The sequence below is a fragment of the Zeugodacus cucurbitae genome, chromosome 4, assembly GCF_028554725.1.
Source record: "Zeugodacus cucurbitae isolate PBARC_wt_2022May chromosome 4, idZeuCucr1.2, whole genome shotgun sequence".
Classification (NCBI taxonomy): domain Eukaryota; kingdom Metazoa; phylum Arthropoda; class Insecta; order Diptera; family Tephritidae; genus Zeugodacus; species Zeugodacus cucurbitae.
Window position 1 is genome coordinate 36,697,950 of NC_071669.1, and position 72,089 is coordinate 36,770,038.

General features: G+C 35.3%; 1 protein-coding gene across 6 annotated transcripts; it reads right to left on the reverse strand.

Moving 5' to 3' along the window:
• Positions 1 to 6,817: 6,817 nt before the first annotated feature.
• On the reverse strand, positions 6,818 to 56,063 carry LOC105211552 (FMRFamide receptor). 6 transcript variants are annotated; one of them, XM_011183048.3, is made up of 3 exons: positions 55,805 to 56,063; positions 53,925 to 54,251; positions 6,818 to 11,593 (listed from the first exon to the last, which is right to left on the reverse strand). In XM_011183048.3, exon 3 carries the CDS (start codon positions 9,982 to 9,984, stop codon positions 8,317 to 8,319), a length of 1,668 nt encoding a protein of 555 aa, XP_011181350.2. In that variant the 5' UTR covers positions 9,985 to 11,593; positions 53,925 to 54,251; positions 55,805 to 56,063; the 3' UTR covers positions 6,818 to 8,316. The 6 variants fall into 6 exon arrangements, with proteins under 6 accessions (XP_011181350.2, XP_028895633.2, XP_028895638.2 ...); XM_029039800.2 differs by having other exon boundaries at positions 53,925 to 54,303; XM_029039805.2 differs by having other exon boundaries at positions 55,903 to 56,052.
• Between the last annotated feature and the right edge of the window lie 16,026 nt (positions 56,064 to 72,089).

Below are 72,089 nucleotides of genomic sequence, written 5' to 3' on the forward strand. Positions count from 1 at the left end.
TATTCGTTTTGGTAGATTGACCTGTTAGGAACTCCTGTGAACTGTTTCAGTACTTCACTTCCATTTTTTGCCGTCATCGCCTCCGACGACGCACTGATGTGATTAAACGCTTTTGAAAATATTAACTGATTTCACATTAAGCTATTGTTTGGAGCTAAGAGCCCAATCTGTAAACGCATAGAGTAAAATCTACATATTTGTTTACCTTATAATTGTGAAAGGATTTGAATTCCAATGAATGAATTTGTAAATTTGACACAAAAATTCACAGTTTTAAAGCTTTAGGAAAAGCACAACTCATATCATATTTCGAGGTAATGTGGCTGTTAAGTAATTGAAAAACTAAATTAATTTGCATACACATTAAAATAATTACAAGTTGTTATTGCTTATTCACAGCATGAAATTCCATTGAAATAGTTAATATCTAAAATACACACAAAGTATTATTAAATTTGAAACCTTTTCTCCGAAATGCTAATAAACGACATGTCAACATTGGAAAATTAAGTGAGAATAGCTAGTGCCAATATAAAAATGATTTCCAGCTTTATGCAAAATTGATACGTGGGTTGCTTCTTAGTTTTCTGGTCTTGGACACTATTACTGTAATGGTAATAGGCTACTTGACTGCGCTGTTTGAAAGATACATTAAACTTCAACCAACATCCATGAACTCTCTTTTTCGTGAACGTCTCGCCGCTAAATTCAGCATAAACTGCAAACATCTTGTACTATTTATTATTTAATAGAAGCGCATTTGCTTGAAATAACCCTTTCGCTCTTTTCTCATTGCACCACACCCACAAATAACATTTGTGAGTCGCTTAATTAGCTTGCTTATCCTTTGTTTGCGAATTCAATGGCATGTAATTTGAGCGGAATGTTTAAATCGTTTCGCTCTGAATGATTCCTATCTATCAGACGAAAATAAAAGACAATGTGTATAATTTGTGCTGCGTTTTGGAAGTATTCTAAGGAATAGCGTTAACACTCACAAAGATAAGAGAAACGGTATTCAAGGTTCTAATAGCGAAATTCGGATGTAATTATTACCATAAATCATAATATGTCTCCACTCATCCCAATTTCAAACAGTTAAACCAATTAAACTACGAATAAGGAAGAAATTTAAAAAATACTTTACTCAAACCCCAGCTACAATATAATGATGTTCGTATTCAGGTTAACTTAAATGGTAGAGACTTAGTACCTTATTTACTTTAAGGTACTAAATCCATTGGTAGGATAGTTAAAAATCAATGTAGTGTCAGACCGGTTTGCTAACGCAGGTAAACATTTTAACGTGTCTTTCTCGAAAAATCAGTTTTCCAATCGGCCGATGATGATATTTGACTACTTCCTGTATAAATTTACAAAGTCAGTTCGTTGAGGCTTATAGACTGGCCTGATCTCATGTATTATCTATTGTCTTTGTACTGCGCCCCTAGTGCTGACTTTAAATTATATACATATGCATATATTATTGATATATATTGGTATTTCAATACAAATTCATGTTTGTGGCACATAATTTAGGCATCCGGATATCTATCTGCAATAGAATTTCATATTGGAATTTAATTTAATTTCCAAATTTCTTTTATGTGAATTTTGGAATTTAATTTAGGAAGTGAAACTGCTCTTTGAATGTTTGAATGTGAATTAAGCAAGAGTATGCTGCCTTTGCTGCCGCTCTGATAATTTCTATATTAGTCCAGTGAGGAAGGCGCTTTGGCTTTGGGGTTAACGGTAACAGGTGGCTGATAGTGGCCAGTTTTATGCAGCAGTAAACACAATTAAGGACAAACTAAAATGGCCCTTGCACTTACCAAACCATAAACCAAACAATTCCAGGTAATATTCTGTTTTTTTTTTTAATGATTGTGAAGAGCCGAAAGCTAACGGTTGACACTAGAAGAGTTCAATAAAGCGCTCTGCTTAACTACAACCGTGGACACTGGCAATATTTTTTTAATTAAACGTAAAAGTTTACGCTGCTGGCGAACTACTCATGAAAGGGATGAGCAAAATCAGAGTAGTAAAGGTATGCAACTAGATCCATATATATGTACGTGTAAATATCATAACGGAATACTAGTGTGTGCGGTGCACCTACAATACATATATGTATTACAACATATGCATAAGCTTCAAGAAGAATAAAATGTATACAAAGTTGCCATGTCTGAGCTATGGAAAATTATATTGTCATTTAATGTCCAGCCATACGAGTAATACACACATATGCATGAATCGCATTGGAGGGGGAGAACAAATTTTAAATTGAAAAATTTACAGAAAAGATGGTACAGAAAAATTGCACTCAAATTGATAAAATAAAACAAATGTGCGTAGTATCACCCCTTTTTGGGTACAAAACTATATCTCAGAAACCGCTCGTCCAATTTCACCAAAATTCGGTTCGTAACATTATTGACATCTCAATAGGACTGTTTGAAAATGGGACAAATCGTTTTACAACCACGCCTACTTTCCTTACACCGCAATTTCGAAGCCCATCTAATTCGATGGCTTAGTAATATATAATTTAAGCACCATTGAAGATATAAGAACAAAACTGTGCACAAATACTGTAAATCCGAAATCAGATTATAACTTTTCCAGGCCCTAGATATCGAAAATTACGACCTCGGTAAATCCCTCAGATAATTTAAGAATTCAAAGGAGATGTGTTCCTTCTAATCAGAATCACGTCAATACTTCCTCTAGCCCCTACATACCTCATATACGGATTTTCAAACTTCCGGTGGACTTTATTCATTATATATCAGTTAGTATATGAGATATATTAGCAATTTAGGAATTTCTCTAATAACATATTACGTTTTTTTTTTTTTGGTATACTTCAGAACTGCCCAAAATGTATAAAGGTGTTTATCATTAGTTCATCCGTATGCGAAATAAGAACTGGGCACTAAGTGCTAAAATGATGATATTTTGTGCGAAAAATTGTCTTAGCCTTTTATAGAAAAATGTGCGATTTGAACTTGTACAGGGATCAGCTATATAATTCTAAAAAATCCAGTTTATTCCTGAAACTTCTACCAGAAAAAACCCATGTCTCCAGTTTGGAAAAAAAGTGTAAAGTCAAAGAAGCAGCGATCAGGACTCGTAGTAGTCTAAAGTATTTACAAACGGCGCTTTAGCCTTTATCCTTGGATTTGGTTTGAGCAAGGGTATTAATTGGATTCTATTACATTCATAAGAAACTAACAAAGACTTAAAATATAAACTTTGGTAAATAAAATGTCGAAAACAAAGAAATTATCGATGATAACTAGATCGGAGATTGTCACTAAGTTTAAGAGTGGTGTTTCGCCTTCGGAGTTATTTAAAATTTATAGGATTTCAAGGAATACTGTTTATAATGTTATTAAAAGAAGGATACAAAATATTGGAAGGGCAATTTAAAGAGAACTGGGCGGCAACCGGTGGAAACTGAAAGAGAATTTAGAAGATTAATAAGAACTTAGTCCTGTCAATAGTGCAGCATCGAATCAGCATATTGCATGAACAGTCAATGATACGACACTCAGGATAAAAAAATTTAATACAAATACCTGACGTTTTGCGAAAAATGGTCAATATTTCCGAAAATAAAGAAGCGAGATGCTAGTCATTTGCTGATATGATATGATAATGCTGAATTTTGTTCCAGGGCTTGTTTAGCAAACGCTTGATGCATTTTCCACGTGAAAATAAGAAATATGAAGTATAGGTGCTAAACAGAGTCGGAGGTGACATGATGATTTTTTGGGGAAGTTTTCGTTACTTAAGTTTTGGAGATTTGCTAATAATTTAGGGACCCTAAATCATCTGGATATATCAGAGTTCACATGACCATGCCACTGTAGTGGTTATTAGTCTTTTCCAACTATTTACTACATTTTACAACAGGACAATGCTCCATTGACAATTGATATAATAACCGAAAACGCCAAAATTACCGACATTTGGTCTAAATTAACAGTTAACGGATCATAAAGCAGGGTGTTATTGATGCCAAAGGCGATGTAACAAATTTTGAATTTATCGCCTTAGAATAGTAACTTAGATTAAACATTAAGATTTAAAAAATTATCATTACAAAATAACGGGATTTTGACTACTGCGAGTCTTCAGTTCATTTGCTTATTTCTCCACCATATTTCTAGCTATTCTTGCCAAACTGACTTCATTCTTTCATGAATAAATCAAGGTTTACAACAACATAACATTTTGTTACCCTGCGACAACAACAACAACAAGCAGAGAAATTTTCCGTTAATTTTGTAAAAAAAAACGTTCGATGTGTAATTTTGACAACCTCTGTATAATGATTTTCGTTATTTTGAGAACTTTATGTGAATATATGAGTCAAATTGCGTGTTATTATCTTGGAAAGTTAAATAAATAAATTGTGAGAGTATAATTTAATTTAATTATTAACAATTATTTTTATTTTCACCAGTTTAAAGTTGTTTATATCCTCATGTTCAGCACACACCCTTCGGGTATAGTTCATATGTATGCACATGCAGGTAAATTGCGAACTTTCTTTTTATTTCAGTATAATTAGTACTACACATTAAAATAGTTCTATCTAGCATACTTTCTCTAACCCCGACGTTACACGTTCAAGAAATTGCTTTCAAGTTGCCACACACTCACACTTTTTTACTACCACACTCTAACTTTTTGAGTTTGAAAGCCGTCTTGCTTTCTTTTTTTTCAGACAAGAAGCGTTTCAATTTGATAATCAAGAAATGATCTGCTGAGTATAGAGTAATCCAGTTTTCAAATTATAAGTACCAAAATTTTAAAATGAATAACGAATAAAGGTGAAATAAGTGAATTATTCCCTTTTACGAAATTGTACGCAAGCAGTGCATTTTATGGAACATGAATCTTTCGACGTATCTACAGAATGATTTAAAAATAAAGAAAAGATTTAAAAATTAGACTTGACGACGGCATCTCTCTTGAATAGCAAGTTGCTTGCAGCCAACATGCCACTTGCTTGCGTCATGGCTTTCAATGTATGCCAATTTTGACAATTAATTCGTGTGATCAACTTGAAAGCAAGTTCTTTTTCGTGTAACGGCAGCGTAAACAAATTTTTATACTCTCGCAACAAAGTTGCTACGAGAGTATAATAGTTTTGTTCACATAACGGTTGTTTGTAACACCTAAAACTAGACGAGTTAGATATAGAGCCATATATACCAAAGTGATCAGGATGACGATCCCATACAAATGTTAGGTTGAAAATTACTAAAAGTGGGTTAACTCACTAACGAAAAACGACAGAAATAATAATAGAAGGAAGCTGCACTCAGATTTATTTACAAAATGAAAAATGGGCGTGGCATCGCTCACTTATAGGCCAAAAACCATATCTCAGGAACTACTCAATAGATTTCAATGAAATTCGGTATATAGTATTTTCTTGACACCCTGATAACACGGATAAAAAATGGGCGAAATCGGTTTACAACCACGACTACTTTCCTTATAACTCAAATTTGAATTCCATCTGATTCCTTCACTTTATCATGTATACATAAGGAACCAATGAAGATAGCGGAGTAAAACTTTACACAAATAGTCCATATCATCTCTGACTTCACTTGTGAAAAAATTGTCGAAAACGGACTATACCTTTTCAAGGCCCCAGATATCGAACATGTTGAACTCAGCGCCTAAGGGTAAATTTTAAAGGAAAATTTGGGTAAATCTCTCAGATTATTTAATGTAATTCAGAGGAAATTGTTTTCTTCTAATAGTGTTCTGTTAAAAAAATTATTGAAATTGGGCCATAAAATCTCCTAGCTCCCATATACCTAATTTAAGGTTTTTCAAAAATACGGTGGGCTTTATTCCGCATATATGTATTGGTTAATATGTGAGATATTTTAGCAAAATTAAGTGAGTGCCCTGCTGGTGAAAATGAAAGAATTACCTCAGCCCTCATATAGTATATACGAGTATTTCGATTTTCGTTATTCTATTAAACTTTATGCCGAATTTATGGTTAAATTTTGTATGTTTGTAAGTTTCTTCAATAAATTGCGAGAGTATAAAATGTTCGGTTGCACCCGAACTTAGCCTTTCCTTACTTGTTTTTGTATGTACATATGTATATACACGAAAGGATATACTTGGGTGTATATTACATGCTTTATGAACAGACTATATTGTGAAAGTTGCATCTGCATCAAAAGCGAATATGGGTACTAAGGTTAAGAGTTTTTAATATTTTCCAAAGCGAAGTGAGAGGTTGTAAGTAACCACGAAAAACATCTGATGACGTTAATAGTTCTTAGGTTTGCTCCATTCATAAAGGTGGCGGGTCTGGTGGTGATTATGAACCAACATTGTCACCTGAGTGATACATATGTTATTACTTAAGGAGATGGTACCATCCTACAATAAGGGTTAGGTTTTACATTACCTTTAAAGGTACGGCAAGACCTCGTAAGTTACACTGAGTTGATTTTTTTTACTATGAGGTATAAAATTAAGGGGCTCTCGGCTTGGTCGTGTTGACTGGGTAAAGACCTGAGTAAGAAAGGTATATGTTGCTCTATATTGCTGTAGGTGGAACCTCTCACAAAAGGTGGTAGTAACTTCTGTATCTTCGATTGCATCCCTGAAAACTTTGCGTTGCGGAGCCTAATCCTTGCAGGGACATCTAGCGAATGCGAAGCTAGAGAAGAGGCGCAGTTAGCATGACTAGTCCTTAGTTAATATTAAGTCTTGTTTAGTGGAATACTCACCGAATTCGGCGGTGTTGTCGAATAAAGTGCACATATTCATTTCTTTAAAACTGTTTTATTGTTTTATTTCATACATTTCGCAGTTAGCAAGGTTCATAGAATATAAGGTCACACCAATCGGATTGTTGCCAGACTTAAGAAAACAAAATGAATAAAAACCTAAAAAGTTCCTTTAGCGAATGGTGATGATGTATTTACTTATATATTTAGTTGAAAAAATATTATTTAAAATATTTTAATTTTAGTTTCCTTATATTCGAAAATTTTTACTTACTACAAAAACTCGAGAAGTGGCAACTACTGCTGAACGCTTTTGCATTTGTTCTACAGAATGGAGAAATCAGACATCGCCACTACGTCAATGGTGTAGAAAAATTTCTTTGGCTTGGGAGTGGTGTGACCTTCTCTTTTATAGAACCTGCTTAGTTATCCAATCCGTTATTGTTTTTGATTTTTGTAATATTTTTGTTATTTAATATTTATATTTTCAGCATAACAATAGATACACATTTATATATCGCTTGAATAAAATTCAAATAGTTACATGAGCATTTTGATGCTCGTTTACTTATAGCAGGAATTTGCTCTTTATTACATTATACATATTATACTTTATATACATATATGTGCATACATATGTACATTTATAGGTGTTTACTCGGAAAAATAATTCCTATTTGGAGATTGAACTATTCAAATAATTAACTAGAGAATTTATACTAAGTATTAGCACTAAGATTAAGGTCTAATATTTTACAAACTTTATTTCTTTACATAGATACAGTTAAATACATACATACATAAATAGAAATGTAACGGGAGCGAAAGTGCGCATAATGCATGAAACTGTTTAACTGTAAATAGATTGTGGATACGAGTACGCATTACGCAACAGCGCTTTGCAATTACATACACATAGACATGTTGGGGCTCGGCAGGCGCGAATAGTACACGGATAAGTCGGATAAATTCGTCAGTTCAGTAACAGTAAAAGTTGCAGCTAAGAGTTTAGCATTTTACATCTATTAAGTTAACACGTATTTGTTGTAAAAATGTTGTTTTGTAGACATATATATGGAAACTGCGTTATATAAAACTGCACTATTTCTCTTTATATATTACATAGTTCTGGTTAGTGTGGAATAATTGTTCGAAAATATTTAGTGCATATTATTAAACAAAAGAAAAAATACGAAGTAAAAATAAATCAATAAATCAAATAAATTGGAAATGAATGTCTGAGTTTAAAGAAATATAATACACCGTTCCTATAGGTGTGCTCACAAGAAGAAGCTCGGCTTCTACTGCGATTAGTAATTTCTCTCTGCTGGCTATCTTTACGCTCCGCTCTCTTGTCAACTCAAGGAAGAATTGAAGGAGATGGTAAGTAAAATAAAACACAACTGACCCAACTACGCCAGGACCGATACATCTACGTAAATAAAAACAAAACTAGTTTACAGCTATACATTTTCGCTACAAACACACTCTCGCCGCCTCCAACCGCATCTGCATCTAAGAAGGTCGTATGCTTTCAGATGCCCGAAGTCATCTGCCCGTTCTTTCCATCGACCCAATCACAGCTTAGTGCTGTGTTGTTGTTCGACGCTAACGCCACTGGGTTCACAACAGTCGAGCGTTGAATGTCGCGTGCTGGGTAGTACACAACCGGCCCCGGCGAAGGTGCCCGATTGCGTTTGATCTTCACCACACCGGGCGATCCTGTCTGCACCAAACGCACATTCTTCAAAGTACTGTTGTTCGAGCCGCCTCCGGTCACCAGGTACGTGCCTGTTGTACTGCGCTGCGTACCGTGTCGTGAAAATCGGCCCGATGAACGATGATTTATTGTGCCGTCACCGTTGTTCGATATAGAACTCTCGTAGTGAATAAGATCGGGTTGGTCGCGGCTGAGGCGGCGTTTGAAAAAAATCAACAGGAAAATACGTTTGAACTTCTCGCCGAAAATGACATAAATTAAGAAATTCGCACTACTGTTGATCGTCACCAGCAAATTGGAGATTTTCGTTAGTGAGTGATCGATTTTATTGTAGAATGCTTCATCGATATTTACGACAAGCGCAAGAAAATTTAAGAGGAAAAATACAATCACGATGAAGATCAACATGGTAGCCAAGCCAATCTCACGCTTTTCGGAGCGCGATAACCGCTGGCGTTCGCGATTTGCACGCTTCACCTGGCGGTAGATTAGGCAATTGAGTATGGCCAATGTGAGGAATGGTATGATGTAATTGATAATCAGATAACACCAATGTATGTAGATATTGATGTAGGTCTGATTTTGTCTTAAAGGCGACGGACGCAAGCAGTGGTACACTATCTCACTGCCCTCAGGCTGATAGCTGACCGTCGTAACTTCCCAAAAGCGTGGTAGGTTGTAGATCAGCGATAATGTACAACAAACAATAAAGTAGATCTTAGCACGTCCATAAGTACAGAGTGCACGTGACTTAAGTGGATGGCATACGGCCACATAACGCTCCAAAGTCACAGTGAACGTCATGTATATGCTAGCTGTTTGCGCCGTCAGACCGATTGGGAAAATCGATGGCGATATAAACGGATAAACGTAGTTGTAATAATAGAAGAAATATCCTGAATATGGATAGACACAGGGTATGCCAAAGAGCAGCATGGATGTGATGATCAAAGTGGTATCACAACGCGCCAAGCCAATGAGTAAATAGTTTATGCTGGATCGCATTTGAGGACGAGACAATATGATCATGGAGATGATATTGCCAATAATACCGAATGTGCCGACAATATTCAAGACAACGCCACAAACCCAGAACTCTAGGCGGGTGTCGTCGTCTGGATGATAGACGTCCTTGCATAATGTGGCATTGGATTGATTGCTGTAGAAATCGTGGAAGGTAAAATTATTTGTCAACTGGGGAAAGAGTGTGCCATCATTCGCAACGCTGCTGCCGAGCGAGAATGTCGTGGAATCTGTGGGTGCAATATACTCGACGAAGACGTTGCTGTCCGACACACTCTGTATGAAATCTTGCAAATTGATCGGCGCCGCATCGTAATCGTGCGTCGAACTATCGACAACAACATCGGCGGGCGGTAGCAAAGCAGGCTCTTGGCGTAGCAGATCCTTTATGCGTTGTGATGACTTTAGTTTATGAAAAATGTTCGGGTCGAATCCGTGCGTCGCATTGAGTTCAGTCATCGGTCTGCGATATGAAGCGGGGCCGCAAACTCACTGGATACCAAAATGTAAGTTAATTTAAAAATAAATCTGACAAGAACGACGCCTCGCTCGTAGTAGGAAGGTAGTTAATTAAAGAAAAGTGAAATAAATGCTGTGGAAAATATGCCAAAAAATTATGAATTAAAAAATCGATGTACTTTTAGTCGTTGGGCTGTAGCTCGAGCACCGTGGTCTTTTTTAACCAATCTATAGTTGAGTTAGTTTTAGTGTTTACAAAATATTAACTCTCTTTTGAAATAATTTATTTTAATTTATGCTTTTAGTTGTTTGTCAACACTGTCTTTGGTTTTGGCTATCGGAAATATGTTTCTGAGCTGCCGCAGGCTTTATAGTCACACTTTTATCGCTCCGTTTCCAATTTCAAAGAAATTTTGTTTAATATTAATTATGTTCTTTTTGTTTGTTGTAAATATAATTTAAGGCTTCCTTGAATTTTTGTAATTTTGTTTACTAAACTTCAATCTTTAGCATATAAGTAAAGCTTGAAAATATCACAAAACACTGGCCTAAAGCTATAGTATAGTTTTCAACCGATGACTCTCTTAAATTTACTTGCAGCGTAATTATTTAAAATTTCATTTATTTTTCTAAATCTAACAAAAAACTTCAACGTTATTAATGTGCTTTTACAATTTTTTGTTTCAAGAATTTGCAGTTATTTTGTAATATTTAAAATTGTAAAGAGTGTTAATTTTCATATAGTTTTTTACTGACTTGCATACAACATTTTAATGGTTTACTCTTTACATCGTTTTTTTTAATAATTTTAATTGCTCTCCACTTAGTTAATATATTGTATTCATAATCGTGTGCTTATTTTAAGCGTATTAAGTTCTCACCACTTTTTGCTGATTTTCTAACCAAAGTAAAGCGCCATAAAAAGCACTCAAAGGGAAACTGATTTTAATAATTATTAGTGGCAAATGTAATATTCTGGACAATACCACTGTTTTCTAAAGTACTCATTTATGCTTTCATAAGCTCTGCTATTTCACATCTGAAACTGGCGAAGCAACATTTTAATCATTTCCAATATTATGCACTCCTCATGGAGCCCCGCATCGACGAGGTGGTAGCGTTCGCACAGCCACAGCTCTTTTTCCGCCAAAAAATCGCGTTCTGCGCACTCCATTGGCGACTTTTCATGCTCAACTGTGAACGAGCGCTTCAAGTGGATTTCAAGCGGAAATACAGTATTTTTGCTAAACTGCTTCCGTCCCTCTGTGAAAATGTTTGTACATACACTTGCATTTATTCACTTTTGCTTTCGTTGTTTTTGTTGTTTTGATTGCTGTCAAGATATGACACTAGTCAACGCCTCTGCGGGGTTCAACTCGGCGCAAATCTCTCACTCGTCGGTGCAGCGTCGGTTTGGTTTACTGGCTCCCTTTTGCTACTTGATAGTTTTTCCGCATTTTGCAAAGTTTGTCGCCGCAATTTCTCTCGACATCGCAGTGGTGTACTCAACTCAAATTATTTGTAGCATAAAAAGCTTGGAACTGTTAACCACTTATCTTAAGGATCCTCGGGCTACGGATTGGCGAATGGGGGCTTGTATGAGCGCGACCTGCAATAACAAATGTAAAGACAAACAAAATTAAATTAGTTGCAACTTTCTAAAACTAAACTTTCTAAACATAGAACGAAATGTATTAAAAATTTATTTTGAATTTTTTCTATTAACACAAAATTCAATAAAATGGTAACCATAATTCATCTAACAGATTCCGCTAAATCAGTAGGGAGTATAATAGTTTTGTTCACATAACGGTTGTTTGTAAAAACTAAAATTAAAAGAGTTAGATATAGAGTTATATATACCAAAGTAATCAGGGTGACGAGTAGATTTGAAATCCGGAAGTCTGTCTATCTGTCCGTGTAAGCGAAATCAGACAACTGCCACGCGAACAAATAATGGCGAACCCGAAAACATATAATGTACCATAACCCCGCCCCCAAATGGTTTTTTGTATATATCTCGCAAACCAATAAAGCTATATAAACCAAACTTACTAGTCACATTTCCCTTTAGAAGCTTATCACACACCATGGAGATAGATGAAATTAAATAATAACCACCCCCACCTTCCATACAAAGTTTATGTTGAAAAAAAGTAAGGAAGGGCTATGTTCGGGTGTAACCGAACATTTTATACTCTCGCAAGTAATTTATTTATTATTACTAAAATAACACACTATTGGACCCATATATTCGGTATGAAGTCTTCTAGAATAATGAAAATCACTATATACAGTATATGGGGGCTGGGATAATTTCTAGACCTAGTTCTAGTTTTTATTCATTTTCCCCATCCACGTACATTATATACAAGATTATATGTTCACTTAATTTTGCTAAGATACTTCACATATTAACCGATATATACGGTATAAAGTTCATCGTAAGTTTAAGGTTTCCGGTGTTTTTTGTCCACTTTTCCTAACAAATTACATCGAAATATGCCCTTCCTGGTGCGATCCTTTATTGTTGTGGTTGCGCACCAATTGTGACAATTTTTATATGGGATGGGATACAAGTCCAAGCATTACTGAAGATTGCGACACTCCATTTCATAATCGAAATGAAGTGGCAATGTTCCCAAAAAATTCTGAACCAAAGCTCTTTCCTCGTTTATTTCATGACGAACGAAGTCAAAAAAAGTATATGATACTGTCGTAATCTTTCCGGTACCATCACTTCATTTGAGTTTGTGGGTGGTGGGCCTGGTTACCGGTCAAGAAAAATTTGCATTTTCTCTAAGAAGCAACAGTAGGTTCCACACTGAATACTTTCAGAGTAGGTTTCTCCTCATCCATTCGAAAGACAAGCCCTAGAATTATAACGCCAGAGAGTTGATCTAGCCTTTTGTCTAAAGGAAACCTATGCTCAGAAATATTAATTGAGGGAAATGATAATGAAAATCTTATATAGCGAAAGTTTTACCAAAAGTTTACCAAAATACTCACAGAAAGTATGATAAGGGCACCGATAAGCAAACTAAGCTCACAGTTTTCTATTGATATTTGAATTTATTTAAATTACCATTGTCTGTTATTGATTAGTATATTTAAATAACACTTTATTAAATTTTGTTCTCGATCGACAACATGCATTCGCAATTTACGTACACTTCAATTTCAAAAATATGGTTTATAAGCAGTAGAAGAACTTTCAAAGGGGCCAAGAAGGAAGCGTTAACATGATTGGAACACAAAATCACAATACACATTGAAGAAGTGAAGAATAAAATGAGGATCAATTCATTCGCATTGAGTCGGCTCTACATTCGGGAATGAGATTGCCTACAAAGCGATTAATTTCCATTGGTAGAGCTTTTGGTTGCCAATGTTTAAGGGACCATAAATCCTCCGCAATATCTTTCTCACGAAAACTCCTAGTGCTGTCTTATCGGATGTTGACATTGTTCACGCTTCTGCGCGATAAAGTAGGACGGGAATGGTGAGGGAGTTGTAAAGTTTAGTTTTTGTTCGTCGAGAGAGGACTTAACTTTTCAGTTGCCTACTCAGCCCATAGTAGCACCTGTTGGCAAGAGTGATTCTGCGTTGGATTTCAAGTCTGACATTATTATCGGTATTGATGCTGGTGCCTAGGTATACGAAATTATCTACAGCTTCAAAGTTATGACTGTCAACAGTGACGTGGGAGCCAAGACGCGAATGCGCTAACTGTATGTTTGATGACAGGAGATATTTCCTCTCTTTTCTATTTATATTGTTGCCTCAATGATGTTATTCATCAGGTTTTCACATTCCGTATTGTTCCATTGCACAGTCGAGGTTGATTAATGTTACGCAGCTTGATGACAACTGATCCTATGGGAAAAAGAAAAGGGCTGTTTTTAGGTTTTTCCCGGTAATTATTCGAACTTCACCTTTTAGACCTTCCCTAGACCTCCACGAACATTTCAAGACTAAAATTAGTCAAATCGGTTCCGCCGTTCTCGAAATTTAGCGAGACTAACTAACAGGAATTGATTTATATATACATACATATATATGTATTATTTTACCCCGTAAATCTGGATTATTCCAAACAGACAGAAGATTGTTGCTTAAAGTCAAAGGTTACCGTGGCAGCCTTACACATGCACACTCATATGTTTGTGTTCGCTTCTTAAGGACATGTGTTGAAAATTTATGAATCAAATGTCGACTTTGTACTTGCTTACAGGCGCGCGATAGCATCGCTTCTAACTGTACCATATGCGAATGGATGTGTCGGTGCGACTCTAACGTGCGTGGAAGCATTAGTATAAATAACCAATTAAAGCGAGTGGGCGCCAGTTGTGTGAATCAGCCCCACACAAAGCCTGACACTTGCCTTTTGTGTGGCGAAAATTTAGTGTGGCCGCAAACTTCCGTTACACTCGGCGTGCCTCATGTAGGCGCAGCGTCGATTCAGCGATATACATTTGCTCGTAAATTTGTACGAATTTATCCCGATGGTTGTGCAAATTCAAAGTAATTGCTTCTAAATTGCAAGAACAACAGCACAACAACATTATTGCGTCAAGGCAATAATTTTTCGCGCTTCGCTTATACTTATAAATAACTACGATTTACTAGCGGGCTTTCGATAGCGGCCAATAACTCAAAAAGTTGCCCAGCCTTGTTGGCGCGCCACAAAGTCCGAATGGCGCCATTTCCGGCAGCCAATGGTCGCCAGTGAGTCAACAGACGTGACTGTAGCTTGCTGGTTAGCATAACTGCGCCCCTACTACTGTCTACATATTGAAGTGTGTAGAGTATGAATGTGGCTATAAATGCACCCGATCGGAAATTATGTCTTCGAAATGTACTTTCCTCCCCGAAATGTACAGTTTTAAGGAGAATTATGTTATGAAACATCGCCGAAACTGTTCTCTCTGAAATAGGAGATTTACATTTGTCAAGCGATGAAGGCAGTACTGATATGAAGGTTTCGTATGTATTTTTCTACTCTCGCAGCAAAGTTGCTAAAGAGAGTATAATAGTTTTGTTCACATAACGGTTGTTTGCAACACCTAAAACTAAAAGAGTTAGATATAGGGTTATATATACCAAAGTGATCAGTGACGAGTATATTTGAAATCCGGATGTCCATCTGTGTAAGCTGTAACTTGAGTAAAAATTGAGATATCTTGATGAAACTTAGTACACGTGTGTCTTGGCACCATAGGAATTGCTTTCGAAGATGGGCGAAATCGGACCACTGCCACGCTCACAAAATTGAGAAAGCCGAAAACACATACAGTGTCATAACTAAGTCATGAACGAAGTTATAAAAGTAAAATTTGGTGCAACTGATTACACTAGGAAGGGGCACATTTGACAACGCCCTCTACTAAGTTTTTTGTACATATCTCGTACACTACTAAAGCTATATCAACCAATCTCTATAGGAAACCCAATTTCATTATAAAGATGGTACAGAAGGGCTGCACTCAAATTGCTGTATAAAATTTTAAATGGGCGTGCCTCCACCCACGGCTCACTACCACGCCTCCTTTCCATATACCAAAACTTTGAAGTCGATTTGAATCGTTTATTTTACAATAACTAAAGTAAGAACTAGTGAAGATATCGGAACAGAACTTTGCACAAATACTGACGAAATATGAGTTTTTAATTATCGAATAACTTAATTATCGCACATAAGCTCACATCTTCTAATTGATTTTTTAACGAAAATATTTTGTAGAAATTCAGAGGGAATATTTTTCTTCTAATAATATGTCTCCTTGTATGTGATTGGCGTTGCAACCGTTTAGCCGGTTATAGCCGAATCGACGATAGTGCGCCACCTGTCTCTCTCCTTCGCAGTTCGGCGCCAGTTGGAGATCCCAAGTGTAACCAGGTCGCTCTCCACCTGGTCGCTCCAACGGAGTGGAGGCCTTCCCCTTCCTCGGCTTCTTCCGGCGGGTACTGCATCGAACACTTTCAGGGCTGGAGTGTTTTCGTCCATTCGGACAACATGACCTAGCCAGCGTAGCCGCTGTCTTTTTATTCGCTGAACTATGTCAATGTCGTCGTATAACTCGTACAGCTCATCGTTCCATCGTCTGCGGTATTCGCCGTTGCCAATGTTCTGAGGACCATAAATCTTGCGCAAAATTTTCCTCTCGAAAACTCCTAGTGTCGTCTCATCTGATGTTGACATCGTCCAAGCTTCTGCACCGTAAAGCAGGACGGGAATGATAAGCGACTTGTAGAGCTTGATTTTGGTTCGTCGAGAGAGGACTTTACTGTTCAATTGCCTACTCAGTCCAAAGTAGCACCTGTTGGCAAGAGTTATTCTGCGCTGGATTTCGAGGCTGACATTGTTCGTGTTGTTGATGCTGGTTCCCAGGTATACGAAATTATCTACGACCTCGAAGTTATGACTATCAACAGTGACGTGGGAGCCAAGACGCGAATGCGCTGACTGTTTGTTTGATGACAGGAGATATTTCGTCTTGTCCTCCAGACCCATTCGCTTCGCCTCCTTATCCATGCGGGAAAAAGCAGAACAAACGGCGCGGTTGTTGCTTCCGATGATATCAATATCATCGGCGTACGCCAGGAGCTGTACACTCTTGTAGAAGATTGTACCTTCTCGGTTTAGCTCTGCAGCTCTTATAATTTTTTCCAGCATCAGGTTAAAGAAGTCGCACGATAGTGAGTCACCTTGTCTGAAACCTCGTTTGGTATCGAACGGCTCGGAGAGGTCCTTCCCAATCATGACGGAGCTTTTGGTGTTGCTCAACGTCAATTTACACAGCCGTATTAGTTTTGCGGGGATACCAAATTCAGACATCGCGGCGTAAAGGCAACTCCTTTTCGTGCTGTCGAAAGCAGCTTTAAAATCGACAAAAAGGTGGTGTGTGTCGATCCTCTTTTCTCGGGTCTTTTCCAAGATTTGGCGCATGGTGAATATCTGGTCAGTTGTCGATTTTCCAGGTCTAAAGCCACACTGATAAGGTCCAATCAGTTTGTTGACGGTGGGCTTTAGTCTTTCACACAGTACGCTCGATAGAACCTTGTATGCGATATTTAGGAGGCTGATCCCACGGAAATTGGCGCAGATTGTGGGATCTCCCTTTTTATGGATTGGGCAGAGCACACTGAGATTCCAATCGTCAGGCATGCTTTCTTCCGACCATATTCTGCAAAGAAGCTGATGCATGCACCTTATCAGTTCTTCGCCGCCGTATTTGAATAGTTCTGCCGGTAATCTATCGGCCCCCGCTGCTTTGTTGTTCTTCAAGCGGGTAATTGCTATTCGAATTTCTTCATGGTCGGGTAATGGAACATCTGTTCCATCGTCATCGATTGGGGGATCGGGTTCGCCATCTCCTGGTGTTGTACTCTCACTGCCATTCAGCAGGTCGGAGAAGTGTTCCCTCCATAATCCCAGTATGCCCTGGACATCGGTTACCAGATTACCACCTTGGTCTCTACATGAGGATGATCCGGTCTTGAAACCTTCGTTAAGTCGCTTCATTTTTTCATAAAATTTTCGAGCATTCCCTCTGTCTGCCAGCTTCTCAAGCTCTTCGTACTCACGCATTTCGGCCTCTTTCTTTTTTTGTCTGCAAATGCGTCTCGCTTCCCTCTTCAGCTCTCGGTATCTATCCCATCCCGCACGTGTTGTGGTCGTTTGCAATGTTGCGAGGTAGGCAGTCTGTTTTCTCTCCGCTGCGAGACGGCACTCCTCATCGTACCAGCTTGTTTTTTGTCGTTGCCGAAAACCAATTGTTTCGGCTGCAGCGGTACGCAGTGAGTTTGAGATGCCGTTCCACAGTTCCCTTATACCGAGATGCTGATGAGTGCTCTCAGAGAGCAGGAGTGCAAGTCGAGTAGAGTATTTCGTGGCTGTCTGTTGCGATTGCAGCTTTTCGACGTCGAACCTTCCTTGTGTTTGTTGACGGGCATTCTTTGCTGCACAGAGGCGGGTGCGTATCTTCGCTGCGACCAGATAATGGTCCGAGTCTATATTTGGTCCTCGAAGCGTACGCACGTCTAAAACACAGGAGACATGTCTTCCGTCTATCACAACGTGATATGTCTCCTTACCATAAATAAATATAAGTGAAATCGGGTCCTTACTTCACCTAGATCCCTATACCCAATATTTGGATTTCCAACTTTCAATTAACTTTATTCCATATATATGACGAATATAAAGGTCAAATTGTGTATATTAATAAAATTAAATAAATAAATTGCGAGATTGTAAAATGTTCGGTTACATACAAACTTAGCCCTTCCTTACTTATTTTTTATGGGGCCATGCAAGTAAATGCACTTTTTTCAATAGCCTTTTCTTGAAAGATCATGCGAAAGCCGTGTCAAGCTGCGATGTTATTTTTGTTCAGTATTGTTTGGAATTTCATCATGGAAAGACGAAAGCCAAGAATAAGTTTACAAATTGTTCACCTTTATAACGGAAATTCACGTTCTGTAAAGAGAGTGTAGGCCAAGACCGTGGAGAGTCGATTCGGCAACGGTCGCAGCAACTCAGACTGACGTATGGAACAACTTGACACAATTTACGTCGAGATTGAGATTAAATTAAAAACGTACAAAATACAACTTGTTCAAGAACCTGAATTCTAAAATTTGGGATGAAGAGCCACTTGAAGAGATTCAATAGCTGCCATTTCATTCAGAAAATACCACGGTATGTTGAGGTTTGTGGATCGGTGGAATCATCGGTCTATATTTCTTCAAAAATGATGCAGGTGACAACGTAACCGTCAATGACGACCCTTATAGCGCCATTATAACCTAGTATTTGATGCCTGAAATTGAAGCTCGTGATCTCGGCAACATTTGGTTTCAACAAGACGGCGCCACTTCCCACACATCGCATCAATCAATGGATTTATGGAGAGAACACTTCGGTGAGCAGATATTTTCACGTTTCACGGCCGGTCGATTGACCACCAAGATTGTGTGATATCGTACCGTTAGCCTTTTTCCTGTGGGGATATGTAAAGTCTAAAGTCTATGCGGACAATTCCGCTTCGATTCTGCCCTTGGAACAAAACATCACGCGTGTCATTCGTCAGTTACCAGTCCAAATGCTCGAACGAGTTGTGGAAAATTGAACTCATTGGATGGACCATTTGAGACGTAGCCGCGGCCAACATATGAAAAAGATAATCTTTAAAAAATAAATTATAAAGAATGTTCTTTCCAATGGTATTATAATAAACTTTCCCCATTACATTTCAATTTTCTATGTTTTTTTATTTAAAAAAGTAGAGAACCTTGAAGTGGATCACCATTTACTTGTGTAATATAAATATTGAAATATAATCGCTAGGCGACCGCAAATATAATACTATTTAATTGCAAAACATTTGTTGACAATCTTCAAGATTTATGTCCAAGGTATAGATACTACCTTGAACATAAATCTTGAATATTGTCGAGAGTACCTCGAGGAAGACGAACACCTTGGGATGATGTCGATGTCAAAAAGGTAAGAAGACATTGATAAAAAAATCCGAAAGTCAGAAATTAACAATCAAAGCGGTGTTGGAGAATACCCACCGTTCAAGATATTGGTCAACCAACTAAACCGACATTATGCTATGATTATTAGATATATAATTCTCTGAGCAATCAACACTCTGGAAACAAAGCAAGCAACAAAGAAATGTACCTGAAATGTACCTCATCTAAAGAAGGTCGATTTCCGGGTACACCTTTTCTATACCTCATTTACTATAACGAAGATCAAAATCTCTCCGGTTGATTTTATGCAGTATATGTGAATATGTGATAAAAAATGTCTAGTTACGTTATAAAGAAAAGTGTGGGCCGTATTTACCTCCCACATTCATGATAAGTACATATGATTATTTTTATATAGGCACTTTGTACGCCCCTGCAGAACTTAATTAAATTAGCACCATTAATGACAATTAATATTATGGGCGGCAATCAGCTAACACAAGTTGAAGACCCTTAACTTTTGCTTGCTTATACAAAGCTAATTAATATTAAGAAAACATTATTTTTTTTTCATCTGCTTATGGAGTGGATCTTTTGTCTTTTGTCAATTCAATTTGGAAAAGAGCGGAAAACAGATATAATTAATCTCTTGAGAGCTACCAGTTGCTTTATATTTTCATTTCCCGCCACTTCTAACGTTCGCTTGAATGAAGATGACGTCAGCTGTATTAAGGAGCATTTAGCCCACCAAACTTTCTCTCTGCTTGGGCAATGCCTTTATTTACAAGCGTTTTTCGTCGCAATAATTTGATTGATTTCGTTTAGTCTATCAATCGGCGATGAAGCAAGTGATGAGCTCAACTGTTTGCTAGTCCAGGCGGCTGGCGGCTGGCGGCCGGCGGCTAATCAAGATATTGTAGAAAATAATTCATATTTACGCCTGAGTTCACAAAAAGTCATAAATAATTGCTTACCATTTACAGACTTTTGTATATATTTGTATGATGGCTTCTTTTACTTCAGCATTTTTGGCTGGAAAGAATTTCTAAGACATAGCGTTAATTACATAATTTGAATAACTATCAGCGTTAAGTATGATTGCATTAATCATTATACTAATTTATTGAAAATGAAAGTACGCCGAGTGCATGACTATCAATCATCTGATCATGGGTTTAAATCCTCTACAGAATAAAAATTAAAACGAAAAAAGTATTCCAAGGGAATGTCAGAAGCTTACTTATAAATACTGGGATTTATATTAATACTAGCAGACCACTCCGGCTTTGCACGCGCTTAAACAAACATTTCAAAAGTTATAAGCTTTTACACACTTATACACACTCTCCCATACATATGTAAAGTATGTACTTTGCCGTTTCTTGCGTGTGTTCGTTTTAAAAAAAAGTATAATGAGGAAAATTCGAAGATGAGATTATTTTCAATGAGCTAAAACTTGATTATTGGTCTTTTGTGTCCGTTATCTTTCTCTCTGATTATGAAGGCGTTGGGAACGCTCAGAGTTCGACGGCCTTGTGCGAGCTTGTCTATTTATAATATTTTGTTCTTCAAGCCGCTACATACGCTCCGTACTCTTGAGAGTCGGGCGCGTACTTGGCAGGTTTTGAAATTTTGTTCAGCAAGCAGCTGCGAGCGCTTGTTACTCGACTCTCTGGCACGCGATTGCGATGCGAAGGGAATGACTTGCAGGACGATTTTCAGTTGAGATTCTAGCAATAAATATAGCCTATGTTTCTCGTTGTGAATGTAGTTTTCCAATGGTGAAACAATTTTTAAAATCGGCACAGTAGTTTTGAGTTTATTCAATACAAAGACACATACAAATCTTTCCTCTTTATAATAGTAGTATAGATTAACAATCAAATATTATTTACTAAAAGTTTAGCATAGTAACTTTGCATAAAACTGGACTTATGTAGTTGCTCTTGCAACATTGGAAAATCGCAATCAGATTGCCCTCGCGCGAGTCCAGTGAAATACGGCTTAGTATTTTAAGTAGGAAATTCACTAAAAAATGCATTAAGTAGAAGTATTACAGATACAGTGGAACTTCTCTAACTCGAATCACCATAATCCACAAAACAACTTCGAGTTGGAGCGACTTCGAGTTATAGAAATTTTCATTAAAACATAAATTTTTCAAAAATATATACAATATAAATTTACCCACAGTTTTAGTTATTTACTTCGCATAAAGTTTTATGTTCATATGTTAAAACATGTATTCTGTAATTTGGTTTATTGCACTTTGCTATTGTTTGGTTCTTGACGTCTGTATCTCATGCCTTTTTTACACGATTTATGAAATCTATAAGTGTAGTATCATATTTTTTGTTCGTCACCATACTAATATAGCCACTCATTTAAAATTGTTCCTTGATAGTAAAATTTTAAATTTTGGATTATGCCCTGGTCGAAAAGGTCGACTTATGGAAGGAAATTTGTATGAAATTTGACTTCTATTGCCAATTCAAAAGTTCGAGCTATGGGGATCTGCGACTTATAGAAGTTCGAGTTATGGAGGTTCCACTGTATTTCACATTTTACATTTCTTACAAAATAAAGTTTGTTCTATTCATCTTTTACACTTTCGCCTCCAAAGCTTATAAATTATGATTGAAATATTTTTTATCTGATGAATTTCATTTGAGTGAAGTATTTAATTGTTGGTGAATCTCATCGAGAATATTTACAAGTATAAACTTTCTCAAATTTATTCAGGTGGAGGTAATTCTTGCCTTCAAAATTCTTTTTGAATTTCAAAATCAGAAAACTATAAAAAATATTCCAATATTTTATTCACTTTATTAACTTAATTGAATTCAATTATTTATCTTAAGCTTGTTTCATCAATATTTATTACTTTTAACAATTATACTCCGTAAAAAAACATTAAACAGGTGGCAACCATTTCAACAGAACAGATAGCAGTTTAGTAATAAGCATTCTGAGAGTGTCTTTAACTTCATAACAAACTATCCTTATAAGCGAACTATACCTCGAGGTCAGTCGTATTTTAAATGTGTGTTCAAATAACAATTACATTAGGATCAAGCATACATAATTCTCAGCGTCCTTGGTAGTCCTTTTGCTCATATTTAGCAATAATGATTGAGAAGATCTTCCACTGAATATTAAGTATTGATATAAAATATGGAAAACAACTGCTGAAAGCAACCTTCAAAACTCTGTAGAAAAACCGAATGATTTATATGACACAGAAAAACTCTAAAGTGACATCAAAAATTATGTATGGATGTAAGCAACTGGCATTAAAACTTATATCCCCACTAAAAATAGGTACGCACATACAAACAAACATAAATTAAAGAAAACTTTGAATGGAAGTGGTTGACCTTTCTGAATGTCATGTGGTTACAGCAATAACGGAGGGGCGATTGTGCACATATCGTTTTGGTATTGCCAAATGTGTCGTAAATATTTCAATAGTTCTGTGCATTTCGCACTGTGACTATAAAAACGACAAAAATCATGAGGACAAATTGATTGCTGTCAAGTGTAAAATTGCATAAACCGCATTTTAAGTCAACCCTTACGATTGCGGCGAATAAAAAATGACGACACATATTGTGGTAATCTTTAAGGAATTTCGATGCAAAGTCTTATCAGCAGCCGATTTAACCTTTATAAATATTTATTGGACGATTTGCTTACAGATATACAGATATTCAGCAATGTCCATTTGATACATTAGACACAAGAGCCACGTTTTGTTGTTAACACATCCGTAGTTTAAATACTAAATAATATAATGAAAAGGGAAGTTTTGTGAATACGTCCAACATATTGAAACTTTGCTGTCGCTACACTAAATATGAAATCGCTTATGAAAATGGTTATTGGCAGACACAAGATACATCGAATATTGAATTTACCGAGACGGGAATCTGACATTTCACCCACTTTCTGACGGCGCTACTGGTTTAACACACATGTGGTATACTAAATAAATATAAAATAATAAAGTTTATTTTTGTCGCTATAATTAGAGTTTTAACTTTGCATCATAGCATAAAAACAAATTTAATTAAATTTGGAGCAAATTGGATCTACGCATTTATAATTAATGCTAAGGGATTATAGAAAACATTTAGAATTTTTATTTTCTATGCGAAATATAAGTGAATTTGTGGTTGAATTGAAAAGACCCAATTATTTCAAAATAATTTTAATTGCATATTTATGATTTCCGGGTTTGTAATAACCTTTTGATAGCCAAATAGACATATTTGGTGCATGCAGCTAATGATATATCTAATTCTATATAAATGTAAATGTACGTTGGTTCAAAATCCATCATCAACTTTGCATACATATGTGTAGCGTTTGACCAAACTATCCCACTTCATATACAAATCGCTGAAATTACTAATACGAAAGTGTTTGCAATAACATGTTTGGAGATGGGATGGAAAATTGCGAAAATTGATAAAAACTCATGCTGCCTTTTGTAATTCGAATAGATGTTTGCGTTAAGCAACAATAACTTTTTATTTAACACTCGGTGGACTTTCATTTTGTGAGAGCTTTACACATCAAAACCATATTTTCAGATTAATTGAGCACGAAGTACCGACTGGGCGATGCGTTGCATAATGTACGTAAATATATATGTATATGTTTATACATACAAATATGTACGGTGTTAAGATGGTTCCTGGCTTCTTCGTAGTACTCTTTTCTTAAGTTTTGCCACTGCAAAACACTGCTTCTTGTATAACATAGTTGCCACATGAAAAACTTGCTGAGTTGATTAAAAAAGTTTGAAGCGCTTTTCATGTTTCTTTTTAGAGACTTTTTAGAAATTCATACGCTTAATCATTTTTAGTTTTTTTTTTATTTAACTAGAACAAGTTCAATGAAATGTGCTAGGACACAAACTCAATTGACTTCGGTACCTGGAATTTAATTTTATGTTCAGTTTGCACATGGAATTTTCCAATACATTGAATTTATTTACCAAGTCGCCGCTCTATTAAATATTCTTCACTCTCGAATAGAATCTTATACATACATACATATACATGCATATTTGTCTGCAGTAGTGCCAAGTAATTGGGTTAAACTTTAACAGTACCATTCTCAGTTTCTCAAAACAGAATCTATATATAATATTAAAGCGGTTTAACCTACCCTTTAGCATGCTAGCAGCTAAAGTTACAAAGACTACGCACATAACGATGGCCAGTTCTCGCCAAAATTAAGTAACCTATTCTAGTAGCTCATATACATATTTATATGTATAACGTAATAGAGCCATAGCTTATGGCTAGCGAATCAACTATGTGTGTTCAGTAATCACAATATTGCTTTCCTACATGGCTATTACTGAAGCAGAGAGTTTTTTCAACATACTTTGTTTGGGCAGTTATGGTTTGCTAACTTCACGCATTACTTATGTAGGTACATATTTTTACGATTTATGTGCAAATATCGAATGGTCAGAGTGGGTGCAATCAAAAGGTCAACAGGAAGCTTAATTTGACAAATAACAACGGCTCACCTATGGAGAGAAAAGGTCGAGAAAGGCAGAAGAGAAAGTAAATATAAAGAAGATTTTGCACCTTTCTGTTTACATGTTTATATAGATGTTTGTATGGGAATAATTTGGCGGCTTTCATGCGGCTTTCATGCTTTCTTCGTATTTATATATATGTTATATTCGTCTACACACATCATATTCGCATTGTATTTCGCAGTGGAATTAAAGCTTCAGAGCTTCCACTAATTATGATTAAGTGAGAGACACCAAACAAAGTACACGATCTCCACGTTAATCGGTTTAAGTGGAACTACTTATATCAAAAGTGTCCATTGTCGGTGTTCGTAAATAACAGTATCTCTAAGCTTGATTCTAATCTCCAAATGGATATAGTATACTAATTGCGTATACTCTCCTGTATTAAATTCAGCTAGATACTCGGTCTGTTGTATTCACATTCGGCTTTCTAATCTACTATTGTTGGAAGGATTATGATTAATAATAATAATAACCACGCCCACCTCCCATACAAAGGTTAGGTTGAAAATTATCAAAAGTGAGTTAACTTACTAACGAAAACCGTCAGAAACAGAAGAAATAGCAGAAAGAAGCTGCACTCAGTTTTTTTTTTACAAAATGGATAATGGGCTTGGCATCGCCCACTTATGGGTCAAAAACCATATCTCAAGAACTACTCGACAGATTTCAATGAAATTCGGTGTATTATATTTTCTTGACACCCTGATGACACGTGTGGAAAATGGATGAAATCGGTTCACAACCACGACAGCTTCCCATATAACTCAATTTTGAATTCCATCTGATTCCTTCGCATTATAATATATACATAAGGAACCACCGAAGATAGCGAAATAAAAGTTTTCACAAATCGAAATCGGACTATAACTTTTCAATGCCCCGAATATCGAATATAAAGAGCTCAGTGCCTTTTTTATTCAGAGGAAATCTTTTTCTTCTAATAGTGTGCCTCTGTATCAGAAATGGTGAAAATCGGGTCATAACTTCCCCTATCTCTCATATAGCTAATTATAGGATTTTCAAAAATACGAGGGGCTTAATAGATTAAGAATCGGTTAATATATGAAATATCTTAGCCAAATTAAGTGAGTATATAATCTTAGATATAATGTATGTTGGTGATGAAAATGAGAGAAATCGGTGCAGGAATTACCTCAGCCTATATACTATATATGATGATTTTCGTTTTTCTATTGGACTTTATGCGAATATATGGGTCAAATTGTGTGTTATCTTAATAAAAATATAGCATATATATGTTCGATTACATCCGAACTTAGCCTTTCCTTACTTCTTATTCATTGATATTGCTATTGCAATACATCAAATACTTTTATTTTATATTTCCGACTCTGTATATTGTCTTTTGGTTGGAATTATTTGCAAGTGATGGCGCGAATTACTCCCGAACGAATATTTGATGCAAATAAATCACAACACCAGCGGCATCCATTCAAATTCTAATCCGCCACTGCCGACTAACATTTCAGACAAGTTTGCTATTTAATTTGATACTTTGGTTCAAGAGCCCATTGTTATGCCACAAAGTGACCGCTGGCATAATCTCCAATTGAATGCGGTGCAAATAAATATTGGTGTGTAACCTAAACTGAATACATACAAATAAACAAACACACATATCACTTCTACACTGTGTGGGGCATTAGTTATACTAAATTCCCCAATCCAATATGGCAGGTTGTGCACAAGTATTGTAGCGGCAACTTCATTGTGGGCTACACCCGCCTTGGCTTATCCGATTCAAGTTATATCCCATTATTGCGTTGCCACATTCAAGGCGATTTGATGTGGCCTGGAGTGAGGAGGCTGTCGACTGGTCATAAAACGTCTGCCCTTCAGCCGCAGTCCTCGCCACATGCACACGAACACAAACAAGCGAGTGTATTCGGTATATCGTGAGGGCGGCGGATGAAAGTGGGTGGTTGGTAATAAATGCCAATAGTAAGACAATAGTAGCCCCGAAGCATGCCACAGAACGCATAGTAGGAGGCGCTTAGATTTATCGTTTAATTTAACATTGAAAATAGGCTTGCAGGATTGTCCTAGGACACCAGCGTGCAAAGCAGTTTCGTTCTCAGTTAGCGTTATAAAAATCTGCTTAATCAAAGGAGATAAAAGTTTTACTGCTTCACAGTGTTGCAGTGTTTTGATCTAGGCTAGCAAGTGTTGCTTGTAACCGACGCACTTCATTCTCTCCATATCAACAAAGGCGAAATAAAACAAAAAACGCGCAATCGGCTTATCTTTTCATCGTTCGCAGTGTTATTGTTGCTCAAGCTGGAATATAAAGTTCAACTCTAACATATTTCATAATAAATGAAAAAAGCCAAGAAATGTTAATATTATTCTTAGAAACAAATGTATGTGTCGATAACAGCAAGTTAAATATGAGCCTAGACAGACTTAGATCAAACCGTTTACAATTGAATGGTAAAGTATCGCAATCCTCTCCTATTTTGACATAGTAACTTCGGAAAAGCGGTCCAGATCCACCATTTTGAATGGCAAGAATTATTACTTACTTACGGCCTTTTAGCACGATCTTCTGGGTCTCTGGTATGCATATTTAGGAGTATCACAAAGGACTGGATGGGACGATTTTAGCTGCCCAAGTGGGGTGACTGAGTAGGAAATTGAACAGTAAAGTCCTCTCTCGACGAACCAAAATCAAACTCTACAAGTCGCTTATCATTCCCGTCCTGCTTTATGGTGCAGAAGCTCCAGGCTTCCAGGCCAGAAGGCCTCCACTCCGTTGGAGGGACCAAGTGGAGAGCGACCTGATTACACATGGAATCTCCAACTGGCGCCGAATTGCGAAGGAAAGAGAAGAGTGGCGCGCTCTCATCGATTCGGCTATAACCGGCTAAACGGTTGAACGCAATAACATTACATACATACATACAAGTGGGGTGCCAAGGATCAGCCCTTTTATCTAACCTAACCTACTATAATCAGTTATTGATTAACCAAATGAATTTGATGAAATTGAGCATTAAATTTCCTCCCATTCAACCTCACATAATTTTGAAGTTGAGAACTAATAAGTGGTTTACTGAGCAATTCCTACATATGAGAAATACGAGTACGAGTTTCGGCATTGACTGCCGGTGCACACCCAACGTATCAATATTTAATTTTTATAAATGTAAATCGGTTTAATTTTGTTGCTTATCACCAACCACGCAGCGGTCTGTCAGGTATTGTAATTTTACACAAACATGTCGGTGTGTTTTTCCAATTTTACACCTTTATGTGAACCTTCGGAACAAGCCACAATTTATGGTCAAACTATGGCGCTCAAATGCAGCCATCACTCACCGTTAATGTGTCGGTTAGTTGAATAATTTATTTAATAAATTTCGATAAAGTGCTCTGGTTAAATATTATGGGCAATAAAAATAAATTCAACTTCCACTTAATGGCGTTGACTACATACCACATACCTACGAACAGGCACAAGCACACACCGAAATTTAGGTGTATTCAGCTATGTAGTTATGTATTTTACGATGCTTGTCTCGTTGACACATTGCATCCAAAAAATTATAACAAAAATAAAATTACTTTAAAAACTGGAGCCACAAAATTAGTGCTTGGAAAAGCTAAAAATAATAAAGTTTTCAATAAAAAGTATTTTATTGAATTAAGAAATTCTAAATTAGGTGGGTGATTACCACTTCGTTTTCTCGAATATTAAACAAGATTTACTAATGAAATTAAGTTGCAGTTGCCCAAATTAACGTAAAAAGTCATATATAATGGATGTTTGGTTCAAAGCCACGCCTATTTTGCATATAACTTGGTTCAGCTTGTCTGACTTACAAAAAACCTACAAAGCTCAGTACATATTATATCCACAATATGGGTTAAATTTTCGAATGGTAGCATTTAGTTCGAACCTACTCTCAGACCCCTTACAGTGTTACATAGATGATGTTACATCACATATATCGGCCAATATTAAGGAAATATAAAATTTGGTAAAAAAGTTTCGCTATGCTATGTATCGCTTTAACTGAAAAAAGATTATATTGTTCCCAACTTTATCTAAATTAAGTGGTATATATTACATCCCTTTCTTTCTTTTTTCACTTTTTTACATGGTTTTTCTTTTTTCTTCTCTTTTTTTTATACACTGGTCGATAGTGTGTGAAAAATCTTGATACAAATGCTCGAACATTCCTATTCCCCTGTTCGTAATTTTTGTACACTGAACTCGTGTCAAAAAATATACATGGAAGGCAACAATGTTTTAGAGCATATACCTCAACTTTTATCATTAATGATACTATGTTTTGTGTTAGAACAGTTTTAGCATTGTGAAAGTCTGAAATGATAAATTTCTGTCAGAAATTGAGATAAAAATAATATTTTCCTAATTTGACTTGAAAAAAATGTTGTATTGCGCCGATTAATGTATTTTAGCACAAGGATGCACGGTAAGAACTGTCATTTTGATTGAAAATTAGGTATAGTTTTTTCGATTCGATACTCTTCAAACCTGCTGACATTGAGCAACACCAATCGGAGCAACAGGATCGGGACGGATCTCTTCGAGCCGTTCGATACCAAACGAGGTTTCAGACAGGGTGACTCTCTGTCGTGTAACATAATATGTAAAAATGTAATGTAAAATAATACGAACTGGAGAACTAAATAGAGATGGTACAATAACCTATAAGAGGGTATAGATGCTGACGTTCGCCGATGATATCTATATAATTGGAAAAAACACCCGCGCCGTTTTCATACTCTCCAAACCTGGGCGAATCAAGTATATACAGCTATTTCATTCATTCATAATAGTTTATTTTTCTCATTATACCTTATATAGCATGAAGTGTTAAACCGCTATTAGTTGCTGAAGTTAATATCTGTAATGTTGAAAAAGTAAGCAAAGATTGAAACACTTCCTCAAAAAATTGATGCAGCAATGTCCGTTATAAACGCTTTATACCATATAAATATAGTACTTAACCGCGTAATTGGTTTATTTCGTTTACTTCTCTTTACTCGTTACTTTTAATTTTTTTTTTTCATTTAATTACTTTTTCGAATTACTGGTACTCTCTTTAATTGTGAAATATACCATTCAGTTGGTTGATTATTTTCACTCTCGTACAAACACGACATCAAAGTTTCTCACTTTACTTAAAAATGGACAAAACCGATAAAAGAAATAATGTGACACTTCATAGAATATGGGTAAAAGACAAGAAGGAAAAGTTCGATTTAAAGAGTGGAGACACAGAAAAGTGGTTGAGGAGAAAAAACTGTAGAAAGGAAGTGCAAAAGAGCCACAAAACTAAAAGCAATTCTTATACTTGGCTAATTCTACTGTTACATGTAATTGCGATGAAAATAGTAGTTAATTAGGAAATTCTGAGTATTTCCAATCTACAATAATTGTAAGCAAATCTCAGCAGAAGTGTTTATCAAGTTCACCCAAGAAGCAAACGGCTGTATTATAAAAAAAAGCTGGAAATAAAGAAACCTATGAATATGACATTAAATTACGATGAAACTGCAAGAACAGTAAAAAAAAATTGGTTTTCGTTTATATATTCTCAGCTTTGAACGGCATTAATCACGGCAAAAAGCTAACATTGCAGCATCTGTGACGCGGCGTTTTACTGAAAATGATGGAGTAATAACTGTGATGCTCATAAGAATGGAAGTGAATTTAAGTTAACTGTGGAATTAAATGTTTGAGCACACCTTAAATTGATTTTGCTATCGTTTATTTTCCTGCATATCAAAACGAATAGAAGTCAGCCTTTTGGAGACGAGAAAGTATTTCACTTTTTACTGCTGATTTATGCCACAGTATAAAGTTTTATGATTTGGTCTGCTACAAAGAAAAATGGAACAGGTAAGGAAGCACTACGCTCCGATGTAACCGAATATTATTTACGTTTTATAATTTTATTGTTAGCATAACTTACAATACAATATAATAACCAAAAAAAAATTATTAGGTACTGGGCTAGGGTTATTATTGATATGTTAGTTTCATTAATAGATCTAACAGATTGTGCGATTCATCTAAAATTGTGTGGTTTGTATTTGAACCCATATCTAGCCCGTTTATCTGTAGAACAAAACCACTCAATGCAACATGTAACTATAACAAGCTAATCAAAGGCATTGTATACACGGACTTGTAAATCAAAATGAAGTACTGCGACTGATATACGGAATGTAAATGATTTTGCAACTCCTTTTGATTTTATGAATTAAAGTCGGAGTTACAGCGTATACATGAAACAGCTGCTACACGAGAAATCAATTTAAAGTAGAAGGAAATTACTTAACCAAAAAGCGAGTTGTAAGTAAAAAATAAAATCAATTGGCTTCTTATATATTCAAACCACAAGCAGATGTGTCAGAATGCAAATAAAAGTTCGTTTATACTAATGTGTCACTTACACCTTGGGCTTAAATGTAAGGTATACTCCCGTTGGAGCAAAGTGAATTCGTGAGGTAAATCGAAACTATCGAAAGATGCTTAGTATCCGATCACACATCGGCTCATCAAATACTAACGAGTTCCTTATAAAATACCTTATAGTTACTTGTATATGTACATCTGATTATTTATTTCTTGTTCTAAAACTTCGTTGTTTTTGAAATAATACTGGTTTAAGGTTGAATTAAAGGTGCTATAACATACCGTCATTTCCATAACTATAGTCATAACCGTAACAATATTTACTGTAGTCGATTATTGGTTTCATAGCCATAAAAGCAGTTGTAGTTTTTGTTTTCAATCCGAAAGTGCCAAATAAATAAAATAAAAAAATGAACAAACAAATTTTTATGGTTACAGGGAAAATCAAAGTTCAATTGATAGTTCTGGTTATAGTTATGGGCATGTTGTTATGGTAACGCATCTCTAATTGGAAACATTGTTGCCCGTAAATTTGGTTCAATCAGCAGTTTTATATGGATATAGTTATACACCTCTAATTCAAACTTTACCGTCCTAACTTATTTCGTACTGCATCCTTTGATGTTTTATTGGTACCTCATACAAATATTTATATGTGCATTTTTGTTATTGTTTATTTTTCTTATTCAATGTTATTTTTTGAATTTCGGTAAATGTAGAATAAAAGTATGTTACCGTTCCTATGCAACGAAAATTCGTTCATACTTTTCTCGTTCATTGTACCGTTACATTAAGAATGTACTTGTGAATTGGGTATTGCATAGTAAATATTTATATGTGCAAAATCAGTTTAGCTGATCTTTCTTGCTGATAGTGTAGCGGCAAAATCTTTTTGCGTGAAAATTTATTTGTAAAACTATTAATTTAATGGATTATTAAAGAGTTTATCAGATTCATTTAACTTGAAGCCTAAAATACCTTGTGGTACTAGTTTGTCAGCAAAGGAATAAGGAATAATCATAGAAATGCATAAAAGAGACTAAAGCAATATCGAAAATGTATATCAAAACTTCCTAAAAACCGCACTAATTATGGTATATTGCGACGCAGTGGACGGAAAACAACATTGAAGGATGATTCGACGGCTAGCAGTTGCGGACTTGATAAGCAGCGGTCAAATAAGGATCTATTTAAGTCTTCAAATCACAAAAAATATAATTGTTCCAATTATACATAGAAATCAGTCTCTCAAACACAACTCCATGGCACCTAAACCAATGCTAAACCAATGCTAAACCAATGCTAAAGAAAGGCACAATAAAGCACATTTGAGGTTTGCAAATAAATACCTATTCTGGGCCGATAAGTTGTAGAATATAGTCTTTAGTGACGAAAAAAAGTGCAAGAAATATTGGAGAGATTCGCACCAGAAACGTTGGTCCTGCTATAAGCGATGTTTTGGAAGCGGTACCTTCCTCTCTGGAATCCTCTCTTCTACTTTTTTCCAAAACGGAAAGCAGTTGGAGACAGTACGTCATCTTAAATTAGTCACAGAGCAAGAATTTGCCAATATTTACATAACTATACTACAGTTATTAGTTAATTATCTGATTAAGCGGCTTAATTTAGTTTTGAAGTATAAGTACAATGCTACTGACCATTAAAATGAAAATTTCTTTCAGTTAAACTCAAATGTATTGGAATTACTGGTAAAAAATATACATATAAATATTTACCATAAGCCTAAACTTAAAATATGTTTTACACTTTGAAAATTTATTTTAATTTTTTTGTTTTGTATATTGCATACTCAGAAACATTTTCAATTTTCTAATCTTTTCGTTTTTTTACAAAAAGTTCATGCAGATATAATTATTTGTATGAGGTATTGCTTCATGTTTTGTCGACAAACATAATGACAGGGGTAGCGGAAACTAGAAAAACACTGTCCATCAGTAGTTTAATGTTATACCTATGTATGTATACGCAATTCTACGCAACTTCGTAAGGCCGTAACAAGATTTTTACTCCAACTGAAACGAAATGCAAAAGAAAGGAAACTAGTATTTCATGGTTCTACAATCATAAAAATTGTGGTGTTGTTGTAATGCTTTTGCTCTCTTTAGAACAAAAGCCAAATAAAATACATTGCATTTGTTATATTTGCCCCCTGCGGCTAACTATTCAACATATTTCATTTACTAATCCCTGTTCGCGAGCATTTCAGAATGTGCGGCATATAAAAATGCAGTCACCGGACAATGATATCGTTATTTCTATATAAAATAAATGAATGTCCCGCAGTGAAAGTAGAAATAAACTCCAAGTTTGTAAAAGTAAAAGGACACGAATGGATTCTGTTAACAAAACGGGAACAGGAAACAATGCATTGAGCCAGTCTGAAAACATTTGCCACAGGACTTGAATGAAGAGTTAAAATTCTGTTGAAAAGTCTGATGATGAAAGACAGCTTTCTTATGGAACTTCAATATAGTAGTTCGGATTCCATGGCCAACGGTTCGCTAAAAGGTTAATACTACAAATGTTTCGCAAAATATTTCGAGAGCGTCAGAGAATGGCATTTCTCAACATTGGTTACGTTCCTCTGAGAGCGAATTAAATCTATGCGCTGAAAATTTAGCCCGTGTCTACGAGGGGTTTGGGGCAAATAAATTGTCGCAAACTATTAATTTTCTTAAAACGTATTTACGTCCACAAAATGCTTTTCTTAGAGTAAGAGCAGCGAAAAGTGGTGGATTTCAGACGGCTTCCTTTATCATGCACACTTACTTACTGTATGTGAAGTGTGAAAAGACTTCTAAAATATTTCAATTTTGAGTTTGACAAAGCCACAGTAATATACTCTATTACAAAACCTATAGTTATGAAAGTAACCGCAACTATACAAAGGCTCGCCACACACTTAAAGGAATTTGTCAATGCGAACACAGGAATTCAATAAGTGAATTTGTTCTCAAAGGGAAGGGAATGCAATGGAGTATATGTATATGGGGGTGTATTCATTTACGTTTTGAATTTCGAACGAAACGACAGCTAATAGCATTATAGGAAACAGAGTATAACAGTTACATATGTAAGAAAACATTGTAACTGGCGAGAAGCATGAATTTCTTTGTGTCTATCTCGTTCCAGATAACCAATACCTGCTGTACATAATTTTGTATATTTCTAAAGCTTAGTGTAATGGTTTCTTGGCCCACCGAAAAAATGCCATGTTCACAAAAATAGCTTTATTCAAAAAATTATGAATATTTTGCATTTTAGAAAAGTCTTTATAAGCTTAAATTTATATATGGCACGGACTATGTCAGCTAAATTCTGTTAGCAAAGCCCCACTTTTCATATTATAATTTCGAATAGTGAAATAAATAAAGAATTTTGTTGTCTAATCTGTAGCCTTTAACGATATGATGGATGATGTGTGAAATTTATGTTTACAACATCAAATTCAAAAACTTCGTATACAATCTTGATAAGAGATAACCTCAAACCGTTTTTTGCACAAAACTGTAATGTTTATGTGAACGAATTAAGCTTTTAAGAGAAAAATGTGTTTTTTCATCATGACTTTCTATCAGCTTAGTAATAGCTTTCGAAGGATATAGGAACGAAAGGCAAAAAATAATCACTAAATAAGCCTATTTTACATTATTTTAACATTTAAAAATACTATACTTAATTGAAAATAAGTCCGACCGAGTCGAAATGAAGCAACTAGTCTATTGAGTCAGAAGAAATTTACAACTAGTTCATTTCACTGCAAGGCACATCTATTCACATGAGCTCAGCACTTCACACTTATTTTTATTTGGATGCACTTTGCATTTCAAATTGGTCTTTAAAGCTTGTACTATAATGTTGCTAGGGAAAAGTTAAAAAAAAATCCGTTAAATCATGTGAAATACGAGTATGTACTCGTATATATATATGGCACAAATGATGCGTGTAGCTTCAGCTTCTAATACACTACTAATAACAATGAGATCATCATTGTGAGGCCATGTCGATTACCATTTGACAATCAAAAATTGGAATAAAATCAGCACTGACAGATTGGCTTTGACATTTGCATAAGTAACTCACAACATCGGCAGATTCGCAACAAACGGCTACGCCGCGTGGAAAATGCTAATATAAAATTGCCAGCCACTTGCCAATGCATGAGAATAACAAAATCGAGCTGACAAATATATTTAACTTACTTGCAACATTACTATGGGTGAATATACAGAAAATAAAAAGTAAATAAAAGTTTTTAAATTACCTGCGGCAGCACGCATCAATCCACACATTGACTGACAGCGACTGGCATAGATGGACATAGCAGCTTACAGTTATTCGAATATACAGACACGCTCGTCGAAATTAATTTTTTGAAACCGAATTGCTCGCACTCACATACATCTGTATGTATGTATTTAGAATATTTTAAAGTAAACTTATCAAAACGACAGAATAACTTTAAAAAATATGCTCTAATTGTTAATCAACAATGTATCATACCATCATCATCTCTTACAAGAACTTCTCTGCTCTTATTACTTGAAACCTGCAAGTTGTTTGAATAGAATTTTGATTTAATTTGGTTGATACAAATGGCTTGGTGGCTTGGAATAACAACCACGACCCCATTGTTCTGAAATTTTGACACGTCAATAGAGCTAAGAGTTATTAGGTTTCGTTCGAGCAAGACCTTAAGTTTACATAAAAAGTGTAAGAATTAAAAAATAACAAGTAAGGCAGGACTAAGGTCGGGTGTTACCGAACATTTTATACTCTCGCAATTTATTTATTTTATTCGTCATATATATGGTATAAAGTCCATTGAAAGTTTGAAACCCCTAATATTAGGTATATGGGAGCTAGGGGAAGTTATGACCCGATTTCACTCATTTTTGGCACGGAGACATATTATTAGAAGAAACATATTCCTTCTGAATTTGTTCATAATATCTGAGAGACTTACCTATATTTTAGGTAAAAAATTTGTTAGAAGCACTAAGGTCCCTATATTCGATATATATATGATGGTTGTTCTTACTGAATTAAAACATTTTTAAAAGTTTTCAACATAACCTTTCTATGGGAGGTGGGCGTAGTTATCATCCGATGTCCTCCATTTTTGATTTGTATAAGGTAGTATCTAAAAGAAACGACTTTAGAAAGTTTCCTTGATATAGCTTTGATAGTTTACGAGATATGTACATAAAACTTAGTAGGGGGCGGGGCCAGGCCCACTTCCCCAAAAAAATTACATCCACATTGTCCTTTCATAGTTCGATCCTTCATATCCGATCCTTTTTAATCAGCAATAGCTTAATTTATGGCTTAGTTATGGCACTTTATGTGTTTTCGATTTTCGCCATTTTGTGGGCATGGCAGTGGTCCGATTTCGCCCATCTTCGAAAGGAACCTTCCTATGGTGCCAAGAAACATTACCACCAAATTAATGTTGAGTAAAGACTGAAAGTGAAATTCGATTCCTTTTCCTTACTCTCAGGATAAAGTGAAAGTTACACAAGTTTTAGGCGTTCCAGACATAAATAACCTCTAAAATGAAAAATTTAATTAATGATTTTATATTTTTAAAAGTCGTTTGTCATGTATGTATATTTATATAAAATACTTCCTAAACGTATTTTAATTAAAATTTCATTAACTAATTTTATTTATTTTAATAATCCACCTATCACCGACGAAAAATCACAAATATCGCTATAACATCGCTATATAACTGTTGTTTCTGCCATATGTGCGTGTTCTGTTGTCAATTTTTTTTGCGAGAGGTACATACGTTCGCAAAGCGCATTAGCTGTGCTTAGCTTTGTATTATAACTACCAGGCATAACACAAATCACAAATTTGTCGATTCCAATCAGAAGTCGCAATATCAATTTGTATGTTAGAGCGCTCGCCTCACAACACGCTGATTTATTTACCTGCAGCATTCGTGTTAGCATATGCTCATAAATATTCAAATACAAGTTCATATGGATTCGTGCTAACTAGACTGTTATGTGTGTAGGCGTGGTCAGTGCACAGCCCACGGCGTTAATTTCATTCATGACAACAGCGCCTGCAGCTTTTCAGGTGTCAGCAAGCTCATAAAAGCATTAACATGTAATAGATTACTTCATTTATTTATATTTAGATAGTCGACTCATGATAAGTACACGACACATGCCATAAATATTATCATATACATATATTATATAGCGAATGCTTATGCAAATTCTGATTCTCTTTCTCTTATCTCATGGACACCGCGCTGTGCTAGTTTCGTTTGTTTAAACGAAATTTTCATTGCTATGGTACTTTTGTTAGCTCGAAATAAAATTATTTTGGTCTAACGCCTGTAACTATGTGAGCTAAACGAGAATTGTGAATGTTAATTGCATGACATACGAAATCAGATGAAAGAATCAGTTTAATTTACTGTTATTCGAGTTTTGTGGGGCAAAATTTATTTGTATTGGTTTTATGTCTATGCATCGAGCAGTTTTTTATATTGTTTCGGCATCTCATTTTCCCTCAAAATATAAATAGAAGTTTAAAAATGCACCTATTAAAGATGCAGTCAAATTATTTGATTGTCAAAAGATTGTAGACATTCAACTAGTGGAAGCTTATAGCGTCACCAAGTAAATACCTTATTTGGTTTTTTTTCAATGAAGTCTAGAAAGTATTTCGAGATGCCAGCATTTTTATAATATATAAATCTAAAGTCGAATTGAGGCCACACATATCTCTTCAGAATAAGTCATTTGGCAAATTAATCGAACATCTATCGCAATAAAACTGTATTATTATACTGATTAAACCCATTCTTTGCATTTAACAGCAGGTAAAACAATACTTCTGTCGTCCGAATATTGTCACGTTTTATAATTCATTCATGCAATTTTGACAATTGTTTTAACATTGTCCATTGCGAATTCTGCTAAGGAATGAAATAAGAGACTCCATTATCCATTTTACACAAGTCAAGAACAGTGGACATTGTCTGTATTTTCAACATATTCATATGGCCAACCACATGTGTACATGAAAACATCCATATGTACTTGTGTCAATCCAACTCAATTGCATTTTAATCACAGAAATAAAATATGTATGCATTTGCGTATATTTATGAAAATATGCGATTTGCTAACGAATACAACGAGGACGCTCCGATAAGTTCTTATCCTCACTTCCCGAATCAAACTCATATTTATGTTTAGACTACATTAGTTCAATGATATAATTTGAACTGATAAGCGACACCCAGGTACATCGAAAGTGGCTACCCTGGAGAATAGCGTGACATAAGTCTACGATCTAGTATTTGCAGGCCATTGACTGAAGATCCGCGAGATAACGGAAACAGACATGGGTCATACATATATTGCATGAAGTTTTTGACAATAGAAAGCTATCTCCGCGATGGGTTTGACGCTGTACCGAAACATGTATTCATTGGTACACTCCAGAAACCAAGTGACATCGTGTGAACCGAAAATTGTTCTAACGACTGGTAATCTTTGCCATCATCACTGGATAAGTGTGAACAGCGAGCACTAGAAGACTATATATGTTGAGGAATAGGTCTTTAAAATATTATTTTTTCTCTTGTGGGTTGAGTACTTATTGGACCGCTGTCGTATACAACATGGAAAGAAGGAGTTTACTATTTAAGTATTATAATATACGAAAATGTGATGGATATATGAGTTAAGAGTTTTCATTCGGGCAATTGGAAGACGATTCTATAATTATAATTTGAAAACTTACGATATCTGAAAGTGGCCTTTCGACGAAAATATTGTTATGGGTTCAAGGAAAACAGTGTTAATTCATTGAATTTGTTTCGTATGGAACACTTATACAAATTCAACGTATTCTTTAATATACGAGTTCGTTATTTATTATTATTTTGTTGCAAAGAACTTCAATATACACACAGTTTAATGACAGTGATTACAACTACATACCGTATTAAATTACTTATTGGTATTCCATTTTTTGAATGCACCACATTTGACTAATGATATTCTAATGACTGCAATGACAATTCCCAATGGTAAAGTGCACTCTTTTATCCATTATATATAACCATATATATGTAACCAGATGGTATCACTTTCCATACTTCTTGGTATTATTATAATATAGGATGATAATGTGCCTTCTAAAATCAGAAAATTACACGAGACAATTCAAACAAAATCATAATCAATAATTTTTTATTGCAACCGTAACCCCAAGTAGACGCAAGAGCTTCTAATTCAGCTACGAAAAGTGTGATTGATTTATTTTAAATCAATTATGTTTCACTCCTCTGTTACCGCACATGCCGATTTTAGATATAGATGTGATACATGTTTCAAATAGTAGCACCTGGTGGGCGTGAGAGTGCAATGAGAACATGAAAAATTTCAAATTCTTAGATATGCCTGAAATTCCCTCATTGACCTCGTGGTACAGAAAGACTTGGTGGGATCAATTCGTCTTCCCATTGTGATTTATTTAATATAAATAAGCATATATGTAGATCGGTAAGTATAAGAATATGTTTGCAAGTTTTTATAATAACCGGCATATTCATTGTATCAGTATTACTTCGACTTTGGAAAACCTGAGTTACGTATTGCCTGAACATTTCACAAAACACTCGAACCCAACACACACATGTTTTTACTCCATTCCTTTAGCATATCATTCTTGTATGTCTTCTTTTGATAGAAAAACACAAATCAAAGCGTGGATTTCTCAGTAAAGCTGCATCGTGAATGCACATATTTCATAGCGGAAATTAAATACCAATTGAAGCCGTGACAAATAAGTGAGTTATCTTATTACTTTACAAGTATTCCCAGACACGGTAGGACTCCTTAACAACGGAGCCTCAAACGAAAGCTGCTTTCGACATTTTTATGGCAGTGATTCCGAACAGGATTCCTTCAGCATTGCAGCCTGTAGAAAGAAATCAATTCAATTATGGGTTACTCTTGAAATTCTGAAAGATGAGAGAGCGCTTCGCACATATTAGTAATTCCAGTAAAACGTTTTCATAACAGTAGACAACTGTTATAATGGTATATTGAAGGGGTGAGTATTAGCAGATACAGGAAACTAGAAAGGATTCCCCATGAATTTCCTTAGGATTTGTGGCATGTAGAGACACTTAATAAAGGTGTCGGGAAGAATGTTATAGAGCTTTTTAATGCTGTTATTTCATTTCGCAGCAATAACGAATAGTTTCATATACTACATAGTATATAATTTTCATATATTACATAGTCACATATCAGAAGAAAAGAAAAAAAATCAGAAGAAACAAGTAAGGAAGGGCTAAGTTCGGGTGTAACCGAACATTTCATACTCTCGCAATTTATTTATTTAACTTAATTAATATTATATAATACACAATTTGACCCACATATTCGTTATATATGTCATATAAAGTCCATTGAAAGTTGGAAACCATAATATTAGGTTAGAAGCATCGAGGTCCTCGTATTCGATATATGGGGCCTTAAGAACCTACTGTCCGATTTCAGCGATTTTTAGAATGGGGCTGCCACACTATAAACATAGTATTTGTGCAAAGTTCTGCACCGATATCTTCACTAGTGCTTACTTTATATATTGTAAAGTAAACGATTCAGGTCGTCTTCAAAGTTCTGGTATATAGGAAGTAGGCGTGGTTGTGAAGCGATTTGGCCAATTTTCACAGCATATTATTGGGAGGTTAGGAAACTATTACAAACCAAGTTTCATTGAAATCGGTTCGGAGCAGCAGTTCTTGGAGATATGGTTTTTGACCCATAAGTGGGCGACGCCACGCCCATTTTCCATTTTGTAAAAAAATCTGAGTGCAGCCTCTATCTGTCATTTCTTAAGTGAAATTTAGTGTTTCTGACGTTTTTCGTTAGTGAGTTAACCCACTTTTAGTAATTTTAAAACTAACCTTTGTATGGGAGGTGGGCGTGGTTTTTATCCGATATCTTTCATTTTTGGACTGTATTAGGAAGTGGCTAAAAAAACGACCGCAGAAAGTTTGGTTTGTATAGCTCTATTGGTTTCCGAGATATATACAAAAAACCTATTTGGGGGCGGGGCCACGCCCACCTCCCCAAAAAAATTACATCCAAATATGCCTCTTCATAGTGCGATCCTTCATACCAAATTTTATTTCCATATCTTTATTTATGGGTTAGTTATGGCACTTTATGTGTTTTCGGTTTTTCGCTGATTGAACCATTTTCGTTAAAAAGAAAGAAAGGATACAAAAGGAATAGGCTTTATTGTGATATGACTTTACCTACATATTTTCAATTTGTTACATAAAATTATTATGTGATATTAATTTTTTACTTCCAATTTTCCATGAACATGAAATCTATTTGTCACTTCATTCATTATTCATCATTGTGATGCAAACTACAGTAAAATGAATGATATCGTCATGTGCATGTCATGTCATATAAAGTAGTAGAAAACTGTGGAAATAAAGCAATAACAACGTAAACATATTTCCGACCATGGAGAACGTCTCATTTCGAGAAATTTGTAAAAATAGTGAATAATAATCTGTAGTAGATTTATCTTGTAAAAATTATTAAAGCAACATAATGAGCTTTTCTCTCCTGAAGAGTGAAAAATCGGCAAGGAATTCAAATTCGAGAATACTCTAAATATAATTTAATTTTAAAACCAGAGCAAGCTCAATAATCAATTATGAATATACATATCGCTCATTTACTTGAATAGTGTCACAACTCAAAATAGTAGATTTTTCAGGAGAGCAATTTAAAGTTTTCAATTGTCTCTTATTTAGCAAATATAGAAAAATTCTATACGTTTATTAACAAATCTAGTGGCGTGTAATACATTAAATACAATGTTGAGCATAAATGGACCAAATAGAGTATACTAATGTTTTTTCTTGGGCATAAACGTGACCCATTTTGAATTGTGTCGTTATTTGTGAAAAAAATAATTAAATTCCGCCGTCATAAGTCAAATGTGTCGTTTTTGCTGAACAAAATCAATACGAAAAATTTAAATGCTTTTCACCAATATCGTTCCAAAACAAAATATGTCGTTCTTTCTGAAAAGAAAACCAAATTCACTCTATGACAATATGTGTGGTAACACAAAATGTGTCTCTCTTTCAGATAAAAATCTATGCCTAATTCTGGCACAACTGAGAAGTGTCGTTATTGTAGTTAAATAATAATCCAACATAACAAGTTTAATAACGGCACATTCTTATTTCACGGTTTATTTTTCTACGCATCGGAATGAAATTTTTATACAATATGGACGCTGAAATTGCGCACATTTCTGCATACTCAACTCAAAAATCGTGTTTTTGAGTTGTGACACTATTCAAGTAAATGAGCGATATGTACTATTTATTTTAATATAAAGAAAATCATTGAATTCTTGACTCCATTGAGAAAAGGGAAGCTGACAGCGGAAATTATGATGCCTTCAACGATTAATTTTACATATTTACTACCGTTTCTCAATGAAACATATATTTTAACTTCCATTTAATTTGGAAACACTTTATGAAAATTATTGTGATAACTTTAATCGCCTAAATGCCTATTGATCCTTATACTGACCTGCATACCGTTGCTTTATATTAGTTGTATTATACATATGTGCGTGTACTTATATATAAGTGTGTATTAAATTAGACTCTGAAGTGTTTCGTTAAGTCAATGTCACAAAGATTGATAAGCCAATTTACTTAGAAAAGGGGTAATTACCATAGCATTACCTTGTGAATACAAATATAGTAAAGGAGCTTAGCATGCCATGCAACATCACATTCAAATTTGATGAATTAAATTATAAAACCCACTCGCACTGTCTAGACTAAAGGCGTTTAGGAGACAAGAAAAGTTTGGCGCCAAATTACACCGGCAGTTGCAATGGTTATACATACATACTTATTTCTATATATATTAAAACCCTCCTAAATATTTATGTAAATGCAAACTGGTATATATTAAATATGAGAGTAAATGTAAAAGATTATGGAAATGGCATGAGATGAGTAGACATGGGCAAAGTGGAATAAATACTAATCTTATGACCGTACTTTCAACGATGGCACTTCACAACAGAATGAATATTGTTCGAACGGGGTTTTGAAGTTTTCAAAGCGACTAGTTTAAAGTATCTTCTCGTCCGACCGTGAAAGTTTAATGCACATTTGAGATATCTTGATGAAACTTGGTGCATATTTTCTTGGCGCTCTGAAGACATAGTTATTTCATAGACCCAAATTATTATATAAAAGTTGAATTTGCCGCAAGGGATTCAATTGGAAAGGAGCATCTTTGGCTTCAAATTTATTTGGAATACAAAAAATATATCAAGCAATTTTTAAGAAAGTTAGTTTTCTAGCACTTCGCAATTGCGATAGGCCAACTGCAACAACTCTAAAGATTCAAATAATACATTTTGTAGCCCACAGATAACAATTATAAGGACTATGAGATTATGAGATCTCTCAATTAAATAAATGCGAATTCTTTTCGCGATTGATACTGAAAATGTCTATAATCGGGTTAGTACTTTCATGTCTTTGACGTTTGTAGCTATGAGTAATGAAGTATGCATTTATTTATTTTTTTTTTTCAAAAAGTGGGTGTGGCCATGTTTGTATATATCTCGACAACTAAATATGTTATATATTTCCCTTTAGCATCCGATAATGTATGTATGTGCTTGGCGTTGCAACCGTTTAGCCGGTTATAGCCGAATCGACGATAGTGCGCCACCTCTCTCTCTCCTTCGCAATTCGGCGCCAGTTGGAGATCCCAAGTGTAACCAGGTCGCTCTCCACCTGGTCCCTCCAACGGAGTGGAGGCCTTCCCCTTCCTCGGCTTCCTCCGGCGGGTACTGCATCGAACACTTTCAGGGCTGGAGTGTTTTCGTCCATTCGGACAAATTGACCTAGCCAGCGTAGCCGCTGTCTTTTTATTCGCTGAACTATGTCAATGTCGTGGTATAACTCGTACAGCTCATCGTTCCATCGTCTGCGGTATTCGCCGTTGCCAATGTTCTGAGGACCATAAATCTTGCGCAAAATTTTCCTCTCGAAAACTCCTAGTGTCGTCTCATCTGATGTTGACATCGTCCAAGCTTCTGCACCGTAAAGCAGGACGGGAATGATAAGCGACTTGTAGAGCTTGATTTTGGTTCGTCGAGAGAGGACTTTACTGTTCAATTGCCTACTCAGTCCAAAGTAGCACCTGTTGGCAAGAGTTATTCTGCGCTGGATTTCGAGGCTGACATTGTTCGTGTTGTTGATGCTGGTTCCCAGGTATACGAAATTATCTACGACCTCGAAGTTATGACTGTCAACAGTGACGTGGGAGCCAAGACGCGAATGCGCCGACTGTTTGTTTGATGACAGGAGATATTTCGTCTTGTCCTCATTCACCTCCAGACCCATTCGCTTCGCCTCCTTATCCATGCGGGAAAAAGCAGAACAAACGGCGCGGTTGTTGCTTCCGATGATATCAATATCATCGGCGTACGCCAGGAGCTGTACACTCTTGTAGAAGATTGTACCTTCTCTGTTTAACTCTGCAGCTCTTATAATTTTTTCCAGGATCAGGTTAAAGAAGTCGCACGATAGTGAGTCACCTTGTCTGAAGCCTCGTTTGGTATCGAACGGCTCGGAGAGGTCCTTCCCAATCATGACGGAGCTTTTGGTGTTGCTCAACGTCAATTTACACAGCCGTATTAGTTTTGCGATCCGATAATACACCATGAAAATGGGTTAATTCGAATAATAACCAAGCTCACCCTTCATACAAAGAATACGTTGAAAATAACTAAAATTATATTAAATTACTAACGAAAAACGTCAGAAAAACTAAATTTTACAAAAGAAATGGTGCAAAGAAGTTGCACTCAGATTTAAAAACACTTTGAAATATGGGCATGGCGTCGCCCACTTTTGAGACAAAAACTATATCTCAGGAACTACTCGACTGATTTTAATGAAATTTGGTACATGTGTATTAGTCTTTTTGATAGATATAATTATATATGTATAACGAAAAATTTTGCCAAGAGAGCAGCCCCAAAGAGAGCGGGCTTTGAAGTGACACATCGAATACAGCTTAGGTAACACTCGGCTTGGTTGTCCGTTCTTGCCTTTGTTGGGGTTCTGAAATATTTCACCATATTGAAAAAAATATTGTGCCAAAAAAAATAAAAATAATTTAATTTAATTTGCGAATTCGGACTTTGTTTGTACTTAATTTTAAGATCATTATTATTTCTTAGATCTTAGATCGTATTTTTGGGTTTTGGAACATGTATATTTACTAGTGGAGTAATAGTCAATATGTGGTTTTATGATCACATTGTATATATTTATTGCTGTTATAGCTAGGTATTTAATGATTTTTGTTTTCTCAATACTTTTATCATTTATTGTCAAGTTAAAGGTCCATCTGAAATTTATTTCCATAATTTTTGTTTTACGCTCATTTAGTTTAAGGTTATTCATTTTTAAACATTCACTAACTTCATCAATATCATTTAATATCTTATTCTTGCACTCCTCCTCATTTTCCCCTTCTGCTTATAGTAGAGTGTCATCGGCATATAGTGTTATGTTACATGTTTTTATTACCGTTCTATGTCATTTATATATATATGCATATATGCATCGCCAGATCAATATTTTCAATTATATAATCTTAAATCAATGTAGTCTGATAAAATTCATGAAAATTAAAATATTTAGTTTAAGCAGTTGAGCATGTAAGACTAGCAAATAACCATTCTAAGTACCTACAAACATTGTCATCATTATCTATTCCATGTACACTCATTCCAGGCCAATAGAATATTAAGCATTAGTACAACTTTGTCGATGACAATATCTGTTATTGAAATGATAAATTACTTTTTCATGCAACATCGGTTCTGCCAATAACTCAAATTTTGCAATTTTCCAATTGGTATTGAACCAGATGGCGAGAATGCTTTTGTTCTTTCTTACACCTGAAATGCAATCATTGGAACGGAGATGCTTGTCAAAAGTATAAACTGAGTGACAACAAGTCAAATATGTACAGCCAAACATTGGTATATATGTATGTATTTACCTCATATTTTGGAAAAAAAACAAGTAGATTTGCATGTAACCATTTCGTAGAGCAGATATTTTACCAAAAGCTGATTATTTCACATTTCCCCATTTTTCTTAATTTATATTGGAAAGTAAACTATTCAGATCGATTTCAAAGTTCTGGTATATGGGAGGTAGGCGTGGGTGTGAACCGATTTGGCCCATTTTCAAAACATATCATTGGACACGATTCATGAAAGTTTCGTGTATATAGTTTTAGTAGTTTACTTACTTATTAGGGGGCGGGGTCACGCCTACTTTCCTTTCCTAGTGTCATCTTTGGTCCAAATTTCACTTTCATAGCTTAATTTACGGTTTAGTTAAAGCTCATTATATGTTTTCGGTTATCGCCGTTTTGTTGGCGGGGCAATGGTCCGATTTCGAACTTAACGTTCTTATGGTGCCAAGTGTACCAAGTTTCATCAAGACATCTCAATTTTTACTCAAATTACAGCTTACGCAGACGGACGAACAGACAGACATCCGGATTTTGTCACCCTGATCGCTTTGGTATGTATAACCCTATATCAGACTCATTTAGTTTTAGGCTTTATAACCAACCGTTACGTGAACAAAACTATTTTACTCTCTTTGTTCGGTAGAATATGAAAAAAAATCGCTGTTGTCCTACAAAACGGCAAATGTTTGATTTCCGGTTGAAACCAGTGCAACCAGTCCAACAATTAAACTGAATCTAGTTAGAAAACCGTTCAATAATTGGTATAAGTCTGTTGCTGTGCTCTTTGGTTGATTTTCAGATAGGAGTTTTTAACTGAAAGCTGGTATATTTTCTGCCTAGTTGAATGCTACACTTAAGTTATTACATTTGTGTTGTTGTTTACCGGGATATTTTCTTTGCTGATAGCAATCAATAAGCGGTTTACATTAGCCGTAATTTTTTTGCAGTTTCCTACCAAATATTTGCATGTCATCCGATATGACTTATTGTAGTAGCTTTGTATCAATAATAGAATTTTCATGATAAATTTAGTTACAAAAGATGCATCTTTCAGTTGAATCACAATTCGCCGAATTTAATCGTGGTGAAATGCAGTTTCAACCATTACTATATAGGGCTCCTTATGGAGTCGCAGAAAATCCACAACACAATTGTGGCTTTCCATTGAATTCAAATGAACGCACCGCAGCAATCATTGATACACCATGTAAAAGCTGTGTGAGCTCTTTATTGTGAGCTTTTCTGTTGTATTTGGGGGGAATTCGAAATTCCATAAAAGTTTTATGGTCTTTGTCTGATAAACTTTGTTTTGGAATACCAATGACAAAGAATATCACTTTTTTAGCCATTATAATCTCTCTTCACAAGAATAAACCTAACTCTACTACAGAATCACATGATGTTTATTGAAAAATACTCGCTTTGGAGTGCAGAGGAAGAACTGGATCATTCGTATCTATGCTTTGTACTACATGAGATAAAACGCACATATGTACATATATACTGAAATTATAAAATTTCCAATTGTCAACATTTTTGTTTTATTTTATATTGATATTCAGATAAAACTAGGGATAGCAAAATTTTTTTTAATCGATTAAATAATCAAATGATTAATTGCAAGATATAAAAAAATAATTGCAATTAATGTAAAAAAATCGATTAATCGATTAATTCCAATGTTTTCAAATAATACTAAATTGCATAAAGACCACCACCAAGTTTCAGCGCCGAATTTTGTATTATAATGCTCTATCACAGAGTCCCAGACATATCCTAAAAGAGAAAATGGCCTATATTTGAAGTTAAGTAGCACAATGGTATTAAATTTTTCAAAATATGTACAGCAATTTTAAAGTAAAAGAATTGCCTCTTGCTTGAAAGACTATGTTTTGCAACTTTGCGTAAAAATAAAACCAATAAAATATAGGAGATTATATTCTTATTTCATTGGTATATACACAAAAACAAAAACGGAAATAAAAGTAAAATATCGTATTAAAAAATCATTTGTCTTTTCTCATTTTGTCATAAATGAAAATATATTCATTGAAGTCAAGAAAATTTATTCTCTGTTCAACCAAAGTGTATTCAACAAAGTGAACTAAGTATTTGACATACTCGTTTTTGACAATAAAATAGTAAACAATTCATGTATTTGTTTACATTAACCCGTCTTTTTTATCTTGAAAAATATAATTTATATTGATAAAATTGTTTGCAGTTTGTCTGTTGGAGCACAAAACATTAGTAAATTGCTTCCATGAGTTGTTTCGCATAAGCAGAAAGTATTCGACATTTTCTTTTATTCATTTAAAAAATATTTTTTTTTTGTTCTGATATTTGTTTACTTTTGAATTTCAAAATTTGAATTTTTGAATAAATGTAAGGGTTAAATCAATGGCAACAAATATGTCAAATTTGGGTAAAAAAAAATGAAATGTCATATACTTAGTTCACTTTGTTGAATACACTTTGTGTTCAACCATGTTTGAAGAAAAAGCAATTTCGATAAACGTTTTGTTGTCAAACGATTGCGTTTTTCGGTCGCAGTTGACCCGCTTTTGAGAAAAGCCGCTCAGCTGGTATTGAGGTACCAAGTAGATGACAATACTTTTTTGAAAGTCCGTACGGTTTTCATTTCTTCCCAAGCATCAATAGTGTTTCGAAGCTGAAGGGCTTTCATTAATTGGTCATTAATGACTGATGCGACCAATTTCGACCCTTGTACGCTAACTTAGATGAGCATAAAATGTATTAAATTTCAAAATGCTGTTTGCGATTATTTTGCAATTACTCGAGTAATAGTCGAGTAATTAGAAAAGGTGTTTCGATGCAATTATATCGTAAATTGAATGAAAAAAATCAATTAATTTAATCAAATGATTAATCGTTGCCATCCCTAGATAAAACGCACATATGTAAATATGTATACGATGCTCCAGCCTTCAAATTCGTCAGACATGCCTCCGTTTCACTTTTTCTTATTTCCAAAAACTGAAGAGAACCTTAAAGAACCGTGTAGATGAACTCGGTGAAAAAGCTAACACTATCCTCAAAATCGTGTTTGAGAAGTGCATCGAGGATTTGAAGAAGCGATGGCATAAGTGCATAATATCGAATGGGGAATTTTGAAGGCGACAGCATTGATGTAGACGGACGAACAAATGGTTTTTTTTTTCAAAATGTACATAGATATCTAGATTAAATATTGGAAATCTGGTCCATGTTTGACCAGTATACGGAACACAATTTTCCGCAACTCTTGGTTGATTTTACCGGATATATGTATTTGTATTGGTCGATGCTAGAGAAACTACTTTTATTAACTATAACTTGTTTGTGTTAAAGCGGTGAATTTAATATTATCACATGCAATGCATTGTCTCGGAACGATTTATGCGCCGATTAAGAAAACAGTGTTGACCAAAAACAAAAATATCCAGCACGAGTTTAGTGAATGCCAAATGTTTAAAAAAAACAGAATTGTGAAAAATTGATGGCTCACTTTAATCACATTTTTCATACACACAACTAAGCAATCAAAGTGTGCTCACCGTATCAGAACATATGTAGTACGTATTTAGGTATGTAAATTGGGCTTTATATTATTTTAATACGTGAAAAGTTTAGTATTTTTCACATATTAATAAATACAAATTGGGCTCACACTTCTGTCCAAAAATACAGCGCTACTCGCTCGTAGTCTATTTCGCGAGTTTTTTATAATTTTATTTTTCAATTGGGAGAGCAAAAAGCGAGAAGCATAAATAATCAAGCAGATAACTTGAAAAAAATTCATAAATAAATACACGAATATGAAACAGAAAAATCGTTTATAAATAGAAATTTGCACGACTTTGGCTTTTGGTTGTCTGTTGACACATGGACTCACGACACTTGGGTTTTAAATAAAGCATGCGACATTTTGTGTATTATATATACGTTTGTACTATTGAGCGAATTATGTATGTATGCTTGTTTATATGCAAACGCATTTAATATTATCAACATTTACAACAATGGGGTAAAGCAAATGCGGGTATTTTTTATGAGAAAATACGATAAAATGCTGTTCCCCCAACAAGGATCAGTACACCTTGAAATTAACAATCCGAATACAAAATGAACTCGTTGTAGTACTTTTTATTGATAGTGGTACTTTGAAAGGCTAAATATTTTTTTCGATAAACAAAATATTCAGAGAACTAGCATAAACTTTATCAATTGAAGTCGCTAACTCAGTTGTTGCTTTTGTGCGTAATTTTTTTTTAAACTGAAGAGAATCGATATTATACAAATGGGCATTTCCGACAGAAGGTCCATCACTGACAAAATATTAAACATTATTAGAATTAAAAGTTTTTGCATATTTTCATAGTGAAATATTTAAATTTACTTATATTAAAATAATTTTCAATTAAATCATAACACTGTGATAGTTTTTTTCCAAAAAAAAAGACAAGACCAAATTCGACGGTTTCCCCCTATTTCGGGTCCTACGAATCGAACTGCATCATTACTTTTTTGAGTTACAATCATGGTTTCATAGAAAATTTTTTTTTGAAGTTTTTCATCAAAGTGGCCCATTGTAAGAGAAAGGCACTTTTTTCTTCGGTCTCTAACTTTTTTAATGTTGACTTTTTTGGTAAACTTTCTTTGACAAAGCTTCTCAGAATAAGTCTGTCTTTAAGTTCTTAGAGGACTGTAAACCCCAAAATCAATGCTTTTTGTGTCCTTATAGCCAATATGTCGAAAAAACTGAAATTTAATCCATTTTTTTTAATGTTTTTGCCCTCAGGTTTCGTCAATATTTTAATTTACCCTTTGATACTTATACATTAAGTGACATCTTGTAATAGTAAGAAACTTAAGCAAAGACAACGTTCTGAGAAAACTAACCATTAGAAAAAAAAACTTAACAAAATTTGTATTTTTTAAAAAAGCTACACTAACTATGTTTGTATGCTATTTTATTCTTTTTGTATCTTATAACTGTTATCAATAAGTATCATAAGTTTGTACACAATATTTAAATTAAATTTAATAAGACATCTATCAATGTCCAACACAAATCAGCAAGCAACGAGTCAAGCTTTTTTCCGCTGTACCAATGCTCAAGGGGGCGGCGACTTGATGAAATCTTTCTCCATGCTCATCGGATTCAGTCGGAACTTGCTGCTCAAAATGGTCCTTGTGATGGTGAAAGAAATAAATTTTTAAGGACATATTCACACCTATTTCTTCAAAAGCGTCTACCATGTCATATACATATTTTTTCCAATCTTCAGACCGGTGCATTCCTAAGCAATAGTTTATAATGTGATGGGGTGTCACTTAATGTATAAGTATCAAAGGGTAAATTAAAATATTGACGAAACGTGAGTGCAAAAACATTAAAAAAATGGATTAAATTTCAGTTTTTTTTACATATTGGCTTTAAGGACACAAAAAACATTGATTTTGGGGTTTACAGACATCTAAGAACTTAAAGACGGACTTATTCTGAGAAACTTTGCCAAAGAAAGTTTACCAAAAAAGTCAACATTAAAAAAGTTAGAGACCGAAGAAAAAAGTGCCTTTCTCTTACAATGGGCCACTTTGATGAAAAACTTCAAAAAAAAATTTTCTATGAAACCATGATTGTAACTCAAAAAAGTAATGATGCAGTTCGATTCGTAGGACCCGAAATAGGGGGAAACCGTCGAATTTGGTCTTGTCTTTTTTTTTGACTATCACAGTGTAATCAATTACCAGATATATGAAAGCCAAGTCGCATAGGAGCTAATTTTTTCATTTCGATATTTCTACTGCCTTTTTTTTATAAAATTATAAAGGAAACATATTATGCAGTAAAGCCTTTGTAAGGGTATAAAGAGCAATATGAAATGCATAATAAAGTATGCGATTGCAAATAACTGTAAGTTTTTGTTCTCTTATTACCTTTTATTTTAATATCCCGTGAGACATCAAAAAGTAACACTTATTACCACTCTATCGGAAATATAAGCAGAAAGCATCAAGCCCGGTTTGGTTTTATAAAATAATTAAAATGCTTTTCATTAGAATGGATTTTTTTTACAAGGAGCCGTCGATGCAGTGGAAGCAGTTATCAAAAGGAAAGTCTGGCAGATAACGAAATCCAAAAATTTGTTTATACCCGAGGCATTTTCATATAATCAATGTGCACAAAATAGTACAACTGGGGTGAATTGAAAATCAATAATTATTATATAATTTAGATAAAAAATGGTTAATCCCAGTTGCAAAGCTGTAAAAGCTGCTTCATATTCATAATTCTATTTTCATTTCATTTCATCCTATAGAAAAGTTTTGTTGTGTTTCTCGTTTGATGTTATTTAAAAATAAATACATTTACTACTTTTTAAACTTTTTTACTTTTCTCGTTGTTCAATAATTCCGTATTATAACAAAATAAACAACATAAATATTATGATGGAAAAAATGTCCCGTGCGAATGTGGTTAATAATAATTCTCTTATTATTGACCAGAATTCATTCAAATGGCTAAGATTTATTATAATATCCGACAAATAATCGGATTGATCAAGATGAAATTATGTAAGCATTTAAGTTTTTAAGAGTTGTTATGTGTTTTGAGTGATGAATAGTCAAGTAAAGGATAACCTTAAAAAATTAAAATTATATTTTGAAAAGGATACCACACAATAAAATAATAGCAATGAATATAAAACTAACCGCTCATTTCGAACATTGAAGTGTGGCTATGGCTGGCTCACTTTTACCACGCTTGGCCAATTTGAACATATTGACTTTAATCATTCAATGAGGAAACCAAATCCGTTTACATTAGTTAATTAAAAGTAAACATTAAATGAAATAGTAAACATTTTAACGAATTTAAGTAATGATCACTCCTACGAACGGCAAAAATTTGTATTTTCAAGCAGTGCCGCAAAAAGTTGATTATCAAGCCGAAGGCCTTTGTGATTTCCAAAATCAATAAAAATATTCCGCTGATAAATCGCAAAAGCGCGATAAATATTATGGTCCCAGCTGTACTTGGATTTGCATATGTACACGCGTAAGTACACAAGTATTTCGAAATGACAGAAATGACAGTGTAAGCATGTCAATGGCAAGTCATTTGCCGCCCCTTCAAAACAATATGGCGCAGCCTTCGAACAGTACACAAATACACAAAAGTGGGGGTGGGGAGGTATGATGAGAAGTAGGAAAAATATGACGGAAAATATTCCGATTCGAATGCAGTAAAAATTAATGTCCGCAAGGTGCTAATATCTGCCCCAATTAAAGGCAGGCAATTATGCCGAGCTGCTGACGGTGGTATTGTACCTACCTTGCTATTGTTTTGCGCCTTTCAAACACAATGGTGGCGTGACAACGCCATTAGAACAGCACGAAAGTAAGCAGGATACACAAGAATGCCGCAGGGGAAGTCATTAGCACTTAGCACAGTTACTTTTCGATTTTTTTTTGCTTTTTCCACGCTTTTGTTTTTATATTTAAATCGCGAGCTGTTCGCTGTTGTTGTTGCTTTTCCACAGGAAATACAATCACTTAAATATCTATTTCTTTGCCGCTCTTAGCACGCTTTCCTGTCTTCGGGCATGTAGAAATGTGTAGCGGTACTAATGCCTTTCTTAGCACTCTTCAACACCGTTCACTGTTAGCCGAATAAAAACATAAATATATTGTGTTTTCAAATATACAATCACCTAAATTATATAGAACATTAGTGTGTTGTGCCTACATACATGCACTACATACATAAATACTATACAGAATTCTACACTAATATTCACCGTTGGGCACTCTACAGACTCACTCTGCGATCGCCTCTTTGCCTTAATTTCTGATACTTTTTTGTAGCGCTAATTTTTTAGTATTTTCGTGTTTTTTTTTTTTTTGGTTTTCGGTTTTTGTGTTTTGCGCGTTTTTGCCTCACCAATTTCAGTTCTGCTAAAACACACACAAAATGTTTTGACTAATTTACTAGATAAAGACTTGGTGATTTATAAACACATTTTCAATAAGAATGCTTGCTTCCCTACAAACATACATACATACATAAGTAGATATATGTTAAAAAGTATGTGTGTTAATAAATATTTTTAATGTGTACACGTTTCTAAATTATATTCTACACACGCGCGATTATAATCTTTTTTTGAATATGAGTGTATTTATTTAACATTTTTATATGAACTAAAATTATATTACTTTGATTTTTTCCGAAATGTAAAAAAATGCTAAAAATTTTCAGAATTTTCCATTTACTAAACAATTCGAAAGATATACGAAATATATATTTTTTTAATTTGCGGGAATGATTATCCACTTGTAGATATACATTTGTACATATATCCGCACACACTTGCATAGAAACACATAAAGCTTATATACTTATATATATAAGCATATGTACATATATGTATGTACGTGTATGCATGGGTTTTCATTTAATTTGATTTTCTGCTGCTGCTTAATATTATTATTTCTTATTTCACTTTTATTGTTGTCTTATTTACGCCGCACGACATTTCACTTTTTCATTTTTTTATTTTTTTCAGCATTTATCAGCGATAATTTTATGCATATAGGTGAGTGTGTCGGTGTGTGTAACCACACATAACATATATATATGTGTATATGAAAATATTTATCCACTTGTGTACATCAATCTATGATACATATGTATACACTGGTCATCAGTTCTTTGAGCTTTTTAATTAACTTACTCAATGCCATGAACACAAGATTATATTGTATTATATTGAGTTAATATGAATTTATATCACAACTCAGTACAGTTACAATATGCATTTGTGCCATATAAGCACATTACAGCTTTTTGATAAAAATTTTGCGCTGACATTCACTGTGATTTCATATATCATCGATAACAACCAAAAAATCCCTTTAATAGCTCCGTAAGAATTTTCTGCGATCTCTTCACCTACAAGATTGCACGTCCGCCAAACACCTCTGCGACAACTTCACTGCCAAAATCACACCACATTGACCACAAATCTCAAACAACGCGCACCGTTGACTTATGGGCGCATTAATTGCCATAGCTGGTCGCCAGCTTGGGCTTTCCTCATTCCACACGAATTTAAATAAACCCTCCTTACAACAAACACTGGCAAAGCAGCCTCACCAACGCGGTGCACCTCATTTCTCGATTTGTTTTTGTTTGCGCGATTTTTCACTTACCAAATGTCACAGCACTCAAACGTGAAACCACAAGCGTACCCTGAAACCACGAGTCACAAAAATATAATTAATTTCTTTGTTGCTTTTCGCACACTAACACTCATGCACACAGTGGTTCGTTGACGCTTTTCCGCTTCGTTTTTGATTTTTTTGTGCTTTTTTTAGACTTTCGAACAACATTTTTCGACCAAATTCACTTTTTACAAAGCTCGCAAACGAACCGTCGCTGCCGGAGGTTGGAAACCAACTGATGACAAATACAAATTCGAAGATCCTTAACAGCCGGCACTTGACTGCGTAGATGTGTGTACCGAGTTGCTCTCCCATTGTTGGAGCATAGCGCAACCGCCATGGGGGTTTGAGTGGGGAAAGATAAATTGCGTACGAGTGCGCGAAGTTTTCAAATAAAATCAGTGCGCTTCCATGTAAAGGATTTCTATTTATGAATCATATTAAATGCCGGGCATGTGTGTTATTCTTGCAATTCTGCGCCTCAAAGCCGATAGACTAAACTTTTCTACATAATTTAATACATCTTTGTGCTCAAGGATGATAGTGGCGGAATTTCGCTACATAACCCTTTAGGTTCGCGTTTAAAAGAAATGACGTAATCAACGGAAAGAAAACTAAACAAATAAAAAAGATCAATGGACACACTAAAATTAGTGAAAAAATCAATGGACACACCAAAATTGTCAGAAAAATTATGTAGTTATTTCCTATGTTGCCTCTTCTCTTCCTGAGGGGGGATCAATAGATGTATAGCTCATATTTTTTCTTCATATTAGTCACACTATTTATATATTTACACATAATGAACCCACTTCACATTTTTTACCGGGCGCCTCTTTTGCGGTGACATGTGCTTTTCACTATGACGTCATTGTTGTGTGTTGCATTGAATAGTTGTTCATGGCAGGCAACATTTTCATTGAGTAAGATTCGGCATGTGCTGACTCTCTCTTGCTCTCTTTCTCTCGCTCTCTCACTGTTTTACATGAAATCAGCTGTTCTGAAATTTCATTCATGCCTCCAAACAACACTTTCGTAATTGCCTCAGTGTCGAATACTATGAATGTTTATACTAATACTAGGGCTGTTCAGAAACGACGCGCTGAAAACATGTGACATCATTTTGTGAGCAGTAGTTGATTAAATTTGTTCATATGACATAATCTAAAACTAAAGAAAATTTTATAAAGGGGTTTTCAATAGGGACGCTACAAAAGTAGATCGATAGGGACAGCAAACGACGTCATACTATTTTTCCCGACATTTCTCATCAGCAAGGTTTGCCATTTCATCATTGAAAGATATACGATCCAACAATGAGTCGAAATTATTAAAATCTACTACCAAAATTCGGGGTCAGTGGCCTCAACTTTAAGAGCGCCACGTCCAATTTATATTCGTCGTAATCAGAACTATTAAATTCTGTGCAACATTTTGTGAGAGTACAAATATTTAAAGCAATGATTCTTGTACCAATTCTAATGAGATATTGTTGATGGGAATATATAATTTGACTATCACTTGGTTGTCTCATACATAAATTGAATAATTTTTGATTCAGTTCATGAAATTATACAAAATTGTTCATAAATTTGAGCAAAAAAATGCATTTGAGTAGCTGCTGAGTCTCTTGAGGCGTTCCAAGAAATGGCTCATATTCCTGTGTAAGAGCTTTGCAAAAAAAATTTTACGAAATATTCACAGTGCTTAAGTAAAGCAGAATTTCTAATTCAACCAAATTTTCTCTTTTGGGCTTAACATTTGCTCCACATATGTAAATTTCAAATTTGTGCTGCGTACGAAAAAGAATTTGCAAAATTATGACACACGACCACAAGGACATACACACAAACATACATACACATGCTCGGTTCACCTGTTGATCCATGAGAAGCAATCTACCGTTCAGACTGTCCTCTGCTAAAATTGCGTTACAATCTCCATTTCAATTCTGTGACCAATATCAGAATTTGTGAGGTGCCAAAATAAGTAGACTTTTTCTGTAAAATTGCTAAATACAGTAGAACTTCCCCAACTCGAATCACCATAATTCTCAAAAAAACTTCGAGTTATAGGGATTTGCATTAAAACATAAATTTTTCAAAAAGCTGTAAAATATAGATTTATACTCAGTTTTATTTACACGTTAAAACATTATTCTGTAATTTTGTTTGTAGCACTTTGCTATTATTGGGCTCTGGACGAATACATATGTAAGTGTAACTTCATATTTTTTGTTCGCCTCCAAAGGAATCTTTTAAAATTGTGTCTCGATAATAAAATTTAAAATTTTGGATTATGCCCAGGTCGAAAAGTTCGATTTATGGAATTAAAATTGTATGAAATTCAACTTATATTGCCAATTCAAGAGTTCAAGTTATGGAGAACCTCGAGTTATAGAAGTTCGAGTTATCCGAGTTCTACTGCATTTTAAATGGGACCAAACAAAAGTCTCCATTTGCAATAAAGGTTTTGTGGTTGTGTTTCGGTGGCCTGTTAACAAAAGGCACTTCGTTGTAGTTTGGAACACCTTCTCGCTTAATAATTATAGAAATGTGTAGTTGTATAGCACACATCTGATATAAAGTGAAGATCAGAATGAATCAAAATTAAATATAATTGCGAGTAGAAAGAAGTTCATAGTTCACCCATCCCAAGCATAGGGACAGGTGTATAAATGGATATATACATATATTTTACTTGTTTCTATTACGTTTTCAAATTCCTTGCACATGTGTACAAAAAATAATAGTTCAATCCACAATACATAGTTTCTCTAAGAGTACAAAGGAATTTTGAAAATAATGTGTTGGACCGTTTCACTGGCTTGAATTGCCTACTCTTTTTTTACTGGGGAGCGACATTTCTCGTAATGACAGGGTTTTTGGAATCTTTGAAATGCTCGTTAATAATAAAAAGCAAAACTTAGATTTCACAGAATACATAATGACTTTCGAACAGCTGTGTCCAACCCTTTAGCTGAGTAAATAAAACTTGATAAAACATTCCAAATAAATTTATGAGAAAAAATTGAAATAACAAAATAACCAATCCATTCATCAACATATAAAGTAGTACATTCTTGAATAGATGTCGAATGCTTTATGACAATGTGACGTGATGTTGCGCGTGGAATTTGGTTTGAGAAAAAGGGCGTTCTCATTCTTGTACATTTCTTTACGCTCATTTACAATATGACAATCTGCTTTTAAAGTTTGGAAATAGGTGAAATCTGTTTCCGACCACGCCTACTTTCAATACAACACAATGTTGATTCAATCTGATTTGCTCACTACAATACATATATACATATATATCAAGCACTCGTGAAGATATCGGAGCAAATAATTGCATATATACTGTACAGGAGGTATGGCAACGATCATCTAAAAAATGTAGAATTCAGACTATAAATTTTCAAGCCTCAACACCGACCATGAAGACCTCAGTGCCGAAAATATCGGTAGATCTATCTGTTATTTTATAGAAATAACAAACAAAAAAGTAAATTTAAAAAATATGTTTCTTCTTATAATGTGGTCCTGTGTGGAAATTGGGAAAATACTTCTCCTAGCTCCCATATAAACTTTCGGAGGTATTTCTTATATACATATATCTTATATTAATACTAGCAGACCCGGCCACACGTTGTTGTGGCTAAGCATGATGACAACTCACACTACTTTTAATTGCAAAGTGAGTGGTGATAGTACAGGCAATTTTAAGTAGTTTGGGATAATTGACTACGTCATCCTGGTTTGTAGCTGTGTCAACTCTCCTGGACCGAAATTCTAAATTGTCGCATTAAGATCATCGATATCTTTGTTTTTTTACCACCAATATAGGTTATTCAATCAGACATTTATGGTTATCATATTGAGGTTTAATGTCAGGAAAACTTCTCTTTCAAGTCAATGAAGTGACAGAAATCTGTTGGAAATGCTATTAATCCATCGAGGTGTCAACTGCGACCCTACCATTTCCAACTGCTTCTTCAATCGCAATTTGATATTGTTGCAAAATCATTCGTATGCTAGTTGTTAATTGGCGATACTTTATGTGTCGTCACAAATTAAAATACTTTAGGCATGCGATTAGCCCGTCAGTAACAGTTGGTCCAGGAATAATTGGAAGAGTCTGGCGTAAATCACTTGTTAACAGAATCCTGGTTCCACCAAAAACGTTTATCGACAATCAAGATCTTTTAAAGTCCTGTGCAGTACCTCCAGCGACTTCTTGAATATTTGGAAAATCTTCGTTATAGCGCTATTTTTGGCGATTTTGCCGACTGGTGTTTCGTTCATTTGTAATTTAGGAGTAATTTCAATGTGAAATGTGCCGTTGATTTGCCTACTAACAGGTGCTTATTCCCGTTAACCTTGGAAACCTTGGAAACTTGGTGAAAATGAGTGAAATTGGTTCTGGAATTACATCAGCCCTCATATACTATATATGATGATTTTCTATTGGACTTTATGCCGAATATATAGGTCATATTGTGTGTTATCTTAATAAAATTACATCAATAAATTGCGAGAGTGTAAAATGTTCGGTTGGACGTGAACTTAGCCTTTCCTTATTTTTTACAAATTGTTTTGGGCCATCGACACAACCTTATACAATAGAACAATAACAAAAATATTTTAACAAAGCAACAATGACAAAATATTATTTTTTTGTTTTCTCTTTTTATATTTTTCTTGTCAACTCGAATACAATTCTCTTATTATTATCTTCCTCGCAATTTTTCCATATTTACTCACTTTCTAATCTTTTTCTGGCCTTCCACGAATATTTCAAGACTAAAATTAGCCAGATCGGTTTGAACTTCAACAACCAATAACTTCCCGATTTTAGAAAATTTTTAATTTTCTTCGCGGAAAATTAAAAAAAATTTAGGGGTGGACCACCCTTAACATTTAGGAGGATGAAAAATAGATGTTGTCCGATTCTCCAACCTAGCCGATATGCACGCTAAGATTCACGAAAATCGTTCGAGTGGTTTCAGAGGAGTTCAATAACGTACACCGTGACACGAGAATTTTATATATTAGATGTGAGATATCTTAGCAATATTAAGTAAATGTTTTACATGTATTGAAACTTGGTGTTTAAAATGAGTGAAATCGGTTCATGAATTAGCACAGCGATGCTATACTATACATATATATGTAAGTATGTATGTATAATGATTTTATAATTTGTACGAACATATGGGTCAAATTGTGTGTTCCCTTAAAATATAATAAATAAATAAATTGCGATAGTACGAAATATTCGGGTACACCGGAATTTAGCTCTTCTTTACTTGTTTTTATTGTTATTAATTTTGAAGATGGAGGATGGAGTCATATGTAGAAGTTCACGTAAGTGAGGAAAGTTTCTGACTGTCATTCACTTGGGAGTGGCCAGGAACGATTCTTTTACATGTGGCTCAATCAGCTCACGACTTCCGGTCTTAGACCAAGTATCCTCTGGGTAGCCAACAGACATCCGTTTGGAGGCGAGCTAAAGTAAGAAGGCGAAACCCGCTTATGCGGTTGTGCGTAGGGTTTGGGACCCACCACATAAAAACACCCCCCAATGAAAAGAACAAAACAGCCTCGGATGTGAGACCCCAATTTTGATGACGACCACTGCAAACGTTTAAAGGACTACGATTTAAGGGCATGCACCTGGAATGTCCGGACCCTTAATTGGGAAGGTGCCTGTGCCCAGCTGGTTGATGTCCTCGTAAGAGTAAAGGCTGACATCACCGCAATCCAAGAAATGCGATGGACGGGACAAGGACGGAAGAAGGTGGGTCCTTGTGACATCTACTACAGCGGCCATATAAAGGAGCGCAAATTCGGTGTGGAATTCGTGGTGGGAGAGAGACTCCGTCGTCGAGCCCTGGCATTCACTCCGGTGGATGAACGTCTAGCCACAATCTGCATCAAAGCGAGGTTCTTCAACATATCGCTGATTAGCGCCCACGCCCCGACGGAAGAGAAGGACGAAGTGATCAAAGATACCTTCTATGAGCGCCTAGAACGTACCTATGAGCGCTGCCCCCGCAACGATGTCAAATCGTGCTTGGCGATTTCAACGCAAGGGTGGGTAAAGAAGGTGTCTTTGGCACAACAGTCGGAAAATTCAGACTCCATGACGAAACATCACCAAACGGTCTGAGGCTGATCGACTTCGCCGGGGCCCGAAATATGGTCGTCTGTAGTACTAGATTCCAGCATAAGAAAATCCATCAAGCTACTTGGCTGTCCCCGGATCGAATCACTCGCAGCCAGATCGATCATGTTGTGATAGATGGACGACATGTCTCCAGTGTTTCTGATCTGCGTACGCTTCGCTATCTTGTAGCAGCTAAAATACGCACCCGCCTATGTGTAGAAAAGCGCACACGTCAACAAACACAAGGAAGGTTCGACATCGAGAAGCTGCAATCACAACCGACAGCCGAACGATTTTCTACTCAACTTGCACTCCTGCTCTCTGAGACCACTCATCAGCATCTCCCTGAGCCGTTCGATACAAGAGTGTACAGCTACTGGCGTACGCCGATGATATCGATATCATTGGTAACAACACCCGCGCCGTTAGTTCTGCTTTTTCCAGACTGGATAAGGAAGCGAAGCGTATGGATCTAGTGGTGAACGAGGACAAGACGAAATATCTCCTGTCATCAAACAAACAGTCAGCGCATTCGCGTCTTGGCTCCCACGTCAATGTTGACAGTCATAACTTTGAAGTTGTAGATAATTTCGTATACCTGGGAACCAGCATTAACAGCAATAACATTGTCAGCCTGGAAATCCAACGCAGAATCACTCTTGCCAACAGGTGCTACTATTGACTAAGTAGGCAATTGAAAAGTAAAGTCCTCTCTCGACGAACCAAAATCAAGCTCTACAAGTCGCTTATCATTCCCGTCCTACTTTACGGTGCAGAAGCGTGGACGATGTCAACATCCGATGAGACGGCACTAGGAGTTTTCGAGAGAAAGGTTTTGCGGAAGATTTATGGTCCCTTAAACATTGGCAACAGCGAATACCGCAGACGATGGAACGATGAGCTGTATGTGTTATTCGACGACATAGACATAGTCCAGCGAATAAAAAAACAGCGGCTACGCTGGCTAGGTCATGTTGTTCGAATAGATGAAAGTGTTCCAGCTCTGAAAGTATTCGATGCAGTACCCGCTGGTGGAAGCCGAGGAAGAGGGAGACCTCCACTCCGATGGAAGGACCAGGTGGAGAGGGAACTGGCTTCGCTTGGTATAACCAATTGGCGCCAAACTGCCAGAAGGAGGGATACGTGGCGCGCTGTTTTGGACTCGGCCTCGTAACCGCGTAAGCGGTGTCAAGAAGAAGAAGAATTTTGAGGAAGGTATTAGTACAGCCCACTATTTCATTTACAATGGTTATTCCTTCCCGAAGCATTAAAATAATTGACCGTTGAAGAGAATGTCAATTATATGTCATTTTAAACACACACATTATTTTTGTTTCTCGCTAGATTGGTTTTAAGAGCAGATTAATTACTTCATCGTTTTATTTTTTATATTTGGCCTCAGTGTTATTTTATGAATTGACAGTTACAATTGTTATTAATGATTGGCGATTTTTCACATCGCTGTGAATTGCAACTATCAGAGGTCAAAATTTGTGAATTCCAACAGCAAAATTACCGCTACAATGGTATGCATATTATCATTTAGCTATTACTATCAATTTTTAATGATTGATAGGTGATTTTTAAGGCATCTAATAAGATATGGAATAAAATAGGGTTAAAAGAGCCAGCGGTTATACTCATAAAAGAGTGACCCATTACATATGTACATATTGTCTTAGATTCAATTCGTTGCATACAATTGACAAGAGTACATTAGATTCAATTCGTTGCATACAATTGACAAGAGTACATACATATATGTATCTAAAGAGTGATTAAAGCAATGACGTATTGAAGACCACCATCGTTCTTTAAATCGATTTAAAATGCCAGGGAATAAGAACTAGCGTACACAAGCGGATATTTATATGCACACTGGTTTCATTTGAATAATACCTGCTGCGATATTTACAATATGCTCAAAAATGGCTCCTGTCGAAATTTCAGTAGAAAGACATATTTTCTCTGGGGAACTTTTGAACTCAGAAAATAGTAGAATTTCAGCAGTAGCGACTGCATATATTCCTGTTGGCTGACCTGGCGGGGTTTTGCTTATGATCTTTTGCTCCAAGTGACGTCTTGTTTTGATTAAAATCGCCGGAATAAATGCAGGTGACCAAAATGACACAGATATTGACTTTAGCATACACCACCACACCCTGCATACAGATATATACGAAACGGAAGTGCATTGTGTAAAGAGAAAACCCACGTAGAGGTAAAACAAAAACAGATAAGGATGACAGTTCGGGTGGAACTGAACATTTAACACTCTAGCAGATTATATAAAAAGTTACGGATAAGAAATATTTACAGTTGTGCAAATATTAATTCTGATCAAGTTAATACGTATTATTAGTGAGTTACGCACCAAGTTCTACTAAGATATCTTGCTTTATATAGATATTTTACATATTGAATGGAACGAAAATTTATATATTCTGCCAAGAAGAAGTGATTGACCGATAACTCTGATTTTTGGTATCAAGGAAAATATTGCCAAAAGTTACAAACAATGTCCTATTCAATCCAAACATGCAACACATCAGCAGAGTATCAGCAAAGTAATGGCAAATATGCAACAGAGTTGCGGTACTTCTGCTAACAGTTATGACAATCTGAGTGCATATAACGCGCGGACAGAGAGACATCTTGATTTCAACTTGCTGATCATTTAGGATATATAACTCTATAAATAGCTCGTTTAGTTTTAGGTAACACAACCAACTGTTATGTGGACAAAACTGTTAAACTCTGTGCAACATGTTCCGAGGATATATGTAATGTGTTTGTACTAGATGCTTAAATTCGTATCAAATAATCATCTCACTACTTATTGTTCAAATTATGAAAACGCCAATTATGTTATATGAAATGTAGGCGTAGATGAATTCCGAAATCGTCAAAATTTGGTCCAAATTAGTCGAATAGCTTAAAAAAAAATGTGATTTCACTTAAATGTAGTAATTCCACGCCAATTATTAATAGTTTACAACGATTCACATGCAGCCCTTCGTATCATCCTTGCTGTAATTGCTAGCTTCTGGATTTTCTTTAGCAATTTTTTAGTTGTCAACATAACCTTTGTTTATATTATATAATGTTATAATTTACCTCCTTTTCACAATATACTATGTTCAACAAGTTTGGTCAATGTAGTTTATGAAATATTATAAGGGTACCATGTCCATTTAAAAATATTTTAAACTACCTTGGTGTGCAACATGTTGCGAGTTAATAAAAATACTGAAATTGAATAGTTAAACGTCAGCAGGCTGTCAGAAGTGTTCGAACAACGCGCCAAACCTTTGAATTTTAGTATATTCAAAGAAGAAAATTTTCACTCTGCAGGATATGATTGACATTGTGTGGCGCCATCACTCAACTGTTTGACTTTTATAGTTTTTGAAACACGCACCACATGGAGTAGTTTGTAACATAAATAAATATATCAATAAATTCAGAATGAAAAGATAGAGAAACTGCAAAGAAGAGAATCGAATTTTGAATTTCCGAAAGCCAATATCCTTTTAAGCACCAAAATGCAGAAAAGAAATTTTTTTATTATAATAAGTAAAATGAATTATAATTAAGAAGAAAGGACTTTCATATTACATTGCATAAATATTAATTGATCCCCTTTAAAATATACGAGTTTTTATATGCCATAAATTTCTTAAAACTCTAATTTATAGTTCCCCTGAAACGGCGCCTTTATTTACTTGTTTTCTATTGTTCAATTGACACAGAAGAATATTGGATAGTTCACCATTATCTCATTTAATTTGCTCTGCCCTGCGAATATTGAGACGAGACATTTAATAAGAATACAATCGTATATACCCATCAATATGTGTATATAATATATATAATATGGTTGTTGTATTATATTATACGTAGACTATTCAGATACATTCCATACAAACAACTTTATGTGACTTCAGTACATAATATTTCGCGATTTTTATGGTTCTATAAGGAACTGTTTTATGCAAAAAACCATATCCACACAATAAGTATTGGGCTCGGATACTTTTATAATATGTAGAGTTGACGTTATAACTGAAATAAAAACCGGTGGGTGGAATTAAAACACACTATTACATTTTTATACTCTCGCAACCTGTTGCACAGAGTATTATAGTTTTGTTCACATAACGGTTGTTTGTGTCACCAAGAAATAAAAGAGTTAGATATGGGGTTATATATATATAAATGATCAGGATGACGAGTGGAGTTGAACTCCGGATGTCTATCCGTCCGTCTGTCCGTCTGTCCATCCATCCGTCCGTGCAAGCTGTAACTTGAGTAAAAATCGAGATATCTTAATGAAACTTGGAACACATGTTCCTTGGGACCATGAGAGGGTTGCTTTCGAAATGAGCAAAATCGGTCCACTGCCACGCCCACAAAATGGCGAAAACCAAAAACACATAAAGTGTCATAACTAAGCCATAAATAAAGTTATAACAGTAAAATTTGGAATAAAGGATCGCACTAGGAAGGGGCATATTTGGATGTAATTTTTTTGGGGAAGTGGGCGTGGCCCGCCCCCAAATCGGTTATTTGTATATATCTTGCAAACCAATGAAGCTATTCTCTTACGTACCCCACCACACACCATGAAAATAGTTAAAATCGGATAATAACCACGCCCACCTCCCATACAAAGGTTAAGTTGAAAATTGCTTTAAGTGGGTTAACTCACTAACGAAAAACGTCAGACACACTAAATTTCACATAAGAAATGGCAGATTGGAGCTGCACTCAGATTTTTTTACAAAAGGGAAAATGGGGGTGGCGTCGCCCACTTATGGGTCAAAAACCATATCTCAGGAACTACTCGACCGATTTCAATGAAACTTGGTTTGTATTAGTTTCCTTACCTCCCAATAATATGTTGTGAAAATTGGCCAAATCGCTTCACAACCACGCCTACTTCCTATATACCAGAACTTTGAAAACGATCTGAATAGTTAACTTTACAATATATAAAGTAAGCACTTGTGAAGATATCGATGCAGAACTTTGCACAAATACTACGTTTATAGTGTGGCAGCCCCATTCTAAAAATCGCCGAAATCGGACCATAGGTTTTCAAGGCCCCATTAATCGAACATGAGAACCTCGGTGCTTCTAACCTAATATTTTGGTTTTCAACTTTCAATGGACTTTATATAATATATATGACGAATATGTGGATCAAATTGTGTATTATATAATAATAATTAAGTTAAATAAATAAATTGCGAGAGTATAAAATGTTCGGTTACACCCGAACTTAGCCCTTCCTTACTTGTTTTGTATAGTCTAGTCCACATTAATAATCAACATTCAGCCAAAAAATAATGTATCAAAATTGAGAACTGAATGTACTCATTTGTACTAGCAAAAGTCAACAGATTAATAGAAATTGGTATATTCAGCATACCAGAGAAGGGTTTGACCCCCAACATCATCACTTGTGGCACAGAATTATTTATATTATGTATATTAATCTTTAATTCAGAAATCAGGACAACAAAAATTATGTTTTTTTAGTTTTTCCAATCGCGAAGCCCTTTTCCAATGAAAGCATTCATTTCACTACTTTTACCAAAAAGGAAATATGGAGGTACATATCTCGTATTTTGCTTATTTTTTCCAAAATTAATTGCAAAGAAATGCGTTAAATCATTTTTGCATGACTGTTGAACAATTTCTTCTCCAGAATGCTCATCCTTTGCGATGGCGGGGGCCACGCCCACTTCCCCAAAAAAATTACATCCAAATATGCCCCTTCCTAGTGCGATACTTCTTACCAAATTTTACTTCCATAGCTTTATTTATAGCTTAGTTATGGCACTTTAAGTGTTTTCGGTTTTCGCCATTTTGTGGGCGTGGTAGTGGTCCGATTACGCCCGAACTAAACCTTCTTATGGTGCCAAGGAACACGTGTTCCATTAAGTTGTTTCATTAAGATATCTCAATTTTTACTCAAGTTACAGCTTGCACGGACGGACGGACAGACAGACATCCGGATTTGAACTTTTCTCGTCACCCTGATCATTTTGATATATATAACCCTATATCTAACTCGTTTAGTTTTAGGACTTACAACCAACCGTTATGTGGACAAAACTATAATACTCTCGTAGCAACTTTGTTGCAGAGTATAAAAAGGGATGGACTGGCAATGCTTTAGTTCAATATACAAGTTATAATTGCTTATGCTAAGCCAAAATATTTATATTGGCTAAGTCTTCCATACAAAATAAGCTAATACAGTAAAATCAAGACAAGACAAAATGTTCTGAACCAACATAATATAGTACAATCAATCTTTTCATCATAACATGGACACTCGCTTAACTTGGACAAAAAGTGCTGAACCGCACGTGTTCAGCTTAGACAGGTTTTACTGTAGCTGTATTTACTGGTCAAATAAAATGCGACTAAATCATCTTTAATAAATCTGGCTGAGCAAATCTCATTGTCTACCTCAACATAATCTATTACTATTTCTCAGCCATAATTCGAAATCACTTTCCATACATTTTTGATCATCGTCAATATTTCGCAATGTTATCTTCGTTCGTTCGATTTATGGAAAGAGATTTATATAACATTTGACTTCTAAACGCTATTGCCAATTCAAGAGTTCGAGTTATGGAAATTTGACGGTATGTTATTTCGACTCCTTAAATATTTTAAGTGTCGATCAAAGTTTTAGCGACGACTGAATTTAGATCTTCCTTACTACCTATGCATTATTATTTAAACAAAACATTTAATTTTTTTTTATTTTATCCGAATTACTTTCAAATTATTTTCGCATTAGCGGACTGTTCCAAGTTGCACACGCATACAACCATAGTCACACACATACATACTTACAAGCGCAAATATATTTAAATATTATGTATTGTACTTATTGTAATTTCCCGCTCCTTCCTTAAAGGCGACTTATTACAAGATTAATGGAACGAAAATTGCAGAAGATTTTTACGAAATACATACATAAGTATTATGAAATGGAGGGGGATTTTTTTATGCAACAACAAAAACAATCGGAAATCCCAGCTGCTATGCAAATTAAATTTCACTAAATTTCTCTTCCGCAAAAGGAGATTTCACAGGAATTTCGCTAGCGGCTCGATTGGGGAAATAAGTTTACTCAAGCTCACATAAAGCAAACTGAATTAAATGTGAACTCGCGCTCAAAGCGAGTAGTATTCGCACTCGTTTACCAGCTATCCGCTAAATAGATTTCTATACCCGTAATAGTCTACCCGATAGCAGCGCAGAAGAAGCGGGACCGAAGCGGGTATTCCACTTTAATAATTTGTGGAAAGTGAAAAATGGAGAAAGAAGAACCTATTGACGGAGGGTGAGTGGTCAGCAATGTAAATTAAGCAGATTTCTTTGATGATGAAATCGCCGAAATTTTCCGACTGCTGCAATGGGTGAAGTAGGCGGGTACTTAGTTAGTAAAATTCGTGCACGCATTTTTATTTTATTGTATGAAATATTAGTCGTTTCCTTTTCTCCAAATGGATTATCAGTTTTTTTCTCACTTTCGCTGGCGGCAATTTATTTATGTGGGTGGGTGTTGTTCCGAAAATAACTGTGTACGATGGGATTAATGGTAAGATGAGCTGGGCATGAGATGACCCTTCAAAAAAAGGTTATCTTTTTTGATCGCCATGCGAAAACATACAAACTCTTTTGCTTATCCAAGCGTTTTTTTAAGTCAACACAAGGCGGCGTTGGGTGATTGCGCGCAGTCGGTCTAAGATTTGCGGCTACAAACATTTTATCGAAATTGTTACATACACACTTTAATACATTGTGATATCTTTCGTACACACATTTTCCATAGTGACCCGTTAAAGTGAGTTCAGAACTATCTTCTCTCCTGTTGGTCGGAAACTGTGATTAAGCTGAGGTCGTGCACCAGTATTTACACTAAAGCTCTCAGTGACGAGTATAGTGTTTACCTATGTACCAAATAATCCAATGTGATTATAATAAATATTGTTTCCTTGAACGTTGGCTTGAAGGAATTGGCCTATTATGTCATCGTACAGCAAATTATTTCCGTTTATCTTCTTACAGAAACTGAGTACTTCCAGCACTTAAGAGTAGTTTTATATGAGCTTTCAACGCTGAGGTCGGTTGTCATATCCGAGTCGCAACAGCATCTATAGAGATATTGAAATACATTTGAAGCAAAAGAAGAAATCCCTTTTGTTCCCAATTTGAATACTTAAACATAACTGCCTCAAATTTAAATAAATTTAACACACTATTTATTTGGGACATCTCTTACAATAAATGCAATATTTTATCGAAGCATTCTTCGATTACACACAAAACACTGTACGTTTTTTTGTGCAAAGTAGATTTCCTGTGTCCTCTTTAAGTTTATTTTCGTGCCACAATCGTGCCCTAAAGCACATCTTGACACAAAATTGTTTTGCTACTGTTTTCAGTATGGCATAACGGCATCATGTGGAACCACTCAAAACATTGGCCAGCGGATTACAACCGCTTAAGGCTGGAATGGTAGTTGTGCAGCATTCCTTACTTCATCGAAGTAAAGTTGCTCGCATATGTAAGTTAAGAGCATTTGGCAAATGTTTGTATGTATGAAATTAGGCAAGGGTATGTGCATCTTCCAGTGGATCTCTGCCTATATTTGCCTTCAAGTATGTAAACTAAACCAAACAATATGCCAGTGTAGATTACGCGTAATAATATTACAGCAGCATGTCAAGAATTTGGATGTGTCATTTATTCCTCAGTAAAATTAGTTTGCCTTTCTGTGTGTCATTAAGCTATATTTTCAACTCTCACTCTTCTGTGGTAGGAATGAGGAACTGATAGGTAATCAGCTAATTCCGGACTACTGGTTTTGTGACTTCCTCAGAGCTAGTGCATGCAACACGAATGTAGGAATTGAAATACGAAGATTTGGTAAATGAAAGAAAACGAAAGTCGGTGATAGTAAATATTGTTTCTTCTAATTAAAAAGCTTTACTTAGTTTAAAAAGTTTAATCTGGGGTCTGTTGGTAATAAAAGCACGAATATTAATAAAGTTTCTTAATGATATTATTTGCCTGCCTGTATCGATATTCTTTTACAAATGAGCTCAAAATAGCCAAACTACTATAGAAGTGCCTGGTAACCAATGAAGTTGGAAAGTATCACTAGAACACTATACCTAGATTTGACTATACCGCAGTGGCTAGAATTGAGTCGTACTTATGTATCCCATATTGAGATTTTGGTTCATAGCAAATGCAAATGCAATCCATACTAAAAATATTGTACTAAATTTTACAAAATAATGTTTGTGCCTATTTTATTAAATGCTCATACCACACTTTCTGCACACAAATATGTATAGTGTCATCGCCATACATTCTTTTTGATATTTTATGTGCGCAGCAAGGAGGGTCTTAATGTAGAGACGGGCACAACGGCATACATTTCTTATGAAATTATCTACTGTCTATTATCTACTGAGATAGCTAATAGAATAATGGCTCGAATGTGTTCCTTATGTTTATGCTTTTAATGCTTCCTTCATTTTGTTTTTGTCTCTCCTTGCCTTTGATTACATAGTTGACTGTATATATGTTTGTCCATATGTGTGTGCTAATAGCTTTCGCCGGCTTAAATAAATTTCGACGAAGTGGTGTTCCTGAATTCATTGCTTTTGTAAGCGAGAATGTGTGATGGCTTCACACTCTGAGAGTCTGAGAACGCTTTACCAACGAGAATTAACAATATCAAGTGAGTGTATTGTAGTGGATGACTTACGCAGCACGCTGCAGCGGTTCTTTAAGAAAACTACAATAATAACATTCGTGGAATGAGTCTCAAGAATTCTCTGGTTGCCGGAATTGAGGAAAGTAAAGCTTTAACATAAGGTTAAGTTGAAATTAGCAAATGTTCGATTATTCAGTAATCGGTAATCCATAGCTCTAGGAAAATCAGACTTAATATGAGGACTAAAAACTTACATTATCATGCTGTTTGAAAACTATTGAAACTCTACCCTGGTCGTGTTCACCGGCTTAAAAAAATTGAGTTTTGAGATAAAGGTGCTTAAGG

What these genes read in the sequence shown, in the direction of transcription:
- LOC105211552 (XM_029039808.2), bottom strand. Translation starts at nt 9,984, where the DNA reads ATGACTGAACTCAATGCGACGCACGGATTCGACCCGAACATTTTTCAT.